The following is a 72,089-nucleotide window of genomic DNA, read 5'->3' on the forward strand; positions in this document are numbered from 1 at the left end:
TCTTTACTTTGCACAGTTGAATTAGCAGATAGAAAAAGAAAAGAAAAAAAAAATAGATTGAGGGAGAGAAAGGGAAGATTGTTCTTTTCTCTTTCAACAGTAATGATCCTGGAGCTATTTATAGGTGTATATATCACAGAAATCCAACAAAATAGGACTGGAAGTAAACATGAGATCATCTAGACTATCACACTGCCCTGAGTCAGGACAACTGTACTTGTGTCATTCCTGAGCAATATGTGTGCACTTTAAAATCCCTCTAGTCATAGGGACTCTATAAAAACCCCTTGACAGTCTACTCCAGAATTGCATTTCCCCTGCTGTTAGGAAAATTATCCTGATGTCAAGATAAATGATGGAGGAAGTTAGGCAACTTTCTAAAGCTTTTTGGTTTTTTTTTTTTTTTAAAGGCTAGAAGAAAAAAAGCTACTACCTAAAGCAGATGCAAAGGCCATGTGAAACAAAGGCAAACAGCCAAATGAATTGTAAGGCAGAGGGGAAAGCTGAATGACTGGAATGATTTTGCTGGGGAACAGCCTTCATGGGCATTCAGAAAAGAACAGGAAAAGTTCTCTTTTTTTTTCCTAGGGGAAAAAAAAAAATTAAGAAATAGATTTTCAAACAGAATGCTACCTAGTAAGAAACAGAATTGAAAAAGCAGAAAACAAACAAACAAGCCCTCTTCTGCTCAAGTCCTATGGTGTTTGGGCAAATGAGGCTTTGCAAATTTTCTGTAAACATTGCATCAAATAAATATTGAATTCTACCATTCGTTCTCTTCTTGGAGAGAAAAATAACCTAAAGGACCGTAGATCTTGGCTATCCATACAGGTCAGAAAAGTACATTACAAAACTTTTTTTTAAAAAGGCAAAAAGTGCTATATGTTCTCAAAGGCAAGAGAAGTATTGACTTCAACTATTGCTCGAAAATATTCGTCTCCATTGCTTCACGAACGCTTTTTTTTCTTTTTCCTCCAGGACAGAACTGGTTGTATTCTACCAGGCTTTTTTTTTTTTTTTTTTTCCTTTTTTTCCTTTTTTTTTTTTCTTTAAACAACAATATTTTCTAAATCAGTGAACAACCCAGTAGGAACGAAAAACAGCGTTTCCCCCGGGAGGGGGAAAAAAAAAATAAATAAAAAAATCAATCCGAACGAAACAGAAACCAACAAACCAACAGCAGCAACAGCAAGAGCAGGCGTTCTGGAGCCCGAGCGCCGCCGCTCCGGAGTCGCGCCCGCGGTGCCCCCGCGGTGCCGCCAGGGGGGGCCGCACCGGCGCGCTGCCCCCGCCGCGGGGGCGGCCCGGGGCTGCTCCGCGGCCCTGCGGCTCCGCCATCGCCGCCGACCACCGCACACATAAAGGAAAAAAAAAACCGAAAACCACACCGAACCAAACCCGAGCCAAAATAAAACCCGCGACCAACAAAAATAGATGTTCCAGGAAGAAAATCCTGGTGCTTGCGAAGCGCTGACGCATATCAGCCCCCGGTGCGTAATCTTCGCACCGGCAGCGAAGGGGCGGGAGCGGGGCAGGAGCTGATCCGCACCCCCCGCACGCCCCCGGCCCTTCCCAGCCTCGCCCCGGGCGATGGACCGAAACGCGGCTATTTCCGCGCGGAGCCCCGCGGCGGGGCTGGCCCCAGGAGCCCCGGCGGGCCGAGGACACGCTGCCGCTGCGAGAACCCGCTGTTGGGGTTCACCTGTCGCTGGGAGCAGAGCTGACTCCTTGTCCAGGGCCCGCGAACTCGCGCGGGGCTTTCCCCGAACACCACCAGGGAGTGTGTCAGCCTGCCCGTGGACACCGGGGGTCTGAACCTACCGCTTGAGATACACATTCTGAGGAACAAATGATCCAAATGAAGAAAATAATCCAAGTCCTAGTAAAAACCAACCAACCAACCAACCAACCAAACCAAAACAAACCAAACCACTAAAAAATAATAATCTAAAATCTGCTCCAGATTTTCCTCAGCTTAATCCCCCCTCCCATATAAGAACGCACAAGGTAATGACATCAACATTATTTCTGTATGTATTTCAAATAATTAATCAAAGTATTATTTGCTTCAAGAATTACTGAATATGCATAAAGCTGCATAACTGTAACCCTGATTTATTTAACCTGGAATTCTCTGGAAAACTGGGGGTGCGATATTCATGGAAGCAAGTAGTCTTTACTTAAGAAAGAAGTATTTTTAGAGTCTGGGATTTCTGAGTATCTTTCCCTCTTGTACAGAGCCACCCATAGTTGTTTACAAAGGACAGCAGTGGGGGGAAAACAAATGGCAGCCCCTTTTTAAGGATAAGGGCATCATTTAGCATTAGTCTTGCTCTAAAAGAATAAAACCTGCTGTTAGAAGTTACTAAATGAGCAGTATCAACAAAGTCGTTTATAAAACTATCTGGAAAGATGGCCTGTCCTTCCTCCCAAATAACACACTTCTCAACTGGATAGTAGCACAGTCATGGTACATTAGCACTCAAAGGAGTTGAGAAAGGTTAGAGAGAAACAAGTTGATGGGAGTTCATGTCCTCTTACACTCAGGTTATGAAATGTATAACCAGAATGACACTGTATCAGGAATATGCAAATAAATGTACCAGGGAATAAACTGACTTCACCTGTTTATGTAGAAGTTCAAGGACATCAAAATATAAATCATTCTGTTTTGTTGGAATAGATAACTGTACTCTTGATAATATAAGAAAATGTTGCTGACGCACATAATCCCTCTCTGCACCTTTTTCTCATGGCTTCACTACCATCAGCTCTGTGAACCTGGCAACAGGTAGAAGGCAACAGCCAAGCCAAACATCAAACACATCCCTTTCAACTGTTACTCCTTATCCTGATATTGCAAGATATTTCAAAATTATGTTTAGAATAAGAAGAAAGGAAAAACATATTTTTAAAGGATGTTACAAATTTTGAAATTCAACCTACTCAGTCTCTCAGAAACTGTCTTTTGAGTAACTGGCAGTAACTTTGGGCAGTATTTAAATATAGCTATATATTCACAGGGCCTCATGCTTCAATCCCCCTAACGGAGGTGGAGGGGAGAGGGACAGGGAACAAACAACAGAAAACCCCAACTGGACCCTGCGTGTGCTGGGCTTGTAGAATCAAGCTTCCAGATGTAACTAAAACCAGTTGCATGCCCCTAGAAGTAATCAATTCAATCATTTAACTATTACTCAGACAAACAGCCTTCCGAAGCAAAATCCACCAAAGGCTTGAGAAGTTCATTGATTGCAAAATAGTGTTGTTGGCCAGTGTTCAGCATCCATCCATATAGCTCAGTAATGAAAACATGAAGTTTAAATACATTTATACATAAATGAAATTAAATATATATTTTTAATACAGCTAAGGAACCCCAAGTACTTGCAGCATAGGAATGTGCAATCAGCAGGGCTCTGTGCCGACAAAACTGTATTTGCTGTATCTAAACTTCATTGCCAAAAGCAAGGTCTATCATTTTCTAGGCATGCCTCTGTCATTTTAGGGTGGACAGAGGTAACATTTTATGACTGACATAACTGATGGCAAATGCTCCTCACATAGATAGTATATTTTGATAAATCTGACCATTACCCAAGACAGTTTATTTTTCCTGAAGGAAAAAGATGGCTGAAGCCTGGTATGCTGGCAAAAGCATAGTTTAGCAGGCGGAAAAGATGCTAATAATTAGAACTAATTATTTTGGTTAGTGTACTTCAATATTAGCAAAGCATTCCCAGTGAAGATCTCACACTGGAAAGTCAATGTGGTGAAATAGAGTTGGGATAGGGTAATATGACAGAAGAAAAGGAATGGGAAGGTAAAACAGCATAATTTTTTTCTTTCAGGATGATGAAATTGTTCTATAGGGATGATTTTAGCAAACATCCTCTGGCAAATCTGTTGCATTACTAAAGATTCGGTCACCCCTATGTTTGTGCCTGAAGTTGTTTGGTGGAAGAAGGGTGCATGGGTTGTGCTTAATACCAATTCACAGCCCTCTGTATCTCTGAAACTCCACTTATTTCAGAACTTAAGGCAAACATTGCTACACAATGCACAGGAATAGCTAAATCATAAGACAAGCCAGCTTGTAGGACCAGTGAAATTTAGCTGAAAGGTGGGGTGGATGAGTGGTGTAGGTGCAATTATTGTAATTAAATGGCCCGTAATTACATTGAAATGGCTGTGAAAATTTTTCAGAAGGGATATAGTATTGAAAAACATTTCAGAGGAGTTCAGAGAGAACTCTGAATAAGACAGATCATCTGTGTAAACAAGGATCATTTATTCCAGAGTTTTGGTCATGAAATAATTTACTTTTTAACCTGAATTTTACATGCCTCAGTCCCACCTCTTGTGTTTAGTACTGCAGTTATGCATTAAAAAACAAACCCCAAACATCACTATGGAAAAAAAAAAATGCTTGTTATGAATCAACCACTGCGAAAAATGAGCTGCTAAATATATATTAATGACAGTGTAGAAATAAATACTATAAACTGCAACCTTTGATTCTAGTCTATCCTAATGTCTTTGTCACAGAAATTGTTTACAAACAAAGCTGTGCTGCTATAGCTAGTATATTGAATGTGTATTACCCACGTGGTCAAGAATAACATATATGACAATATGACAATCAAGTAGATGAAATAATATTTATCTTTTTTACATTTCATACCTAAGAATGCTTGCTCACCAATATATTTCATAAATGTCTGGGGAAAATATTTTCACATTCCCAAGAGACTTGCAGGAAAAAAGTTTGTGTTTATAGGCACAGATCACCCAGTGGCAAGAAACTTTTAGTTAGATAACTAACTCCCTTATGTCTGTGGTAGTGTGGATACAGGAAACAGTTTGGCCCACTACAGTCATAGCCAGAAAATCAACTATTCCTGAGTTTTCATATGAAGCTGTCCTCACTGAGATTTCTTAGGCAATCACTACATATAATTTAAGTTTACAATTACCAATTCTATGCATTTTTTCCAGATACAGAAATCAAAGCACATTGAAAGGACAGTAAAGATTATCAGCATCATTTTCTATACAGAATCACACAGGTACAGAGAGGTCACGGGTAGCTTGCCTAAGGTTACACTCTTTTCTCGCTTCAGGGGTCGGTGCCTCTGATCTCAAATTACTTCTTTAACTCCGTTGACACGACCCCCCTCCCCCAAAAAAAAAAAAAATTAATAAACCCCGATAACTACTACCTAATGGTAATGTTATTTTTCCGTAAGATGATGAGAGAGGTCTTCCTTCATAAGACAGACGCTTCACTGCAACATACCGGTATCTACAGTGAGGTGGTCTTTTCCAATCACACTCCCCTCCCCCCTTACAGCTGTTAATTTCTAAATGAGTTATTATGACCCAAACCGCGGAGAATTTCGTGCAGGAGGGAGCTGAGCTGCGACAGCAGTATATGCGGGCTGCGGGCGGCCCGGCCGCCTTCCCCATGGGGAACGAGAGCTCAGCCACGGCCCCGCACGGCGGCAGCTGGAGGCGCCGCATCACTTTCGTCTTTTTTTTCCCCTTGTTTGTTGTGGTGTTTTTTTTTTTTTTTTTTTTTTTGGGTTTTTTTGTTTTTTTTTTTTTTTTTTTTTTTCCCATCGTCTTTACTCGCAAACCTGGATGCTTCAGCTTCGGCGCAGGCCGACAAATGAAAGCATGTCCGACAGCACTCCAGGGGGAAACGAGAAAACACGGATGGATGTCTGCGTGACCCCAGCCTCACTTTTCTTCCAGGGCATGTGCAAAAGGAGGCTTCCCCAGCCGCTCCCGAGGCGGGCGGAGATGCGGCTGAGGTTAGGGACAGGCTGGACGGTGTCAGTCCAGCCTCTTCCCTTCATCTCTAGACTTTTACTATCGCAGCCCTCCCCGCACCGCTCTGCGCGCTCGGTGACGCGCCGAGACCGCCCTCATCGGGGGGCCAGAGCCCGGCATCCCCGCCCCGCAGCCCCCTCCTGGGCCCCTGCGCTCCCCCTTCCTTCCCCCGCTCCCGCCTCATACAGACCCCTGCCCCTCCCGCCGCCCACCCCGGCCGGGGCCCCTCCGCCCTTCACCTCCCTCCGGCGGAGGGGAGAGAAAGGCGCTCATTGATCCCCGGGCGCGGCCCGCCTGGTGACGAGCGTGCGGATCCCCTGTAAACAAGCGCGACACCTCGCATCCCCCGCCCCCGCCACTCCCCGCCCCGCGGAGCCCCCGCACGCCCGCTGAGGGAGCGGGAGCGGCGGCGGCGAGGGGAGCAGGGAGGCGGGGGGCCCTTGGGGCCGCTCTGTCCCCGCCGCCGCTTGTTCCGTAACCATCGCGCCGCGCTCCCCCAACGGGGCCGGGATGGTTTCCAGAGGAAATGCGGACGCTGCCCTTATTCACCACGAAAGCGAAGCGCCCGGACAAATTCGTGCTGTTTAATGAAGACGCACTACCAGCGGCAGCCCGTGCCCCGCGGCCCTCCCCGGGTGGCATTTCCCCGGCGCACGGGGCGGGAGCGGCGCGGCCCCGCGGGGAGCGGGCACCGCGGGCGGGGGCGCGGGGGCGACGGCGCGCGGCGTGGGCGCTGTGACACACCGGGCGGAGGAGCGCGCGGAGCCGCCGCGCGCGTGCGGCAGGGCTGACGCACACGCGCGTGTGTGCGGGGGCGCGCGGGGGGCGCGCGGAGGGCGCCCGGCGCACACGCACGGCCGGAAGCTCCGCCCGGCGGGGCCGCGGCACCTGATACGGCCTCGGCGAACTCCGCCGGCGCCCCGCCGCGTCCCGAGAGATGGCGAGAGGCACCGCCGGGGCTCGCCGGACGTGCCGGGTCTCTCCGCCGCGCCCGCGCCCCCGGCACGTTCCGCGCCGTGTGCGCGGAGGGCAGCGGCGGCGACGCGTCGCGCTGCGCCCGAGGGGGGCCGGAGGCTGTGGGCGGGAAGGCGGAGGGGCGGGAAGGGGGTGGGGGGCGAGGCTCCCGCCGTCCAACGGCGTCGCGCCGCCTCGCTGCCGAGAGCCCGCCCCGCCGCCCCATTGAGGGCCGCGGCCGTCCTTCGCGCTGCCCGGCGGCCAATGCGGGGCGGTGCCGGCGGCGGCGGCGCCCCGCCCCGTCTCGGTGTGTGAGCGCCTCGGTGAGGCGGCGGTCACGTGTTGTTTTGCTCTTTAGTTGGGGCACTCGGTGCGCGATGTGTTACTTACGGCGAAACTCCCGCCGGCGCCGGCAGCAGCAGCGGCGGTCGTGGAGCCTTAGCCGCGTCGCCGGTACTCGAGCCGGGGAGGACGCCGGGCGGCCGCCGGCAGCACCCGCTGCTTAGGAGTGTTACAGCGGAGGATCCCGCTGCGGCTCCGGGCACCGCGCTCTTCCACGAAGGAATAACTTTATTTTACCTGCTTCCCTCCATCCTTCATTTTTTCCTTTTTTTTTTTTTTTTTTTTTTTTTTTTTTACCACCCCCCCGCGCTCGGGCTCCGGATCCGGGGAGCGTCGGCGACAGCAGCGAGAGGAGCCGGGCGGCGCTCCCGCCGCGGGGCTGGGGATGGCGAGCCCCGCTGTGTTGGGGCTGCTGCCCCCCCTGAGCTCCCCGCCCGGCCCCAACCTGAACAACAACAACAACAACAACCAGGGCGTCAGGAAGTGCGGGTACCTGCGCAAGCAGAAGCACGGCCACAAGCGCTTCTTCGTGCTGCGCGGCCCGGGCGGCGGCGGGGAGGAGGCGGGGGGCGCCCGGCTGGAGTACTACGAGAGCGAGAAGAAATGGAGGAACAAGTCCGGGGCGCCCAAGCGGGTGATCGCTCTGGACTCCTGCCTCAACATCAACAAGCGGGCTGACGCCAAGCACAAGTACCTCATCGCCCTCTACACCAAGGACGAGTACTTCGCTGTGGCGGCCGAGAACGAGCAGGAGCAGGAGGGCTGGTACAGGGCTCTCACCGACCTGCTCAACGAGGGCAAGGCGGCCTGCCAGGGGTCTCCCTACCGCCACCTCGCCTCCCCCTTCTCCGCCTCCTGCGGCGCGGCCGCCGCCTCTCTGGCCGCCGCCGGCGAAGACCTTAACTACGGGCTGATCGCGCCGGCCACCGCTGCCTACCGAGAGGTCTGGCAGGTGACGCTGAAGCCCAAGGGCTTGGGGCAGAGTAAAAACCTCACCGGCGTCCACCGGCTCTGCCTCTCCGCCCGCACCATTGGGTTCGTGCGCCTCAATTGCGAGCTGCCCTCGGTCACGCTGCAGCTGATGAACATCCGCCGCTGCGGCCACTCCGACAGCTTCTTCTTCATCGAGGTGGGGCGCTCGGCCGCCACCGGCCCCGGCGAGCTCTGGATGCAAGCGGACGACTCGGTGGTGGCCCAGAACATCCACGAGACCATCCTGGAGGCCATGAAGGCGCTGAAGGAGCTGTCCGAGTTCCGGCCCCGCAGCAAGAGCCAGTCCTCCTCCTCCTCTTCCTCCGGGGGGGCCGGCGGGCCCGGCGGCAGCGGCGCCTCCGCCACCCACCCCATCACCGTGCCCGGTCGCCGGCACCACCACCTGGTCAACCTGCCTCCCAGCCAGACCGGCCTCCTCCGCCGTTCCCGCACCGACAGCCTCGCCGCCGGCGCCGGCAGCAAGTGCACGCCGTGCCGGGTGAGAACGGCCAGCGAGGGTGATGGCTGCCGGGTGGGCTCTGCGGCCGGCAGCCCCATGAGCCCGGGACCCGTGCGGACCCCCCTGAGCCGCTCGCACACGCTCAGCGGCGGCGGAGCGCGGCAGGCGGGGAAGCTACTCCCGGTGATGGCCGGCGGCGGCGGGCTGCAGAGCAGCCGTTCCATGTCCATGCCCGCCTCCCATTCGCCGCCCTCCGCCACCAGCCCTATCAGCCTCTCCTCCAGTAGCGGCCTCGGCTCCGAGCCTTCCCACCCTCATCACCCGCAGCGCCCGTCCAGTGGTAGCGCCTCCGTGTCCGGCTCCCCCAGCGACGCCGGCTTTATGTCCTTCGACGAGTACGGCTCTAGCCCAGGCGGTGACCTCCGGCCTTTCTCTTCCTCCTCTACTGCCAGCAACCGCAGCAACACCCCCGAGTCGGTGGCCGAGACCCCCCCAGTGCGGGATCCGGGGGGCGGCACCGACCTCTACGGCTACATGGCGATGGAGCGGCCCCCGAGTGGCCGCCTCTGCTACCGGCCCTGCCCCGACGCTGCCGGCGACAGGTGCCATCGGAAGCGGACCTACTCCCTGACCACGCCGTGCCGGCAGCGACCCGCCGCGCCGCAGGTTTCCTCCGCCTCCCTCGACGAGTACACGCTGATGCGCGCCACCTTCGCCGGCAGCGCCGGCCGCCTCTTCCCCTCCTGCCAAGCCGGGGCTTCCCCCAAAGTGACCTACACCCCCTACCCCGAGGACTACGGGGACATCGAGATCGGTTCTCACCGCAGCTCCGGCAGCAGCAGCACCAATCTGGGCCCGCCGGCGGTGGGGGGAGGAGGGGGGGACGATGACGGATACATGCCCATGACCCCCGGCGTGGCCGCAGCCTTAGGACCGGGAAGCCGGGGCAGCGACGATTACATGCCCATGAGCCCCACCAGCGTGTCTGCCCCCAAGCAGATCCTGCAGCCCCGGGCAGGGGTGGGTAGCGGTTCCCCGGGGAACGGGAGCAGCTACAAGACCAGCTCGCCTGGGGAGAGCTCCCCTGATGACAGCGGGTACATGCGGATGTGGTGCGGCTCCAAGTTGTCTGTGGAGAGCTCAGATGGAAGGCTGAATAACGGCGACTATATAAATATGTCCCCTCGAGAACCCCAGAATGGGCCCCAAGCTCCCTCCCTCACCCCCCCCGACTTCTTTTTTGCCCCTGCGGGGCACGGGTCCAGCGAGCCCCCAAAGCCCAGCTGCTATTCATACAGCTCCTTACCCCGCTCCTACAAGAGCCAGGGCTTGGCAAAGGACAGCGATCAGTACGTCTTCATGAACTCCCCGGGGAGGATGATCCCGGAGGAGGCAGTGTGCGGAGCGAGCCAGTTCCCTGCAGGCACCTTCGCTCCCTCCAGCCACACGGTGCCTTCGCCCCTGCGGCACAGCCGGACCGAGAGCTTCCTTAGCCAGCGGTGCCAGCGGGTGGCCCGGCCCAGCCGCCTCTCTTTGGAGACCTTGCGGACGATGCTGCCCAGCATGAATGAGCACCCTCTGCCGCCTGAGCCCAAGAGCCCCGGTGAATACATCAACATTGACTTTGGGGATGCTGCCGTCTATTCTCCCCCCTCGCTGCCTGCTGACAGCCCAGCCTCCTCTCTGGGCTCAGGCACGGGGCAGAGGCGCTCCCCTCTCTCTGACTACATGAACATTGACTTCGGGTCACAGTCACCCTCCCAGTCGGGCACGGTCTCAGTGGGCTCCTTGGAAGCTCTCTCTCCAGGTTCTTCCTCCGGCACCAGCCAGCCGAGTGGGCGCTACCTGAAAGCGGCTGTGGGGGTGGCTTGTTCATCCAGCCCATCTGATGGTGGTGATTACACTGAAATGACATTTGGCATGGCCACTACCCCACCTCAACCCATCGTTCAGAAACCAGAAAGTGCCCGGGTCACCAGCCCCACATCTGGTGTGAAGAGGCTCACCCTCTCTGGGGTGGAGGCTTTCATTCTCTCCAGCCCTCCCCCAGACCCGAATAGGGGGGCCAAAGTAATCCGGGCCGATCCCCAGGGGCGGAGGAGGCACAGCTCAGAAACTTTCTCCTCCACCACCACTGTGACCCCAGTGTCCCCCTCCTTCGCACACAACCCCAAACGACACAACTCAGCCTCGGTGGAGAATGTGTCCCTCAGGAAAAGTGAAGGCCTGGAGGAGGAGCAGGGTAGCAGTCCTATGTGCCGGGAGACCTCGGCTGGCTTCCAGAATGGCCTCAACTACATCGCCATTGATGTGGTGGATGGGTCCCTGGCAAACTGTGACAAGTCCAGGTTGAAAGCTGGGCACCTCCTGAATGGGGGCATCAATGGAGTAGAGATGAGCACCTATGCCAGCATAGACTTTCTGTCTCATAACCTGAAAGAAGCCAGTGCTGTGAAAGGTGAGTAGCTCTGTCTGACAGTGCCTGCTGCGTGTGTTTGTGCTTTGCGTTTACCATCACAGGGTTGTGTGTTGTTGTGTAGAGCACTCTCCCTATCTGCTTCCTTAAAAATCACTTTTATCCCTTTTTACATGTCCTGTAATAAGCAGTCTTGGAGGAACTTGGTGGCTCTTTGTATGAGGAAAAAGGTTTAATTTTGGAATATTTATTCATGTTTTGATACTCCTGTGCCATTATTATGTGTTTATACTTCTGGGTACCCCATGAGAAGCTGTTTATACAAGTTTCTGTGTTTGGGCTGTGGAGTTTTCTTAAGTAAGAGTTTAGAAAGTATTTGGAAAATGTGACCTAAATAGTTTATATTAATGCAACTTCTAAATACTATTAAAAAATGTAAAATGATTGAGTTAAAGAAAAAAACCGTTGTTTCACTGAGGACATCAGATTCCAGAAACAATCCTGGGCTCTTTAGCTGAGAAGGTCTGTAATATCAAATCGAGAAGGATAAATTTAATATAATGGTTTTGAAATACCTTATCTCTTTCAAAAGTTTAACAGTATATCATAGTGAGCATGGAATGTGAATTTAAGAAATGGTAATTCTTTCCAGAAGTCACTATGTGCTTGAGCTGTTGTATGCTGTATCACCTATTTCACTTAAGGGCCCAGCCTTGTGTTGGTGTGCAGCAAAGTTCCAGTTGATGGCTCGTGGATTGCAAATGTTGGATGTCAAACTGAAGAAATCTGAAATTTAGGGTGAGAGAGAATTTGGATTTTCAGTATGTAGCTATTCCTTTAATTAGGTGCTGGTTATGCTGAGAAAAAAAAGGAAAGAAAGAAATGCCCTTCCTTCTTCCCCAGAACAGTACTCCACCTTCTCTCAGTGGGTGAGGATTTGTACATAGTTGGGGGCCAGTTGAGGAGGCCACAGAGCAGCCAGCCTGTGAAGGAGGAAAAGTTCATAATGAGACACTTGCAAGGATTCTCTTGGCTCTTGGATTTGTGCGAGAGATGGTAGTCAAACCCTTAAGCATAGATAGCTGTGATATGTATTCATGGGTATAGCTGGGTGAAATGACAAGCCATGTGGTAGTTGCTTGGAGAATGGGTATCACTTCTCTGTTCACAGTGCTGGTACAGGCATTGATAACAAGTGAACAGCAAAAGCTTGTAAGAGCCACTTGCAGGTTTGTTTTTTTTCTTTTTTTTCCCCTTGTGTTTCCTTAGTAGCTAGTTGATTTTGAAGAAGAAAATATTTTCTCTTTTGATAGGAAGTACAGGAAGATGGAAAAGATGAGAGATCCACCGTTTGCAGAGCAAGCTTTGAACCTAATTAAGACGAGAGGATTGTTGAATGCAGTGTCAGAGTTTGAAAAGATGAAGGCTTATTCTGAATGACTGGAAGGGTTGAGGGCCGAGCCTTATTTGTCTCTTGCTTTTGGTTTTGCTGGGGTCGCTTTCAGGATCCTTGTGGCTTGCCCGAGCCGGGTGCGGACGCTGCAGCCCCCGCTCTCCGTGCCCGGCCTTGGGATGGCGGTCCCGGGCGCCAGCAGATCGTCAAGCCCCTCTGCTTTGCAAACGGATTTTTCGCAGAAACGAGGAGCTTGTCTTGAGCCACCTACAACCCCAATTGCAAGTGAAGCCCGGTGTTGGGAAAGAGCTGTTTCCACAGCATTCCCCAAGCTGCTGACCCTGGGGGAGGATGGGGGGCGGTTACCGGGAAAACCCGGCGCGGGAGCGCGGCCGCAGCAGGCGGCGTGCGGGAATGGGAGCGGCGGCGGTCAGATAAGGAGAGGGAAACGACCGCTGTCCTTCCCATCCTGTAAACAAAAGGATAATGCAGAGAACGCAGCCGTGTTAATGTGGTACGAGGCTTACAGAGGAGAGGGCTCCGTGCTGCTGCTGCGTGTGTTTGTCCAAGGACGGTTATAGGCTTGCCTTATTTTAATATTTAATCTGCATGTGTGTTTGTTTTTCCTCTTTCCCGTAAGCTTCTAAACGCAGATCACATGGAGGAGTGGTGCGGGGAGGCTCGTTGGGATTGACCCTATCTGTAGGAGGTGGGCTGTCTTCTCCAGCACCTCGCTTCCCTGAGAAGGGTGCCAGCCTGTAGGGTGCACTCAGAGGTACGGGATGCAGGGATGGATGGATGGAACCAGAGTCAGGTCAAGGTAGTAAGGAAGAACCTCACACCACCGGCATCCTCAGCCAACAGTGGGTTGGGTACCAAAAGCGGGGCATCAGGTTAATTGCACTTGTGGCAGCCAAACTGGGAAGGTCACGCCGCGGGCAAGGAGCATTACATCATAAAGGACTTCTTTGGTGTAAGCTTAATCAAATAATAAACTTCTCAAATTTCCTAGTTTCCCTTTTGGTTTTCATTGGAATTTCACACTAAAGTTTGTTTATGGAAAGTCTTCTGCCAGTGCCTAAAAAGGTCACCCGGGGTTTTGCTAATGTATTTTGAGTTTTAAACATTGTGATTTGAGAGACAACTAAGAATTTCAGTTTTTACTGAGAAACTTTTAAAGTTTAAGGAAAACTGTATTTTGTGCATAGACAAAATTATTTCAACAGTAGTAATTCGGGTAGATTTGAGAAAATCTAATTCTGTAAAAAATACTGATTTGCACAAGAGAGGGCTTATATAATCAGCATTGTTTGTTTAGTTCACACTTTTTTCAAACTTAGTTTTTTGACTACTTTAGAGAAGGAGAAGTTTTACTTTGAGTGGTTTATGATAATTCTAAAATTATAGAGAATCCACTTTTGTTTCATGTTTAGAACAGGAGACTGACATACAGAGTATACAAACAAGCTCCTTGTAATTACCTTCTCAGAAAATTAATATTTTGATTTGTGCAAAATACATGTAAAAAAGCATGTATTGAGTTCTTTAAGGATTTTGATTTGTGCAAAACAGATGCAAAAAAATCAGTTTAAGTTCTTCCTTAAGGTCTGTAGCAGTAGTTGTATTTTCATATGGATAAATGTTTTAGGGGAAATTATTTGTATCATTTAAAGGTGGCTGGCTTTCACATGTTGTGTGTTTCTCTGCTGTCAGTAACTTGCCTCTGCTGTAGGGAGTGCTTTGCTTTTGGAAATCTCTGTCCATACTATCCTGTCGTGGCAAGAGCAAGGAGTGCATCTGCAGCTGCTGTCAAAACAGAACAGTTAAAAGGTTGCTTGACTTTATTGCTTTATTTAGTTTTACTGTGTTCTAAAAATGTGCAAATATTTAGGAGTTGGAGAAACAATTGCCTTCATCTGATATGTAAATAAAATAATACTGTTATTGGTGGGTTAAAACTTGTTACTTGCTAATAACTAGCCTTTGTTCTTAAATTATAACTGCTTTTTTGATTAGAAACATGGACTGTGTATGGATTTCATTATTTATGGAGATGTTTACACTCATTTTTCTCATAAAGTGTTAATTATTTATTCCAGCATATTTATGACAGATTACACTCAACAATTATGTGACTTTTTAAGGTGGATCTTACTTCTGAAGTCAAAGTTGAAATCAAATAAGAGTTTTGTTTCTGTCACAGTGGAGTTAAGATTTTACCCTTTGTGTGTAATCCTGGACTTCTTAATTAAGATTGCCATTAAATTTAGTGTGTGTATAATAGGGAATTTTCCTTAATCTAAATCACCAGAGTGGGTTATCTTTAATTTTGTTTTCTTTTCCATTCACAGAGTGCTTTGTATAGTTTTAATTTGTAAATGTTTCTGGTACTTGGTCTGGTTTTCTAAAATTCAACAGATACTATGTGTAATAATGCAAAAAACCTTGAGGGTTCTTTCCCTCCTGTATCAGTTTCTTTTGCCTTGATTTTTTTAAAGAAGTCATCATCTGTAATGCATCTACTTAAAATCGTAATAAGGTGATTTTTGATAATAATGATCTTCCCCTTGCACTTGCCGTGTCAGTTTTGTGAGGGTTTTATGGTTGCATCTAAACAATAAAAAAGCCTATCTTAAAAAAATCTCTTCCTCTGTCTTTCTAATGATGTTTTAGGTTGTGGAAGACATAAACTTTCTTTCCTTTCTCTTTTCTTTACACAATGAATTATATTATTAAATTGCTTTCTTGACCTCTTCATATGGCAACTGCCAGAAAGTTTCGGTTCTCAAAGCAACATGAGAATATTTGTCTCTTTAAAAAAATTGATGCTCATTTTCAAATGACTTCTTAAAAGTATTATAAGAACTATTATGTTATGCATCTATACATCTTTTAATGTCTTTTTGAATAAATCTGTTGTAGTGGTTTCTCTTACCGCTAAGTTCTGTGAGAACATCAAACTAACAGCAGAAAGAAATGAGCTGCTTTTAATGACTTACATAGCTTGGGTTTTTAACTCACACTTTGGATTAAAAATTTGAGGTTTTCTTTTAAACATTTCAGATTTCACTTACTGTCTTTCAGATGGCACTTTGCAGGTGACCAAACGAAAATGGTTAGATCTGAACCTAGCAGTGCCACTCACAAAACAGAAAAGGCAAACTGAAATTATCTAGGATTAAATGAAGCTTTTAATATTTTGAATTTTGTTGATTATATGGGTGTCAGCTTCTTACAAGCAGACAGAATATCATGACATTTATTAGACTTTTTTTTTTTCTTTATACTTTAAATTATGTTTGGCTATACTGCTCATAGAAAGAATGTCATGGTTACTTTGAGTCATTTAAGATAAATTGTAATAGACCAAATTGAATGGTGGGCTTGTTCTAAAATGAACCAGTACAGTCATAGCTCAAGGCAGAGGAAATGCTTAGGTTGATGATTGCTTCTGATTACTTGATTTCTTTCAAGATAGCTACAGAGACTAATGTTCGTTTGAAAGTAAGAAGAATAAAGGAGTGTTTGAACAGAAAGAGTATTAGGGCATGTTTTATATGGTGGGGTTGGTTTGTTTTTGGTTTTCTTTGTTTGTTTTTTTTTTTTTAAGGAGAGACTAATATGGGTTTCTTTACACTTGATTTATTCTTAATTTTAAATAGTGTTAATTACACTGGAATGCTGAACTGATTTATAAGTTGAAACACAGCAAGCATCCACTGAAAAATTAAGCCAGTTACTCTATGTAATCGAACTTCCCTCACTATTCAGCAGTTAAATGGCAGCATAATTACATCCAGGTATTTTCTGTCTGTAAGTTTTTTCTCTAAAAGCACCATTAATATGTTTCTTTTTAAGGTAATAAACATCTTTTTAAATGGTTATATCTGTGGCTTTTTTCTTCTGAATTTGTTGAAATACATACTTTTTACACTGGCTGTCCATACTTTTTTTTTTCCTTTGTGTCTGTGTTCATTGTGTTAGTCATGATATAGCAAATTTTGTGGCAGTTTTACCATTAAGTTGATACACTATGTGTAATAGCAATTTAAAGTGTCTATGTTGACTGATTTGTTAAATTAGGATGTGTAATTATGACAGTTTTACAACTCTCTGGTTGTTTTTGTCATTTTTTACAATGTTTGCTCAGAAGTGATCTTTGTATGCATGGAAATCAGTATTATCCCTTGAGTTTTTAGACGATGGTGTAGTGACCTCCAAAGTTCAGATATGTTTTCTTTGTGTCTGTTGTCTGGCATGTAGTTATTTTTAAAGTTTCCTGCTCATGTGTGTAGGGGGTCAAGAGTGGCAGCTTTGAAAAGTCAAATTCAGCTCGGTCCCCTTGCTGCTGATTGTTGAAAGTGCTGTCTCTCCTGCAGCAGAGTTCTTAGAGGAAGCTTTGTTTGTTTGTTTTGTTGTTGTTTTGAAGTTGGTTTTTTTTTTTTACACTTGTGTTTGTGTCAACTGCCTTTAGCTGTTTACCATGTGGGCTTCTTGGATTAGTCAGTCTGCCAGGGCTCTGGAGAACCAGCAGCAGTAAACAGAACAGAACCAACAAAGGTGACCGCTCCCTGACTTGTCTTTTCAATGCAGGTTATAAAGTAGTATGCCTTTTCCCCTGCATCTCTGTCGGCTTTGGAGAAAGTCAGGATTAGTGGTTTAGATCGTATTTGTAATTTAGAGGTATTTGTAATTTCCACACAAGTAGAATGAATCCCTCAGTTGCAAGGTTGTGTTTGTAGTTAACGCAAGCTTTTAAGACTTGGGTATTACAAGCCTGATGGAAACCACAAAAAAAATCAATGCAAAGATTGCTTACATCTTTACAGAGGGTCACCTAAAAGTATTTCTTGGCATGTTAAAGTGCTAAAGCATCTAGTAACATTTGAGGCTGGCTCAAAGACAGCAGTAGTTTGTAATTTCTGTGTAGCCAGTTAAACAGTAATGGGTAACTTTCCTGAAGAATAGCTAAGTTCCTGCTTATTTCCATGGAGTTAACACTATTGCTTGGTAGCTCAGGTGACAAATTGGATACTAAACTGGGACTGTTCAGGAAAGATTTTCCATCTGATGATAAGAAATCCCTTTAGAAATCAGTTTAAAAGACCAAAGACAATACTTGTAATTCTGCTATTGTTTTCGCTTTAAAAAAATATTTCAAAACATTCTCATTTTTTTTAATCAGTGATGATGACCCCAAATTGTGTATAGCTGTATCAAAAATAGTTATTTAAAAAAATCAAGTTCTTGCTTACTGTGCAGGGCAAATACAGTCTGGAAAGAGGCTGGTTACAAGTGAACAGTGGGGAGATACTTTCCAAAATAAACATCTTCGATGCTAGGGTGGGGTTTTTTTGTTTGTTTTCAGATCTAGAATTGCCCATCTCAGTTAAATAAAAGTTATTTCAGAGTGTTTTTTTTATCTCAGTAAATCAATCACTAAAATAGTTAGGAAAAAACAACCTAAGCCCCACCTCTGATGGTAACATCTACACTGCAGAAGAGTAATGTAATAGCTTTATTGCATAGATTAGGAATGATTCAGTGTTTTGTTTACATTATTTGTCAATCTCTTCAGCATCCTAGAAGAGAACACTTCCTTCCTGGCAGATGGCAGCCCCAGGGCCATGCACCTGCCATTACAAGCACTACACACTAGTAATCTACCCCAGCATCGCTGTTGACAAGAGGCTAATGATTGGAGACTGTCTGCCTGACAGCCTAAACAAAATAGGAACATATTTGTCCTTCAGCGAGGGTCTGAGAGCTTTTAGGTAGGACAGTCAGAATGGCATGCTGAAAAACTATAATGGGACTTGGTTTAGACCTCTTTAGTAGTGCTTGTAGTATGAGCCACTTGTTAGATAATGATGCTTCAAAAAGCAAACCGTGTCTCGAAGAAGGGATTTTCTGTTTCTCTGGCGGAGCGTTAGCTGACGTGTATTAATAGCTCAGTGTTGGTGGGAGGAGGGCTTGCGTGATGGCGCTGCCTGCGCCGCTGCCCTCTGCGGCACAGACTGCCCTCGCCGGGAGCAGGGAGCCGCGTGCACTTGCGCTGGTAAATGGGGCCGTGAGCGCTGTTAGAAAGTCAGAATGTCTCTTGAATTGTTTGAGCGGTGTGTTTGTTGTTCGCATAATGCATTCCTATTGCAATAATTGGATTTGTAATTTTATGGGTTTTATTATGACATTAGACCACAGTCTCTTCTTTTAATTTTTTTGTTCATTTCTCTTACGCATATGTGTGCATTTGGTTTTCCTCTTTGAAACTAGTGTGGGCGTTGTTTCTAGGGGACACTACCCAAGGCAAGGGTATCCTTGAACTAGGCCAGGATGTTCTTTGCTAAATTTAAAAACTACCCAAATATTACCCAGAGTTTGTAGGGTATTAAGCAGGATTACATGACGCACGGATTAGACATTGTTGAGCAGCTTGTTTTTGTTTGTAGGGGTCAGAAATGGAGGCACTGGGGCTGTAGTGTGATGCCAAAATAGCAAACTTGCTGATAATCACAAACAGCAGAAGTTTCTTAGAAACGGTAGAGCGCTTTGGAGAATTTTCCAAGCTTTCTCCCAACTATGCTTTAGTAAAATTTGTTTGATATGTGCTGTGATAATGAATGTAAGGTATAAAACCCACTGTTCTATTGAGTTTTAATTTCCACATCTGTTTCACAGGTACTTTAAAGTAGACTAAAAACACCACTGTGCAACTCGAGGTGGAGGACTTTGATTTTCTTCAGTCAAAGACAAATCAATAAATCATTCCAGTAACAGTGGGAAAATCATGTCAATGAAATAAGATCTAAGCTGGTTGATTTGTCTCTTACATTGTGTCCTCTGAGGCAGTATATTATTTTAAAAAGTGTTTATGATGGTCATGATTATCTACCTCATTAAACTGAGTGGTGTCATCAAGGTAAGATAGGGAATTGGAATTATGATGACTTTTTTCCTATTCTGAATTGGTTTGTTGGTCGGTTTTCTAATTTCTTTTTTTTTTTTTTTTTTTTTTTTTTGGTCGTTTGTTTGTTAGTTGGTTTGGTTTTGCTTTGAATCTAGGCTATTTGTCACCAGAAGTCACAGTATTGATTGAACATGACATACAACAGTCTTTTGGGGCCAGGTTAGGCTTAACTCTTACAGAAAAGGCAGTGGAGTTGAATAGTTGCTCAAGAACAAGAAAACAATAATGGTTTTGGTTTAGTCTGCCTTCAGAGAGAGAGATTATTTAAGCTATAAAAATGTACTTCCAATAACTGGTAATGCTAGATTTTAGCATTATTTAAAAGAATAAGAGAAGAATTGACCAATGAATGCATACCTCACCACTTCTCTAGTTAATGCAAAACTTTTACATCACGAAATTGACTGCTTCAAGTACTGTGGTCTCTCCCATGCTTGAATTACTGAGAAGTTATCGAATTTCTTATGTAGTCTTTCTGCTAGTTCCTCTGGTAGTGATTTTTCAAAAACTCCAGTGAGTTGTTTTTAGTTTACTTCAAAAGGCAAACCAAAATCAGTTGATGTGTCTAACCAAAATTTTCACTTATACATAAAAAAGACTTACTGTGATGGAATAATGAGATTTGGAACTGGAAGGTGGAAGTAAAGTTCTTCTGAAAGTCAGTTGTACTCAATTGTGTTACAACATTCATTTTTACGTCATAAACATTTGGTAAAGTTTATAGGAGGGTGGAGTTGCATCTTCTACAACAGCTTTCATTCCTGAGCAATTAGTTCTGCCAAAATTAATGAAATATAACTATAATAATACTGTCTCTTTAACATATCAAAAAGAAAATTTATACTTTTCATTGTAACAATCCTGTGCAGAAATGATGAAGATTTATCTTGGTGATATTGGTGATAGTTGTTTGTGAACTACAAAAAGTCGCTTAGTTTAAAATTATTTACAACTAATTAGTTTTAATCTGGCATAAAACACGAAACATGTATGTTTGGATTTGGAGTCAATCTTGTATAATGGTACAAAGTTACATAATTTTCTTAATGCTGAAGTTACAGAATTAGTGCTCATGACTTTAACAATAGTTACAGAAAATTACCTGTGCGGAGGAGCATTAGGAATAAATCTCTATATATGACCCTGATGCACAGAGTACTTGAAAGAATTGGCCATAAACTTAAAACTGTTAGTGTTTACTGTTTTACGGTCCCGACAGTGTAGCAGTTGCTCTCACAAATACCAGAGAGACTCTTAACATGCTCTGATGAGTGCTAGGATAATATTGCTTTCTTTTGGGTATCTGCAGAAAGGTGACATACGGTTTTGTTTTAATTTTCAAATGTCAAATGAAAATTCAGAAAAAATGAGCTTTTAGCTTTAACCTTGAATGATGTATTTTCATATGAATAGTAGATTGTGTGGGCTCTAAACAAATAAATAAATAAATTGATGGTACTTGGACGTTGAATGTTGGCAAATGGGATATTTTCCAGATACAAATGCACTGATGTATTTCAGCACTATAAGTGATTTCTAGGTTAGGTCCTTTCTCTTCCCCCATACTACTCCTTCCCCACCATTAGTGTGAATATTTAAGGGACAGTAAACTGAATGGTTTGTAAGATGTGGTAACATGGAATAGTATATCTGTTACTAAAAAACAAATACAACAACAACAAAAAATCAAACCAAAAAAACTAACCAAACAACAACAACAAAAAAACACACCAAAAAACCCAACAGAACTTGATAGTAATGAAATACTATTGATTTTTAGTAGAAGTCAGATTCAGCCCTCAGGAAGTAAATTGATGGGCATTTATTTTTGTACATGTACACTTGACTGTGCGAGGAAGTTGAAACAACAGCTTAGATCTTGCAGCTTGAGTGAGCACAGTGGAACTGGTGTGCCTGAATGCAGAGAGAGCAGGACTGTGCTGTGAAGGAGCAGTGTGGGATGCTTGGATGCCAGGCTGCTGTTTGATAGAGTCATTGTGAGGGGTCATTTAGAGAGTCTTCTGAGTCTGAAATTGTTCCTTAAATCTTGAGTCTGCTTCATCAGTCGTGAACATGGCAACCTTTAACTTGCCATACTGGCCATGTGGATGCTATGTTGTCATATTATGAGAAAATGCTGCAATATTCTCTATTCCTCTCACTCCTCAGTAGATGTTTTCAATTTTCTGTGTTCTCGTAGACGGGATATTGTCACTATTACAGGGTAACAGCATTTCAACTATGCTGTTTTAAAAACACATTCTGGGGGTTATTTCCATGATATTTTGTGTCAAGAAGATTTGGGCTGGTATTCCATTTACTTTGCAAAAGTATTCTACTCTGCTGAAAAATAGGATTGATTTAATGCAGTTTATGCTGTATCCTTAATAAGGCATGGGAGAAACAGAATGAAAGGTTTATAATAATAATAAAAAAGAAAAGGTGCTGGGACTTTAGAACATGTTCATAGGAACTAGTGAATTATTTTGATAAGTGATCTATAGGACACAGCTTTAAACTCCCCACCCCTACAGGAATGAAGTGTCTACATCCTGTCTTTAGTTGGGGGTCTTAACCCCTTTATCAGGCACTCATTTTTTTCCTGCCTTCCTAACTTGTTTTCTATGGGTTACCTGAGTAGCTGGCAATTCATTCTGCTCTTTAAGCAAAGTTCTGTTAAGTTCTGCTGATGATGTTAAAACAGTGGGCAAAGAAGTCTTTTATTGAATCTGTAGGTTAAATTTTTTTGCAGTCTTAATTTTTTTACCATATGAACCCATTTTTTTTTGGGCTGTGGTGTGCCTTTATCTTGTTAGTATAGCTGTGTTGTGTGTGTGTACCTGAGTAAGATCTTATTTTTGATTCTGCAGTCAAACATTTTAGTATGTCTCAAAATATGTTTAATCATGATTTGCATCAGATGCACATTATTTTCTTACTTTGGGTAAGAATTAGCTGTGTTTGTTCTTGATACATAAAAGCGTGTTGTCTCATATTTGTAATTGTAAATTAATTCAGGAACAAGAGGAACTTGTGTAAATTCTGTGACTTAGTTTAGGAAAAACATTGAAAATAAGTGGTAGAGGATACAGTATACAGTGACTATGACTAATGGTTGGAATGAACAACCTTAGCATCTGTCTTCTAAGTTTGAAATTCTGTTTCTTCATTGAATCACGTGCTACTGGAGGTTTTTTCGTAGTAGGTGTGGGTTTTTTGGTGTACATGGTGAAACTATACTTTAACTTCCCTGTTTCCGGAATGTGGTAACTTTTAATTTGACAGAGATTTCCAAGATTTTTGTAGCGGTGATGAGATATTAATAGGGAAGCTCAGAACCATTTCTCCTCTTTTTTGTGGGTTGTCTTAGGTAATTTTTTTGGCCATTTGTAACTACATAATATCTTTCTGGAACAGTAATAATTAATTGCTTCAATTCATTTTTCAATGTATTTTACCTAAAAATAGCTAGTGGAAATAAGGACCTGGACCTCTAATACACAGACTATTCTGTACTGTTATTTGAAGTGCTTTGATATAGAGAAACCAGTCATTTACAGCCTGTTCATGCTGGGTTTATTCCATATATCTTTTGTGGACATGGTTAAATGATTTTGTCCAAGACTTACTCCTGCTCTATAGGAAAGTGTATCTATGGTTTCTTGTCTCATAGATTGAATTTTTCTTTTGATGATGATTATTAGAGAGGCTGAAACATTAATGTGAAAGACTCAAAATTGCTGTAGCTTTCATTAGTGCTTCAGTTTGCTTGGTTGCTTGATTTTTTTCATCTTTGTAAACAAGCAGCTTGTGTTTGCTGTAGAAATGTTTTGGTAGGATTGTTTAGCCCAGACGGGATGAGATTATTTGTAAGCTGAGGGAGGATATTCCAGAGGAGGCAATTTATTGGTGTTTTTTCTTAATAGGTTTTGTGAAATTCAGCTGTGCTGGGATCCTGTTTTTGGTCTGATGGACACAACTCTAATTAAAAGGGAGAGGCTATAGGTTAACCACAGGACATGAGAATCTTAAGGGACCTTCATGTATGTGTCAAGAATGAAGCTGCTTAATGTCTTCTGTGTTGCAGATTGCAACTCAAGTGTCTCCAGTATGTCCTAAGGGGCTGTGTTCCTGGTCAAGATTTCTAGATACATGGTGGTTCTTTTTCATCTAGCCAATGCTGTTGCACTTATGCAGAGCTCTAATAATAACTGTGTAATCCCTACATTTATGCCTTAGGGGCCTACCAAAAAACTCCTCTTCAAAGAAGGATCTGTCTTCTGTAAGTAGTCATTTAAAGGAAACAGGTGCTTTTTAAGTAGTGAAGAGGCTGGTCAAAGCCAGACTTGGAGATTGGCACAAAACCACCTCCCTTGACTGTAGAGGGAGCCTATATGCTTGGCATAAATGGAACATCTAACTTGCAGAGATCTGCAGCTTGTGAGCTCAACCTTGCTGTGCAGAGTCTTATTTTAATCAGAATGACTTGAAATCAGACTGATATTTGTGTGTGGATCAGCTGGCATAGTTATGTATTCCTGCTTGGTCTGGACTATACTTTAGTTAGTTGATGATATATTGTACTTGTGTAGTAAATGTGAAATTAAAAGGGATTTGTGTTCTCTCTAGCTGTGCGGCTTCTGTACTGTTGGCTGAACACTTTGCAGTATATTTTTTGGTCAATCACAATATATGACTTACACAATGGCATCAGGGCCTTGGCAAGGTGCAGATGCCTTGGGGGAAGCACTGGTGTTCTGCAAAGCATTTCTTCATGTGATCTTTCTGTTCTTCTAGAACAGCGTCATAATATAAAGTCTCAGTTACTGCACTGGAACCTACAGGAAGCCATAGTTCCTTATTATGATATCCTGGGGTGTTCATCACACCTATTTGAGACATCCTAAGCAGCTTTAAAGAGCTGGAATGTCGGTAGTAGGAGAAAATGCATGCAGGTCTTGATGTGCTGGAAAGCCTTCCTGAAATTTAGGGGAATTCTCTGCTAAGCATCATGGGACTAGAGCCAAACTCTAAAATATCCCATCTTAAGTGACAAAGATGTGTTTTAATCTGTTTTATAGAAACAGTCCTGGCAACATATTCCAATTTCAGAAAGCTGAGAGTGTCAGTTACATAGTTGTTTGGTCAGACATACAAGTATATAGGTAAAACATAAGAAAAATGAATTTTTAAAAAATGCTGTATTGGTACTGGTGAGCCATTTTTAGGAAATTAAGTGTAATTTCTGCTTATCAATATATTTGCTGGCAATAAATATGGGGAGCCATAAAATGAAACACAGACACCTGTGTAAGAGCACTTGGGCGAGGAGGAAAAAAACTGGTGAAACAGTAGAGTACACCTCTGTTTCTGTAAATATTTACTGAGAGCTCTTAATAATTACAGAAGAAAGTGCATCTTGCACTGGAGCAAGCTAGTTGCAAGTAATTGATACTATTTTTTAAAAATCTTTTTAAAGAAATCCCTTAGAAGCTTTGAGAAAAGTGCTATGAAATCACACTGCTGAACATAGTATTTTTCATACTTTAATAGGTTGGGTGGGTTGTTTTTTTTTTTTTTTTTTCTTTCTTTTTTCTTTGCTTGAGGAAGGTAATATTTTCTACTGCAGTCTCATGGCTGAAAAAATGAAATCAGTGAAATAGGTGCTATTTTCTAAACTGAGACTGCATGTTTCATGTACTTTTTCTTGAGGCTGGGTAAACTTGGTGCTTTGCATTCATCTCTCTCTTTCTTAAAAAAAGCAAAGCTTTAGCATCTGCTTGGTCTTGCAGAGCAAATTATTCTGGGCTTGTTTCACTTTCTTTGCAGTAACCTATTAGATGGGGAGGATTCAAGGTGCATCCAGTGGAGCTGGCAACAATTGCATTAATCCAGTATAATCTGTGTTTCTTGCTTGAGAAAGAAAGAAAAAAATGAGTAAGAAAGAAAACATAATTATATGCTTTCTGCTTTCACAAATTATTTTATGACCAGTGTCCAGTTTTGAAACTGGTGTTCTCAGAAGATAAGTTTTAACCACCTAAATTACTTTCCTAAACAGTTCACCAAGCTTTTTGCCTCTGCTTTCCAACCGAGTATCAGCCTCTGGGAGTGATATAGAGATGATATTTATCATGTCCATGTGACAAAAATACATCTTTTCCTTTGTCTTAATATAATATGAACTTCTGTATGCAATAAAATGCATACCAACTACAGAAAGAAATGCTAATTCATCTCTAGATTAAAGTCAGAGTAAGAAGTTAGATACCCCTGTTTGTTTCAAAACTGCAACATAAGTTTTTTTTTAAATTTTTTTCTAGCATTTCTTAGCAAAGTATTTGATGAAAGGGAGCATAGAAGAAAATTTATAAATATCAAATCCACAAGTATCATTCTTTGAGACATCATTTTGGTTTGATTACTGGGACTGTTTGTTGAAGGAGTAGTGGGAAATATCTGCTAGAGCATTGTGTTAGAGTGGCTGTTTTCGAGGAGACTTAGTGGGCTTCTGTGGAGGGATAAGACTGAAAAAGGTGACGGTGTTGAAATCAACAGGTATGGGACACCCTGCTAAATTTGTGATTCTGGCTTTCCGAAAGTACACGCTGTGCCAAGGGCTGCTAGTCTGCAGTACCAAGGAAGTTAAGAAGAGCTTGGCTCATGGTCTTTAACAAGCTGGCTTGTCCTTATAGGTAAATCAGTAGAAAGTAAAGAGAACTTTGGGTAGTATCCCCATTTGCAAAATCCATATCTTGGATTCTGTATGCAGCTGCTTTTGACCCACTGTCAGAGAGAGGAAAGTGGATTAGGAGACAGCATAACCTGCTTCAGTGCAGCACTTCCGTGCTGTATTGCTCACTTCACTAAATGGTTTCAGGGAGCGGTGATGTATTTTCATCCTGGAACATGATGAAACTTCTTGCCTAGCTTCATCTTTTCCCTCCTTCTGTGACTGACAGATTCACATTGACAAAGGTGAGGCCACAAAAGATTTCTAGAAAAGCATTGATAAAATTGGAAAATAATCCTTTAAAATCTTTATCCTGCTTCAGGTTGCCCGAGTTTTAAGTTTTAAGTGAGGATGTGGCAAGAGGAGAAAGCTGTAGGGAAAAGGTTGCCTTCCTGTGCATGCCAGGTTGTTCCTCTTATGCCTTCCCTGCTTTCTTTTCCTCTCACTTCTCTCCCTGTGTATGCAAGAAGATACATTTCTCTGTATATATCTCCTAACCTGAAAGTCCAAAAGCTGCAGTGGCCATCTAACGTTGAGCGTGTGACCGTGCAGTGTGTTTAGGTGGCAGGTGAGATGCCTAAGTGAATGTATGTCATGCCAAGGGTGTTTGTCTCCTTGGTAAGCTGTCTGAAGGTCAGTTTACACAACACGAGGGTGGTTCACTGTAAAAGCTGAGGAGAGCCTTGTGTTTTAAAACATGCTGCTCTCTGGAAGATAAATGTCTTCCTCTAGGATGCTCTTGTAAATCTGAAGCCTCTTTTGATACTAGGTGCCTAAGCCCATTTGGCAGTGATGGAAGCAGGGATTAGTCTTTGAAAGAGTGCCTGGATATAGTCTTTCTGTTCCCCTCTCCATAATATTTATAAGGCAAGAGTGCTTACCTGGGACTGACCAGGGTCCAGTAACTTTCTGGCTGAAAAAATACCTCAATCATCTTTTCCCCCTCACCACCTTATGTCATGTCTTAAGCATATATTGTTTGGCAGAGTGCTCTTGTTCTTTCTTACTGGAGCTGTTTTCATGGAATAGATTTCTACTGTAATGGAAGGGGAGACTGAACATGACTTCCCACAACTTATATGAGTCCTTATTCCTGTTTCTATGAATATTAAAATTTTTAATGTGAATATTTCTTCAGTTTAACTAGTGGAAAAGATTGCTTTTTATCCCAAGTGGGAGAGGGAAAAAGCATACTTTTAAGCTCTTTGAGAACACTGTGATGTTGTGTTTTCAGGCATGTGTTTTCAGCCTAGTGCCTCAGGAACAGCTTTTGGGATTTGTCCATTTATAACCTAGAATGGCAGTCAAGCTCTCACTTGTGGATCTGAACCAGAAGTCTGACTGTACTTTTTTTTTTCCACCTCACTGTTACCTGCTGGAAACAGGACTACTAACTTTGATGGCATTTCGATTGGCAGTTGTTTAAGAATATCAAGCTCTGCTTCACAAGAGCTTTTCTTCCTTGTCAAAACTTGTTGGCCTTTTTAATGACCATTGATATAAACTAGAAGAGGTACATAAATGCCTTTGACATCCCAGCTGAGCAAACTTCCCGGCAATTTCAAAGGTGTGTAAAAGGATATCATCTCTGTTCCTAAAATGTATACCAAGTTGTGTTGTATACCTTACAGAGTTTGAGATGTTTCAGAACTCCTATTCATCAGAGCCCAATATAATACAGGGCAGAAAAACTGTTGCTCAAAAGTCACTGTTTTCTCCCCTCAGCTCTAAAGAGTTGGAATGGCTGGCTCATTGTAGGGTGAGTAGGTCAGAAATGCAGAGGTACACACAGAGTTTGGTAGAATTTAGCTGAGTATTGCCTAGATGTGGTTTTGGGGCAGGCATGCTGATTCCGTTGTTATTGAGTCTCCAGAGATGGGGTTGGTAGGTAGTTCAGTGTGTTAGTCACTGATTCATTCCACCCTTCTCTTCATCACTTGGAAGGTGAGCATGTTGTTTTGCAAAAATTCTGTCTCTTAAGAAACTTCCAGCCTCGTTTTGTGTTCAAAGTGGTATTGCTGGAGTTCCCACATTGCTGGCAGGCTGCACCTGGGAAAAGCTGTGCTCTCTCCTTGGTGTAGTGAACAGAGCTGTAAATTCAAGCCAACAGCTGCACTGAGGCCGTGTTTGTGGTGTTGCGTCTTGAATCTGCGCTGATAAGAGAATAGTGTGATGGTTGTTAGGTGGGAGGCAATTTCGTATGCATGATAGTGGTCATCAACTAAGAGTGTGACTTCTTGTTCCATGATGATTAATGCTGTGTGTGTGCTGTGGAGTGGTTCTTTAGCTGCCACAGACAAATCTTTCCAGTGGCAAATTTTCTGTATCTTTCACATCTGTTTCTGGGTATGTATTTCTGTCCTTCTTACAATCTCCCAGTGGAAGAGCAGAAGGACTAAACATTATTTTCTACCATTTTGTTTATTCAGAGAAAGCTGCTTGATTTTTGTTTAATTTCATGGAATGCTTTTGAATGGTTCTATAGCCAGCTTGCAAGGAAGAGGATAAATGAACATATTTCAGATAGTAGTATGTTGCAGAGTTTATTTTATTTTATCCCTAAGCATGGGATTAAATCCCATGTATACAAACTTGTTTAATAGTACACATTGGCTGTAGCTCTGAAATTAAGAGATATAATCACAGCTGTATTAAATTAATCCTTGGAAAAATGAGCATGTCTAGTTTCTTAATTTTAAATTAGAACTGCCTATATTTATTATAATTGATATGGAAAATGTATTTCTGGGCCAGCACTATAAATTCATTATAAATATATTTGCAAGTTTAATCCTTTTATTTTCCACATAATTACATTTTAATGTTTAGTTATTAGTACTACAAAATCTATAAGAACCTTGACAAAATTGTATGAAACACAAATTATATAAAATTCTGAAGTCAACTAAGCATGGTTCACATTCTTATCTGTACTTCTACTAATAGATTCAACTCCTTAAACTCCAGTGCAAGATCATAGGTAAAATAAAGTTTTTATCATGTAAATATATGGCATCAAATACAAATAATTTTGGTTTTTAGTACCTTTGGTTAAAAGTTGATGGTCTTTAGAAATTCTGGGGGATTTATCCATGACAGCAGATGAGCATTTTAACCTCTTGACAGTATGCTCAGGCATACAGACTCAAAAGGTATTTGCAGGTACTGACATGCAACATCTTTTTCCAAATAATTTAGCAGTTTGTTTCCCACTTTAAAAGTTAATCTTTCCCCATGGTTATATTAAAGCAGTTCAAAATGATACTGTTCTAACCATTTGACACAAGAGTTAAAAGTACTGTGAAACTCATTTTAATATAGATTACTGTGGATGCAAAATCCACAGAAATTTAAAGAAATTTAGTGGTTTTTTTGTTATTATTATTTGTCATGAAGAATCTCTGTTGACGAGATGCTCACTTTTTTAAATTCATAAAACAAGAGCCATATCTGAACAACATCATGTACTGTTTCTTAGTGGAAAAACATATGAAAAGAGCCTTGTTATTTGGTGCAGCGTGTTTCCAGTTATGATCAACCATGACTTGCTTAAAAAATAAAAATAACGTGGCTTTTTCATTTCATGGTTTAACTTGTTTTTCTCATCAAATGTGGAAACATTTTGCTTTGGATGGATATTATTCGTAATCTTTGTAAACTTTTAGAGCATACTACTTAAAGTTTTCCTGCGAAGTGTTGGTAAAGTGAATGTTTAAGCTCTGATTGGAACCTGTTCCTCTGAGAGTGTCTGTGCTCAGCTTTATTTGGTAAGAGTAGTCCTGCTAAGTGGAGCATAGGTTCCCTGGAATTACATGTGGAGAGCCATGGCTCAATGCATGAGTTGCTCTCTTACCTTTAGCAGGGTTACCTATGATGTTGAGTACAGTATTCCTTGTGTTGCTCAGTGAGAGTTGGAGCCAGGTCAGGATTTGGTTCCCACTGTGCACTCCCCTGTAGTGTCCTGGGTGGCAGTCAAGCTGCATCTGCATTTGGATGTTTGGCCAAGTTTGTGACCTTCTGATGTGAGTGCATGCTGTGATGCCTCCAGTAAGGAAGCCCTCGGAGGCTGCGGTTCAGACCACCTCTGGTTGCTGTCAGTGCGTGGTCAGCGGGAGTTTATTACCATCAGGCCGTTCCTTCCCACCCTCAGCCCCCCTCTTTGCCCCTCTTGCTTGCAGACACAGACACCTGTGGGTGTGGGGATGGTGCTGCCAGGGCTCAGGGCTCCAACCTGTGTGGGTGCCTTTGACCCATCTCCTGCCGGGAACCCAGCCAGCGCAGTGCCTGGCGCTAGAGAAAGCTCAGGGGCCGGGAGGGCAGTGTAAGCTGCTGATGGAGGGTACACTGGCCCTCTCCGGGTGGCCAGCAGCTTTGCCCAGGGTCGTAGATCTCAGGTGTCTGGTGTACCAAAGACACCTCTCTGTGAGTGGGATTCAGTTCCTTGCGTTGTGCTGTCTAATGGCCTGGCCTGCTGCCCACAGATGTACGTGTTCTTAACCTCCAGTCTGGTTGTATCAATAGGATTGCTCTTCCAGGAAAAGTTAGTTAGCAGAATCACAGCCTTAATCAATTTGGCAGATGACATGGGGAGGAGAAACAAAGGGATAAAGCCACTGAGCAATTTGCCTGGAGTCAGGGCAGAAGCCTGCAAGCAGAGCTGGGGGTTTTGTGTCCAATGCCTGATGTGCTCTGGCAGTCACACTGCTAGTGGAATAAATTTACTGATTATGAATAACCAGCAATGTGTTTTGCCACAAGCCACATGAATAACTGTTTCTGCCTGTGTGCATGTTAGAAGATGAAAATTATTTTTAGAAATTAAAAAAAAAATGTATTTACTGCTTACTGACTTTGAAAATTAATAAGCAGAGTAGATCTTCTTTAATTGACTAACCATTGTATTCTCTTCACAGTACATTTAGCAAGTCTATGAGTATTTGGTAGTTTCATAGCAGTTTGTGTGTGTGTTTATTCTCTGATTTATTCCCCGAGAAGCACTGGTAGAATCAGATGACTTAAGTGGTTTTGGAAACTCAGCAATGATCATGGATGCTTTTCTTAATAAAGCCCAAGACCAAGACGAAACCTTAGTATAGACACAGTGCTGGACTTTTTATTTTGATGAGTCCACGCCCATGGGGATTGAAGCTACCAAAGAATCTGTTCGTGTTCTGTACGAATTTTGAGTTCCTGGATAAAGACAGTGTATGCTGCTGTGACTTGCTGTGTGAGTGGAATGTTGACCTGAGGCTTGAAATAAATAAAAGATACTAATCACTGAGGTAAAAATAAACATGATACTGATTTGTTTGTTTGTTTGTTTGATTAGTTTTTGTTTTTACTTTGGCATGGAACTTGCAATTTTTTTTTTTTCCAAGTAGGCTTCCTTTGAAGCTGATGTTGCTATTACATGGGTTAAGTGGTAACATTAGTCATTCTTCCTTTATTGGTTCAAAGCTTAATCAAAACATGATTCAAAGCTTATTGAAGTTGGAAGAAATAGTTTTGTTATTGAAGACTGTTTGGGGTGGGTTTTTGAGTTATAGGTCATCATTATAGACTCATTGGATGATGTGTTTATTGCATCATAGGGTCTTCCTGCCCACAGTTCTATCATCTGCCTACAAAACCATGCAGACTAAGTATGGAAGTGCTTTGAAGCATCAGCCACTTTACTCCTCCAGTTTAATTCTGACTGGACAGTACCTACTATGCTGTAGAACAACATCAGATACTCAGTTGCTAATAATCTTCCTTCATGTCTGCCCTAGACTGGCATGCTTCTGGAACCATAGCTCTTTGTGTCCTTTGGATTTTCCACCAATTTCTCTACCTGAAGATGAGGATTTTTAAATTTTTTAATATTTTATTTGGCTTTCACTCTCATTTCCACTTTGGAGACTGTAAATTTAGTTGTCATGTTGGTTTCCATTTGAAGGAGGAAAACAATAACACAGAGTAAGCATGTGCCTTTGAACACTCGCTTGTTTGCTTACGTGATGCATCTATGCTACTTCCCTGAACAAAAATGGGAACAAAGTGGTTTGTTAAGTGTTTCTTCCTCAAATATGGAATTGCAACTCCCATTTGAGAGCTGTCCATTCTGCCCTATGTTCACCCATGCAGCCCTTGGGGGTGATGTTGGCAGATTTGGAGCTCCCCCCCAGACACATCATAAACCAGTTCAAGTTCTTAATTTGAAACACCTGTCCAGATTAAACAGTGAAAATGTGTTTACTGAAGATTGAATGGATAGATTTGACTTAGTGTCTGATCAGAAAAATGGCAGCAGTGGCACTTTGGGAGTAGGTGGATGCAGTGGGGCACTTGGCCTTGTGGTCTTGGCAAGCTACTAATTCATCTCAAGATGTTGCATGAAATAAAATCCCAAGTAATATCCTAATATTTGATCATATAGTGGCTCCAGTTGACTCCAGCAGGACTAGTGCCTTAAGTAAACCTTAGCTGTCAGAGATTCAAAGCAATTTAGCAAGTCTCACGTATATGCCAAGATACATCAGCCTTTGTTTTTTGTGTAAACTTGAGGGAGAAGGTTGTATTGGTTTATCAGAGGCTTATATGGATTGAAACTTGTGCAGATAAGTGCTGGACTTACTTTGTCATCCATGTTTTGTATCTAATTTATTTTGGTTTTATGGTCGTAAAGGAATTAAAAATATATAGTGATACTGACTTCTTGTATCGATGCAGTCAAAACTACAGACTTCTAAGTAACAGTGTTTGTTCCTGAAGTGTTCAAATAACTTCAGGTTTTAGAAAAACTTGTGTAATACATCATGTAACTAAAATTTTTATTTAACTTGTAAACTTGGGGACAACAGACAACAAAGAAAATTGCTATAACTATTAAATTTTGATTTTTAATGGCCAAATTATCAAATCATTTTAATGCCATGAGTTAATAAATAATAATGTCCCTTTGGTGGGGTAGGCACATACTATCCATTAATTCTTTGTGGCAAAGAAACGCTAAAGAGGTCAACTGCATTCTTTAAAATAGCATGGGCCTTATTGTAATCAGTTTCTATTTTACTGCATAATTCACCTTGACTATTTAAAACAGCTTTGTAGTCAGTAATTGGGAGAAGACACTTTCCTTTGACATACCTACTAATTCTTTTACTTCTGGAATAATAGTTGTTTAGTAAATCAAACAACTCAATTAAGAGAAGGTTCTTTCTATACTTTGCTTATGTTTCCGGTAGACTTCTTCCCTAAGGACAACTTAAATTGTTTTTTATCAAGCTGGGTTTTAGTATCTGGAAATGGAAAGCTTTTTGTAATACCCAGCTGACAAAAAAAGAAAGAGTTACCTTATGCCTGTTTTTTCCAACCCCTTTTTCTTTCCACTGATGCAAAAAAATGTGATGGTCACAACTTGAATGGGGGGGGGGATTTTGTGTCAGGTTTTCCGACTCATTCTGTGTCCTGCAGTTTGCTGACCTGAAGAGCCTTAGCTGAAAGGTTTTGAAAAATGGGAGTGGTGCTGGATTGGGGAATACTCCCTGTATTGCCTTTGCATTACCTTATTGTGTATACAAATATGAAAGCAATTATTGAATAGCTGCCTTTTTTTTTTTTTTTTCAACATGAAAACCCATTCTGAATAATATCTCTGTGGTATTTTTTGTATTGTTTGTATCATATATATATATAAAAATTACAGCTTTGATTGACTTTCTTTCATTTTTCTTTTCAGAGTGAAGGAATTAGTTTTCTCATCATGACCTCAAACAACAGAGTACAACATTCAAAGAAGCTGCTCGGCATACACCTTTTTGTTTATTTGTTTTTTTGTTTTTGGTAACTGAAGCTGCTTAACATTTACTTTTGTTGTTACTGTTGGTCCTAACAGTTGCTTAACTGTTATGGGCTAAACTGTACAACAAATCTGGGAGGAAGGGAAGGCAACCTGCCTAACTCGTTACCAGTCCGTGGCATCTATGTTATCATTTTGCTGCTGTTTCGACAGAAGTTGGAGATGCTCTTTAAATCATAGGAACTTTTCTGCCGGCCTCTTTAACTAATGGCCAATGCCTTCATTTTCTTTTTCTTCAAAGACAAACTGTATTTATTCTCTGGCATATTAGGGGATTCAGTAACACGTGCTGAAGCAGCAAGATCTGGTATTTACTGGCATAATTTCAAGCCTACGACAGTACTACCTCAGTTCAAAGTAAAGCCGGATTTGCAGTGTTGGTGTACGACAGGAACTCCTTTATCTCTGTGCTGAGTTTCTCAAGAACGCTCGCCAGCCTTACTGAACCTGCAGCTTGTACAGCTGCTGCTGCTGCTGGGTTTTGAATCACTAGCCGCAGGGTTTACTTCTCAGACAAAGCCTAAGTAGGGCACTGAAAAGTCTAAAATGGGATGAAACTCTGTGAATCAGACTTGGACAGAGGATTCAGAGTAGTTAAAAAGTATAAAATGTGTAACTGAAGCAACATAAGTTAAAAACATCAACCTGTATTAGGGGTATCTCTGTACCTTTGACACACTTGTTTAATCCTCTCTATGTAGGTGTTTATGTAGGTACTTCAGATTGCAAAAGCCTTTTCTTCTATTTACAAGCTCACTTTTGTCAGCTAACTCTTCTTAGCTGCATTTCTTGTAACCAAAAATCCACATAAGCATGCTAGGAATGCAGGGATGATAATGGGTATCGGGCAGATTCAAGAGCTCATGTTAACACAGTATTATCTTGCCATCTATAAAGTCCTGATATTTGCCTTTTACCAAGAAAGCGCCATTGTAGCTGCAGGCACTATTACAGGGAAGAAGAACCATTGCAGTCACTTATCCTGAGTTCTTTTCAAGGCTAACTGTGCATCACATTTCCAGTGGCCTGAAAAACTGAGTGGTGTGGCAGCTACTGTCACAAAAGTCACATAAAACTGTTGCACCAGACTAGCAGAATGTCATGCCACCTTGCTTCTCCTTTGATTGAAGTGTTTGTGTACATTTTAAGGGTACCCCGCCAGTGCCTGCTCCGATAGACATGTAAGTATTACTAAGTTATGAGTTATGTGAGGCTCTTTTTTTTATTATTTTTTTTTCTTTAATCATTGTGCTTGGTGGAACCCGTACTTCACTATTGACAATGCATTATCTTCTTTCGGGTTTTTTTTTTTTTTTTTTTTTTTTTTGAGGAAGACAAGAGTCCACGTCTTACAAATACAATGAACGGCAATGCAGTCTTCCTGCTTACATGCTGAATTTTTAGAACTGAGGATTGTATTACAAGACAAAGATGAATGTAAACTAATTCCTTCCCTACTCCATGGCACACTTTATTTTTCTGCGTAATTTTTGGGGTCTTAAATCACAGCAGTGTGTAGGTTAATACAATATTAGACCTAAAATCGATTTAAATATCTGATCTGAGTTTTCCTCTAATACTAATGCTATAAATGGTTCTAAGGCATTCTAAAATGCTGCTTGTTCAAGTCTGGAACTAAAAAATCTGCATATCTTTGACATTTTCTGTCTGACCCCTCCCCCAGCCCCTGCCAGCACTGAGTGTGGTACCTGCTGAATTCAGTGTTTTGAACACCTCTGTTTTCAGATATCCCTCTGTATCAATTAAGAAATCATGCCACTAAAACAAATGGCTAAACTGCATACAGCAATTTAAAAAAAAAAACAAAGACAACCTGACAAAATAATAAAATATTATCTCTCCTGTATATTTCACAAAGGCATATGCAATACTTACATTCTTAATTTAGTTTACAGAATGGAACCAAAATGTATAAATGTTATGTTTGCTAAAACTTCACAATGTATATTGGGTCTTTGTACATTTTGCCTGACTTACCTTAAATTTAAAATATTTTTTGCTATATAACCTTAACAGTTACTAAGCAGTGTTTTCTTTTTGGGTACGTAATGTTTCTGGATATCAAGATGTTAAATATATTTCTTGCTATTGTGATATGACAAGAGACTTATCTTGCTGTGTCTTCCAATGTACACGCTGTATATAAGGATAAATGTGATGCTGCTGGAGACCAGAATAAATGGAACTAGAGTAGTGTGTTGTATTTAGTCTGTATTGATCATGGATGCTCTCCTTAATAGCCATATGCAATAAAATACGTTATTTATGAAAGGAGTGAAGTATTTGTGTGCCTGTTTTCTCTAGGAGTGAAGTGGATTTTTCTGGTTGTTTACATAAAATCAGTTTATTCTCTCTTTTGAACGGAAACGCACTTCCTGTGAATAAATCTTACTGCACTGCACATGCTTGCTTTAACTCCTGAAACACTATGAAATAATTTTAAATCTTGTATAAGCATAAAACAATTGGTTTTATGAAAGTGAAGTTTGCGCATTTGAGGGAAAACTAGGAGCAGAAATCATCTTAATTTTTAATTCCAGTTTTAAAAGTGAGTGGAAGACTGTGGGAGTCCTTCTGGCAGCCTATTCAGTGAGAACAGACTTGCACTATAGAAGCTGTGTAGTCACTTACACTGGTACAAGGAGAGTGGGAATCTAATGCTATTTGTAGTTATCTCCTGCTGCTGGCTTGCATGCAGGGAACCTGGGGTCACTGTAGCCTGATTTGATCAGTAGGAATGTCTCTTACACTTGACAGTAGACCCATTCCAATGTTCCTTGCACCCAGGAAAGTGATGGGTGTGGGTCAGGGTCCTGACAGGGAACGTGGCAGGGAGGGGTAGGGGACAACATTAGCTTCCTCAAAAGCTGGATCTCTGTTTTGCAGCAGTCTTGCTGAGAACTCCTTTGCTTGAGAGTGTCTGAGTGACATATCTGATCAGATGCAAGGCCTGCTGGTGCAAGGAGGAGACATGATCTCACTATCTTTTGTGTTTAAAATCATTTGAGGTGAAGTCCTGCCTTGGGATATGTATGTTTTATCCTTCTGGCCGCATCTGCCGCTAAGTGGCTGGTACTTTCATGGTTGCCTGATGTTTTGGGGATGGTTCAAGGATCGTATTTGTACACCTTGGCCTTTAAAGGACAAAACCTCACTCACTGAGGTGAGATCCTTCATCTGAAAGTGGCTTGAATGGAAAAGAGCAGTTCTCTTTCTTGCAGCAGTAGGATCATCCTGTAGCTGCTGGAGTGTCCATATAAACCACGATGTGCAGAAATAAACATTCTCTCCCCAAGAGAGAACGTTCAGTTCCTTCTCTCATCTGTCCTGACCTTCTTGTCTGTAGGCTTTTCTAGGGGAGAGAAAATGGGACACTGAGTTTCATAGTGCCTACATCCTTAGCAAGAAAAAGCAATATTTTCAGTCTTTGAAATTGCTTTTGAGAAATACAGCTATCCAAAAGAGCTTCCTCATTTTTCTGCTGTCAACAGGGTATGGGAGTGGTACCTTAGAAGAAGAATGTCTTTGATAAGACATCTGGAAATCCAGCATCAGATTCTCTGGAAGACACAATTTCTGATAACCAGAAAATAAAAGAAACCTTTGGATACTTGCTTCCCTCAGCAGTTTAATGTGATGTAGGATGCTTTGAAGCACAGCAGCTTGAGAATCTGCATTTATTCTTTGTGGTACATGGTTCAGAGAAGGGTTGATACGTGTCCGGGTGTGGTCCCAGCTTGCTTTCCATTCTCAAATACCATGAGAATAGGAAAAGGTTTAAGTTCTTGCTGCGCTCATTCTAAAGTAATTTCTGAGTGTTCTGGGGTTTGCTTTTGGGAGAGCCATTGCCAAATAGTGTAAAGGGAACAAATTTGGCTGGAGGTGCAAGCCTTAATGCTCTGTGGGAGGCAAATCACCAACCAAATCTTTAAGTATATTACTAGAGCTTCAGTCTTTTCCAGAGAGAAAAGACTGAGAAAGTTCAGCTTTAGCCAGCTCTTGCCGAGATAAAAAAAGTAATGGAGACAGAAAATGTCATCATTCATTTTTGAAAAGATAAATCCCAGTTAGGCGCTTTTTTTTTTTTTTTTTTTTAAATCATTGTGATGTGTCATATCTCTATCAGACTAAATATATGTTTTATAAAGTTCAGTCTAGGGATGGGGAAACCATGGCCTGTGGGATGGATATGGCACATATCATTGCTTCACATGAGCTGTGGCCTCATTTTTTTGCATTTTATTAGGCAACATAGTGTCATGTGTTGAATGCATGGCTGCCAAAGGTTTTTGAAAAGACCATTTGATCTTCAGTATTTCTTTACACAGCCTCCTTGTGTTTTCTCTTTTCATGTTCTCTTTTCCCCTTTGCTAAAAGTGAGAAATACAATCATAAAATTGCATCAGTAAGTGCTAAACTGAATGTAGAAGGTGTATCTAGAAGGTGAGGAGAACTACTGCTAAAATACAAGTTCTTATGTAGGAAGAGGATGTAAACATCAGGTTGTGTTTACGTGTCTCAAATGGATGAGGGAGAAGGTGGAATTAGACACACCTTGAAACAGCCATTAATAAATATGAGGAGGGACTAGATAGAGGAACAGGATTCCCTTAGTTGGAAACATGCTTTCTGCAAATGGACCAGTTCAATTTAACTCCCACATTTAACAACAGTTAAGCATTAGTACATTATTCTGCCTCAACCTTGAAAATTTCTGCTACTGCTTGCTAAAGTAGTTTTCCTTCTCAGTAAATAATGATGCAGTCTGAAAATGTGGGTGTACTGAACAATTCATTCATTGGTGTGAGTAAGCTGTATTGCAGAGCTGAACATCCAGGCCTACCATTCTACCTCAGACAAACTTCAACATGGAAATCTTGCTCAAGCAAAAGGGTCCAGACTTAGATCTTGTAATACGACTTAGATTTCTCCCTGCAAAAAGTGAACCGAATGTGTGTGCATAATTCAAAATATAAGATCAATTGATGAAACTTATAAGGGATGAATTAATTACATATCCACTAGAATATTACTGTGTAAAACTCTGACCTTAAAAGTGTACAGTTAATGTATGCTCTTATGTTCCTAATTACTTTAAAAAGATTCCTTTCACTGAGGCATAATGGCTTTTTGAACAAGTACACTAAATGGCTGTGGAAAGGTGTTCTGGTACCCCCTATAAGGTCTCCAAGGCATAGTCTAATTATCTGATTCTAGAATATATTGCAACTGTATTTGACAGAGCAGTACTCCTGGGGGAAAAAATAATTTCTGTATCATTGGCTGTTTGCTGGCAATTTAGCTGATTTAGATGCAAATGTTGAAGAGACATGACCATCCAGCAAAAGGAAAATAAAGTGCAGGGACAGGGGTTGCATTGTGCCTTTACTTGAGCAGTGTGATTAACATAGGTGAAGGTGTCGTGGTTCACGTACATGAATACACACTTAAACAAGCTACCTAGATAAAGGAGGAATAAGAGATACAAGACAACATTGCCATATCTGTTATTTTACTTAATCCAACCCAGAGGTAACTATGAGGTATTTACCCCTTCCCTGTGGAGCAGGGATTGCCTTAAATTATCTCACACTTGGGATCTGGTATTGTGACGACACAGACACTGGGGAGTAAGTTCACACTGGTCAACTACAGCATGACCACCAGTTGCCCTTTTACTGCTGCCAGTTTGTAGTTTAAATATCACAAGCTGTTGCACAAAGATAAACTCTGGAGCCCTGGTCCCGGTGGCCACAGATTAGGAATATGCCACCATTGCATTCATGGTGATTTACTGCAGCTGCAGCTTTGGGAGATTGTTTATGAACTTCTGATACATTTTTTTTTGTTAAAACCTTATGTCCTCTAAAGGCTGTTCTGCATTGTGGTACAAGATTGCCTTTGAGCAGCACTTCAGGAAATGTAATTATAGTCAGTTATTAATCATGTCTATCAAGCTGTTCCATATAAATATCTTGGTTCTTAAGTAGGATACATGAAGAATATTTTTTTTTTCTAGAAGGCCAAGCCTCCCAAAGACTGCCCATTTACTCAAGGCTAAACTGTTTTTAAATTACTTTTTTTTTAAATTTTTTAAAATTCTGTTTCAAAGTGTCAATGGAAGCAGAGTGGAATTTTCACAACTAGTCTATGCCTTTAGCCAATGAATCAATAAAGCAATCCAGTATTTATTTCAGCTGCAGATAAATGAATGTTTCTCTAAAGATTTCATAAGAGTAAAGGTTAAATTTTAATCTTATTTATCTAAGAACAAGTATTAAAGTGTTTCTACTTTGAGTAGAGTCTTTTCTTAGTAACAGGCTTGACAGAAGAGGAATCGTTTTCCTTTCTTGCCTGTGATGCATCATGTTTAATATCCCAGTGCTGGATTCTATACTATTTTAATCAAATAAAGGTTTTGCTATTTCACAGGAAGGACTTTCACCGTATAAACATTTAATTTTTTTGTTGACTACGCCTGTATTTCTCAGATGGCAACAGACCCCAGGATTTTTCTTTTCTAAGGGAATAAAAAACAAAAGAAGTTTCTAATTTGGCAGCTGTAGTCCATTGCCTTCAAAACCAGAGAAGAAGCACCACAAAAAAACTCAAGACAGCATAATTTTCGTTTTGAAAACTTGCTCTTTTGTTTTTGGACAATCACACTTACATGATGTACCTGCAGTACACTATTGCCAGGTTATTTCTATGATCCTTGCTCTTCACTTACAGCCATGCAGATTAGGAGAAAAATCCAGGGGCCATGGACAGAAGAACCTAATTTATGCTTGGAATTATCTCTACCCTTCCCAGCCATTGAACTCCCTGTCCTGTGACAAATTACACATTCCAGAAATTCTGTTCTATACTGTGATTGTCCTCAATTTGATATATAAAGCAGTGATATACCATCTCAGTTTGAGGTGCATCATCACTCTGTGTGTGAAGTTCTCCCACACTGTTCAGAAAAATCCTCTGGTTCTCCTCTTACGCAGCAGCAGCACAAGGATATCAACAGATCCTCTTGACAAAGGCCTAGTTATACTTGTTACTACACAAAAAAACCTCATGCTCTTTGTGCATTCAAACACAGTTTGTTAGACGTCAGCGTAGTTGGAGAATGTTGGTTGGGTGGTTGGTTGTCCTGTTTTGTTAATGAGTGGGTGACTATTTTACTTGTCCTCAAGCACAGAAGATCTGCAAGGTGGTATCTCTAAATGTTCCCTGAATGATAATTCAAATGACCCTGCAACTTTTGTCAGCCACCAAACTTCATCTTCCTGCCTCAGGGCCTGGAACACCACCGGCTGTGCCCCTCTCTTGGTGTGTCTATGTAAATCATCTCATTGATCTGTGGGACTGAGATGCGGTGAAAGCGAGAGCTCTGCAAAGCTCTTTTGAACCCCTGTCTCAATACATTAACCTGCAGGGAGGCTTTGGAAGATGTCTGACTTGACCAAAAGTGGGACTTTTTGTATCTCCTTTAGCATTTCAGATTCTTCAGGATTCTTACAAGGGAAGAAATAACCCCTCGAGCTAAGTACAGAGCCGTGCGCATCATGAAACAGGAAACTTTTACGGTGGTGGCTATGGGAGCCGTGTAATACTGTGTGCAACTTCCCCGGCCGCCGGGAGCGGCTGAGCTAATGGATGGATGCATCATCTGCCAGCTCCGCTCAGGCTGCCCCCGTTCCAACCACTCGGGAATGTCACACAGCATCAAGCAGCCTCGGCCCATGCCGCCGTCGTGCTCTGCCCGGGGAGCGGGCAGGAGTGCGGCCTGCAGGGGTTTTAGCGCCGTGCTCAGAGGCGCTGCTGAGGGCGGTGCTCCCGGGCAGCCTCCCTGGGCGGCTCGGCTCGCAGCTGCCCTCAGCCCTGCCCGTGCGGCGCGGCCACGGCCCGCGAAGCGTCTGCCTCGCTCACACCCCTCAAGAGCCTCTGTCCGCTGCTTTGCTGCGCTTGCAGGGATCCCTGCCTGGCTTCCGTGCACGCCTCCTTGGCCAGAAGCCAGCATTTTGTTTACCTCTTGAAAGAAGATTCATTAATATGCTTTTCCTGTTCAAATTTATTTGTGTGTCGTTTACCCTGCATAGGCAATTTTCTAGTACTGTTTATTTTTTCTGTTGGCTGGGGAATATGGGAGGTTTGTTTTTATCATTAATATGTTGGTGAACTAAGTAATTGTTTACAAAATGAACCACATACCATTTGTGGTTAAAGTGTGTGGGGGTTATTTTATTTTATTTTATTTTATTTTATTTTATTTTATTTTGTTTTGTTTTATTTTATTTTATTTTATTTTCAAGTTTCTGAACCAAATTTGGCTAGCAGATATTTTTATGCAGCCCCGCTGAAGTCAATACAATTCCTTAGTTGTAACTGAGCATCATAGTCAGCCTTCTGTAGTTTTCTCTCAAGCCTTGTATGAAGGGTGTATTTATGTGACATATCCAGGATTACCAGCACCAGTGGCCTTGCAAAAGGACTAGATGCAATATGAATGTTAGCAAATGAAGCCCCATATTTCTAAATTGCCAGGGTAAGATAACCTGACAAATTTAAAGAAGCAATGCTGAAGATACTGATCTGCATTACTATTACACTACTGCCAAAAGTGGTGGCACTATTTTAACAGAGAAATCAGATTCAGGCTTTTTGATGGCGTAGATAGGTGCATCAAACGAAGCGGTGAGAAAGTAGTAATTTCACAGCTTTCACTGTGCTATTCAGATAAGAGTGTGTACTTTTTTTTTTTTTTTAATGATGAGACAACAATGAAGTTAGCAGAGTTCCTTCCCTTCTTGTTATGTGCATCAAAGGATTTTTCAAGGTTTCTGTGGTCAGTTTGTGTATTCTTGATGGGCTGTGAAATGCAAAGATGCCAAAGAGTGACTCTGCTCCCAGTGCACTCTGCTCCCTTCGCTCTGTTTTTACGGAAGGGTGGGACAGGTAGGGAGCAGTAACCTCTGGCTGCCTGGGCTCTGAGAGGCAATCAGGGAATCGGGGAGCCCAAATGTCCAGCATATTGCAGGGGTTTGCAATGGTCCTCATGAGATTATTGAAGTGTAGGAGTTCATACAAAACAAGAAGCATAGCACAAGCTTTTCCATTCCTCAGTCCTGGAGCTTAATTAAGTTTGTCCTACAAACTGTCATTTTGGGATGAAATTATTTTAATCATTCAATCGAATGCATTCAAGGTCAGATTGAGAGAAGGAACTAATGAACACATTCTGAAAGAAAGACACTTTCTGTTCAGTGCCACTCTGTCAGAGAATAGCTGAGATCAATTTCCTCTTCCTATAAAGCCACAGCACTGAGGTTTAAAAGATTTATGAAAAAAAAAAAAAAAAAAATCCTCCTTTCAGGATGGAAAAAATGTGATTGATTGGCTCCCTCAAAGAAAGGAAGTCCTTGTCTAATTAACTCCCCCATTTGCTTTCTTTTAAGGTAAAGCATTAGGCAATGATGTGTAATGATCTTTTGTTCTATACTCTTTTTCCAATTTTGCTAGACCAGAGTCAGGGTCAGCAATGCGACATTTTCCACTGGCCTCATGACCACAGTGAGGAGGATTTTGAAAGCCAGCTTCCACATTCACTCCTCAAATGAGAGACATGTTCCAAAAAAGTGTAAGATCTCTTGTCATCATGAATACCTATGTTTCAAGTTTAAAAACCTGTTTCCTTGGTAACTAGACTTGTTAGGCTGGTCTGCTCATACCATGCATGCAGAGGCCACCACATACCGTACAAAGCTTATTGAGCCATTTAGCAAAAACATGTAATGCACTAGAATTTTGTACTAATTTTAAAGAATTCCTGACACACAAAAGGCAAACTTTCTCTGCTGCTTGCCTTGTGCTGTATAAAATCTTCTGTGATGCTGGAAGCTATCATGATGGAGGATGGCAACAGTGGCTTTTGTGAAAGTCGTTCTTGTCCGGACTCATCTCTCCATCGCAATTCCTTCCTGGTTTCCTCCCAGGCAGGGTCAGCTGTGACACCCATTTACTGCATTTTTTCTGTCTATGAATGCTGCTGTTACGGAAGACATTTTAAACTTGGCTGTTCATGGCATATCTCAGTGCTGTCGTCACATGAGCTGTGTGATGGGCATTAACTTGGATATCCCTGACTGGCAATTTGACTCCCCACACCCAGACAATGTACATTCATAGCATCTTGGTTGCCTGCCATTTAGCCCATCTGTTGGATTGACTCTTTGCCCACTTAAAAGTCAGTCAGACAGGGTTGTAGGTGCCAAGAAATGTGAATTGAGAAGGGGAGTCTGCATAACACTGCTGGCAGAGCATCTCCAGTAAGAGCCTCCTCCTTTGTGGCAGCCATCACTGCCAGATGCCTCCCTACAGTGGGTTACAACTGCTGACATTTGCCTACCAAGAAAAGGATACACGAAGCAGAGAAAAGGAGGGAAGAGTTTCCAGGCTAGCCTTGGCAACTTGCAAGGCAAGCTGTGCTCTTGCAGGTACTCAGTTCACAGCACAAGTAAGAGACGCATGGAGATTGCAGGGTATTAAAAAGTTGCTCAGCAGGAAGGAGAGCACATTGTTGGTGTGCTAAGGTGAACCTGAGGCAGCCCACTACTCTTTAAGGAGAGAGCCGATGACCCAGCTGCAGGAACCCAGTGAAGGTATTTCTCATCCTCTTCCTTGTAGGAGAGCTATACGAGAATGTTAGCCCTGCCTGGGGAGTGTTTCTGAATGTGGAGTAGAGATCCAAACATCCCTTAAGGTCATCTCTCTCTTATCCGCAATTGGGCTGTGCAGTGAATTAACTCATCTATGTGTAAAATTTATAATCCGAATCTGGAGAGTGTCAGACATACGCATGTTTGTAATAATGTCCATAAATGCATGTTTCACTTCAAGTTTGGCTCACCGGAATTACTTTGAGGCTAACTTGTGTATCTGTCTTCTTAGCCTGGACAGCCCTTCATTTCTGCTGAATAGCTGTTAATGCTGCCGCCCTTTATACCAGAATCACAGGTAGCCTCTTTCCATCATCAATATTATTATACTTGAATATAGATGATCAGTATCTCCACTCTGTCAGTGGCTATGGTTCAGCAGTGTATTCCAACCTAACTAGTATTTAATGGATAATTTTCTTTTCTGATCAAACTTAAAACATAAATAGATATGTGAGGCCAGTCTGAACTTCAGATTGTTTTAGATAATTCTTTATGAATTGATGAAAATAATCATCCCAAGCCAGGTGAACAGCTCTGTTTGATTTCAATTACTTTATTATGTTTCCAGACTTTTTTCAGTTTGTTTGGGTTTTTTTCTTTCTTTTTGTGTCAAACAAAGATGTGGCTTTCCCAGTTACCTTCGTGAAATACAGTATGGCACAAGGAACCCATAATTAGTGCAGAGATGGTGTCTGTCTTCTCATGAACCTGAGGAAGAAGTTTGTGGAAGACACTGAAAGCAAAGAATTGTCCAGTGTTTTTATTTGAGGGCTTGTGTTTTTATTTGAGGGAACTTTCAGGTACCGAACAAGATTATTTTTGTGATCATCCAATCCTTTTCCATCTTCTGTTATTTTCTCTTCCTGATGTCTTTTGCCCCCTGTCTAATCCCAAGCAGAGAACCCCAACTACCACAAGTCTGGGCTAATGTGCTGAAGAAGTAGCACACTAAAAGTGATGACTGATGCTGTGCTCCACTTTCCCTGATGTCAGCAAGTAACACTGAGGAATCTGGTGTTCAACATGTCATCTCTGAGCCAAGAATTAGGGACCACTGCCTGAGGGGACAAGAAGCAGATTTAGTGTGCCTACTTGTCAGTTAATAGTCAGCCTTATGCTGTACAGTAACAACTCTACTTGCTCACTACAAGGGAAGATTACAACTAGTTAGAATACAGGAAAAATTCCAAAGGAGCAACAATTCTCCACCCATCCCCTATTTACATCACTATTAGGCACCTTGCTCTAATTCTAAACACACATGGTATCAAGCAAGTAGTACCAAAATTATTAGGTGCTGATGCATGTGTAGCTTTTGCAACACCAGTGTGCTGCTCTGTGGTGTGCTAGGTGCATGATACACCTTCTATGCCTCTTTCTCCACCCTTATCCTCTCTGATCTTATACCCTTGATCTGTAAGATGTAGCCTGCACAGTCCTCTGCCTGCATGGTGTAGATGCATGATGAGGAACAGTACCCTTGCTTGTCCCCAACCATGTCACTGATTCATATTCCAGGAGGGTGTTGTGGGGGTCTAGGATGAGTCTGGAAAAGGACCAAGTTTTAGGGATACAGGGATTGGTGGGGATAAGGTAAGCCATGTTTCCAGGAAAAGGAGGAAAGCAGAAAGCCAGGTTGGAAGGGAGGCGTTCAGTAAGCCATGGGCTGAGAGAAAAATAGAGAGTTCTAGAGATAAAAGAGGAGACAGGAAGAAAAACAAGAGAAGGTACTGGAGGTGCAGCTATGATGCTACCTTCCTTGTCTCTACTCCACAATGGTCTTCTAGGGAAGGTCCCTTTGTCGGGAAAACAGAGGTGTTAAATATTTAGCGCAAGGTACTGCACCTGGGTTGGGGCAATCACAGACATGAGCACAGACTGGGAGAAGTCATTGAAAACAGCCCTGTGAAAGAAGAGCTTGGGGGTTCACATAGAAGAAAAGCTGACAATGAAGCAAAAATGTGCTCTCAGAGCCCAGAAAGCCAATTGCATCCTGGGCTGCACTCAAAGCAGCATGGCCAGTGGGTTTGAGGGAGGAGATTCAAATGGCAATGTGTAAATCCAAGCAGTCCAATCCAGGTAGTTGTTTCTCAGTAGATCAATCCATCATGGGAAAAGAAAGAAGCACAGAAGAACAATCAGCATCATAGGAAATACTTAATATTCAGTCTGACTGGTACTGGGAAATATGAAAGTCGTAAGAATTGAAAAAAAAGTACAATACCTTCCCTAGTGTTAAAGCGCTGCAGCCAAATATTAGTTCCAGTCAATGAAAGCAGCCTTTTAAAATAGCACAGCCTAATTTCTCACTCTTCTTCCATGTACTCTACAGGCAGTCTTGCCAGCAGACTGCTGCTTTTTGGTCCCAGGAGAATACTGGGTTTTTTTCCCCTTATTAAAAAACTATCCAGAACTCAGTTGAGAAAAACACATTATTTATTTAAATAGTTTGTTAAAATCAGATTAATTCTTTTGGCATTTATTTTTCACTGGCCTTTTCCAGCCAGAGGTTGTGAGGGTTCTAACCTAGGTCCCTTTCCCATTTTGGGTAATGTGTTGGTGTCCAGTGTTTGTAAAATGCATCCTTTTGCATTCTAGAGGATATCTAATGGATACTCAGCATTAACACAGTTAAAACCATTTGTAAACGTGTGTAATATATGTATGCTGCACGTTCTGAATATTTTCTCTGTGTAAGCTTTATGCCATCACTTTTATAAATATCTTGTATAAGTAACAGCCTCTTAACACGTTTACAGCATGTCTCTGTGGAGGAGGTACTTCCAAAACAGGTCAGTGAATTTGGAGGCTACAGCAAGAAGGAATGACTCTGATGCCGCAGTCATTCCCAGCCAAGTTAAACTAGCAGACGGCACTGCCGCTGGAATAGGCAGGCCTGCATTCTCTTTGCCCCTGTGCATATTTAGAATCATTGAGTGGTTTCGATTGGAAGTAACATTAAAGATCGTCTTGTTCCAACAGCCTGCCATGAGTTTCCCCCTTGAACTCGTGCAGTCCCTGGTGCCACCTGAGGTATCATGCATGCACAGCGCGCTAGGCAGGAAAACCCATCCAGGAGAAAGCTGTGTCAGGAGAGGGGGCTTGGAGAGCTCAGATGTGTGTCTTGTCCCCACTCTGGTTACCTGCAGCAACATGCACCTTTTGAATGCCAGAAAAAGGGAGAGGGCAATGTTGAATCAGAAAAAATAATGGGATTGCTTCTTTTGGCCTCAGTGTTGGACCAAAGTGCTTGTGAAATTCAAGTCTCTGAGTGGTTAAACCACGAATAAAATCCTATTCTGTCTGAGAATTTTTTCTGGTCAATGGTAATCAGTATCCATTTCATCAGGCTCCTGGAATACAGGCAATAAATCTATCTATTTTTTACTGGGTTTTTGTGTAACTTTATATATTAACGCTTGACTGCGGCAAGTCTTTCCCAGTCTGAGTTATGTTGTTTTCCCTTTGCTTGCGCTCCAAGCTGAGATATGAGGGTGTCCTAGAGTAACTTTATGATGCTTGTATCTCTAGGACAGAGGGACTGACACATTTTTGCACTTTTGGAGGGGCCTTCATTGTCTCTATGACTGCAGTGCCCTTCGGCAGCCGCTGATGGGGTCTCGAGTACTTCCAGGCACGAAGCCTGCACTGTGGGGTTCTTGCATGTGTGTCGTTAGCAGGAGGAAGCAGAGAGCAGTAGGAATGATGACTGCCCTTTGGAAAGGTGGTCTGGCTGCTGCTTCCTCCTGCGGTCTTCCAATCCAAAAGGCAGATGAGGTTAACGTAACAGTCTGCAATAAAAGACACTTTTTCAGGTATTTGTGTGGGGACGTCTCAGGCACTTGCTGGCTTTACCAATAGCATTTATGTGTGCAAGCACAGCTTTTGCCCCACACTTAAACTACTGCTGTTTGCACAATGTGTCTGAGTGAGGCAACCATGTATGAAGCAAGGTCCAGCATGAGCAGCAGTCCTCAGTGAAAATATGTGCAGTTCAGCACAAAAATTGAAGTCTTCCAAACATTGCACAATCTCTCACTCAGAAATCCCAATTTAAAAAAAAAAAAAAAATCAATCCAAATGCCCTAGATTTAGGGAGGGACTATGGATTTTATGGGCTGTGTAAGGGCTTCAGGAAGTAGCAAAGGGAGTTTCCATTCACGGGAGTGCCAAGGGCAGGTGACAAACAGCCCCCAACACAACTAAGCTGAGTGATGGGTAAGACGGTGGCCTGGTGCAGCTCAGCTGAAGCACAGGCATCTCAGGTGTTTGGAGGAGATATGTTAAAAGGCAAATGATCTTGGGATTCTGTAGACAGCTCTAGGATGTTGTTTCTGTGCTCTATCCTTGTTAAATAAGACCAGCATTTGGATATTTGAGGTTGGAGGAAAACACTTCTATTGATATGCAAAAACAGTGGCATAGGAGGATAAAAATACAAGTTATTTTATCAAACCCACTGGTCAATATTGTGTTTGTGAAATGCTGACAATATGGAAGCACCACTGAAATATCAGGAAATAAAAGTGCTTTCCCATCTTTACATCCTTTTACACCCCTTTAAAAACCTCTTTCTATTTGTTTTCTTTTATAGGGTAATGTGTTTCTTCCTTCCTTCCCGCTTTCCCTCTGCTCCTCTGACCTTTTGTTTTATTATATTTGTGTTGGGTAACATCTCCTTTATTGTCACTATCACTTTCATTTGTAGTTCTACTTGGTTTGTAAAATAATTCAGGAATTCTTGATCCAAAGGCATTTGTTTGAAAGCATTTCAGTAAAATCTCTAAGGAGAAAGAAATTCTTCCGCTGAGCATTTTCTCTAAATTTTTCTGCTCTCCTTGCCTTTGTCAGACTACTAATTTGTCCACTTGGAATACAAGGAAAAACCCACTTTTACATTTTCTGAAAAAGCCAGTGTTATTTTCTCTCCTTTGCAAGATGCCACATGTGCAATTTCCTTCCTGCCAGGAGGTCTGAAATCACCACAACAATGCCTTCTGCATCAAGGGCTATGGGGCTTCTCTGCAGCAAAACACTTGAACAAACCCTTAAAGTTAAGCCTCTTCATAGCCTCATTGAAGGAGGTGAGGAAGTATGAAAGTACCTTGAAATGCACTGAGATCTTGTATAAACATATGGACAATTTGCATGCAAAAGTGAACTGATGAAATTTTTTCACATATCCATTGATAACAAAATCATTTGACTTTTCACAAGAAGAAAAACAACAAACTCTTCAAAGCTAAGCCTCCAACAGGAATAATTATTGTTGGTGGTTTTTTTTTGTTTTTTTTTTTTTAAATTCTCATGAAACACGAAAAATTACACAAATTTTAGCTGGACACTTTTTTTACTCAGGAAGGAAAAAAGCTAAGACCATTGGCACTAGGTCTGAATTGAAAAAATGACATGAAAATGAAGAGAAAAAACTATGTGGAGTTTTGTCTGTTTGTTTCTCCTGCTTTGCGGTACATAAACCGGCCTGAAAGTTTTGAAGATTAGATATGGTGACTACTGAGTCAGAGTCCACTTCCCTATGTTCAGCATGATTGGATTTGACACTCAGGTTTGTTCAGACTGTTCTCCTCTTTGGAAGGGGAGTTTGCAATCCCTGCTCTCTGGGGCTGTAAACGACTGTGTCAGCTGTAAAGTACAGGAAAGGCCACCTGAACTATCCATTCCTTTTTACCTGGCACAGTCAGATACGTGTCAGGGATTGCTGTACATCCCTAGAGGTGCTTCCAACATCACCATGCAGATTAGGGTATCTTGAAATCTGATAAAATGTCCAAGGAATGGCCCTGCCTAACAAAGAACTGTAAATACTTACATCAGACAAATGCGCTTGAAAATAGATGAATAACCTGTTTCTGATGCAGGGAATTAATCAGGAAGTCTTCGCACAACAAAGTTTGAAAGATGAGGCCCCATGTCATTTGGATTAAGATGTCATTATGTTGTTATCTGGGATGAAGTGTAGGATTTATATAAACATCATCTTTCCCTTGCTGTGGATCAGCCAATTCAAACAACCTGTATAAGTGGTTTCCACGTTAAAGAGGACTATGTTTACATCTTGACCAGCTATTGCTGCGGTTTGGTCCTGTACAAACCCAACCCAAACCTCTATTTAATTTTACATTTGTTACTGTGTTTCCAGTCTGCTTAGACATATTGGTGGTTTTGTCCGTCTGTCAGCATAAGGCCCAGGCAATTTGGCCACGGAAGGAATATTCCTGCCTAGTGGGACCATCAGGTTTTGGGAAGTATTGTTGTGTTTCTTCTGCCACCTTCCAGAGTTGAGAAAAGAAGGGAGAGAGAAGGGGAGGTGATTTGTTTTCCTTCTGTCTTTCTGTGAGCTCTGTAGAGACATCCTCTATTGACATCCACCTTAGCCATTGCAGCTCCTTTTCTGTCTCTTTTGGTGATGCAGGGGAAGGGGTGGTATGAGGCAGCCTCAAATAGCAGGGCTCTGGATTGACAATCACTCTTTTGATATTAAATGCTTAGTGGATATCACAGCTTCATTAGGCACCTCCAATGGGATGACTTGGAGAGTGCCTTCGATATCAGGGACCCAGGATTAGGGACTCATAATCAGTAATTTCAAACCAGTTTCTGACGACCCTAATCAACTACACCAAGTTTCCTGAGAGAATATTGGGGTCCTTATTTCTCCCTGAAGAATGAAATGCTAAATTTTGTTCTTCAGTGTTTTTTTCCCTTCGGTATACAAATCCCTCCTTGGGTAACTCTGATAGCTTTAGAACTTTAAACAAACACAAACATAAGGAAAAACACAAACATAAGGACAAACACAGCTCTTTATATCTTGCTCATTTTGCAATTCATATGGCCCTGACAAAAATTTTTTTGCTTTAAAATTTGGAACCTGCGTGCTAATGCGCTTTATTTTGCCTAGCTAGTTCAAGCCAGGTTTGGTGAAAGCCACCTTTGAGTTGATTTTTTTGTTTGCATTAAATGCCTGTTTGAACTTTGGTGTGGGTGGCTGACCTTTAGAATCAAAAGCTATAATGGTGCAATGCAGCTAGAAGCACTAAAACAAGCGTCCTGACAGTTAAAAAAAAAGTGACTGGCTGGGCTGAGGTACACCTGTCATGCTAATGCTGCCAGGACAACTCAGTGCTCACATGATGTTTTGCTGTTAGTTTTCTTTTCCCCTATAAATCTCAATTATATAAACTTGCTCGGGGGATTTACATCTACACCTCTGGCTTCAGAGGCACATTGCCTGTTTTTTAAAGCAACTTTAGTTCCTTTTCTCTGGAATGCAGAATCAAGAGAGGGCTTACACATTAAAAATGAAAAACTAAATCAAACAGCAGTATATTTTTCTTTAAAGTAAACAGAGCAAAGGCTATCGGTGTCAGATGCAGCAGCAGTCAAGCGTGCGCTGACAAAAGAGAGTTAAAAATTTTTTCCTAACAGAGGAAATTACTGGGGTTTATTTACATTTTCCAGGGAGAAAAAGATCATTTTTATAGGATGCAGTATATTACTAATAATAAATCAGAAGGCAAATTTGTTTTCAGCAAAGCCATTGAAGTTATCCAGCTTTTGGCCCTTTCTGGAAAACTACTGATCACTCTTAAGTACAAAGAGGTCAGTAGAAAATCAGGTAATGCTCTCAGAATCCACCCCAATGGCAGTGTTTTGGGGAATGTCTCCCTGATTTATCACTAATAAACTGTAGGTGAGGAACTCTGGACTCATGCACAATTTTACCAATAGGTAAAGTTTTTTTGCATAGTCATGTTAACACAATCTTCTGGCACTGCTGCTGCTTACCTTGCTTCTGCATGAAAATAGAACTCTGGTTTGTTTTTTAGGCTGCTTGGATTCTGTCATCTATTTTGGATTTCCTATTGTCAGGCTAAATTACTGTGTGCTTGATTACTGTTTTCTCCATTAAGTGTTAACTCCAATGCAGTGGGGTACAAAAATTAAGCATGCCATTGAAAACTAAAGTCTCCTCTATGAAAATGGCAAAAAAAAATCAGAAATAACTGTATTTTCAAGTATGTAACAGACAGAGATTTTAGCAACTTATCAATGATAACATTTTCTCACTGGAGTCACTGATTTCAGGATTCTTACTTCTTTTTCCTTTGTAAGTCTGTTGCTCTTTGAAAGAAACTGGTCTATCCTTATTTTGAATCATGTAGGTATTGCAAAGAAGACAAAACCTGCCTCAGCAGCAGCACTGCAGTGACTTTTGGCAATGGCATCCTGCTATTTTTTCCTGCTTTGGAGCCACATGCAACAAGGACTGCTGGGTTAAATAAAGTTTAGGAGGAGCTGAAGGAAATGCACATTGTGTGCTGGAGGTTCTGGAAGGAAGAGCCTAAAAGATGGTTCCATTTCAGAGAGTCGCCTCTCAGTTTTAAAAATTATATCAGACAATGGACATGTTTACAGCTTCATTGCATTTCCTGCTCCAAAGTCCAGCCTGGAAAGGTTGGGGTGCAGCCCTTTGTCCCCACCTCTTGAAGTGCCAGTAGAACAGACACACATCTGTGAAAATAACGTCACACAGAGGAGTTTTGCATATCAATGATGATCCATTTCTGTCTTATTTATGAGAAACCTGACTGCAAGAGAATGACTATTATTGGTTGCAATGGTTATCTTATTAGTGCTGCCTTTTTTAAAAAGAATAATAGCAAATTTTCCTGACACAGCTGAGCAAATTAATAACTGCTGCCCTTCAAGGAACACATTCTGTCCTTCTTCACTTTTCTTTTTGTGCTCTGATTCTTCCACACATCTCATTTCTTTTCCCACTCACAAGCATAATTCCCTTCCCTTCATCTTTAAGGTAACTCTGTCATTTGGGGAAGAAAACCCCAAACCCACAACCCCACATTTCTGTTTCCACTGAATATTTGTATCATTCTGATGAATGGAATTCACTAAACTTCTTGGTTGTCCCTCTGTGCTGCACAGCTGGCACAAGGTAAGTGACAGACATACATGTCCAGTGTACCCTGACAAAGGTGTGTAGGTTTTCTCTTTTCCTGTAGCAAAACAGATATTTGTCTCATCCTGCAGATCAAAGCCATACTCCAAAAACTTCATCCCAGTGACATTCTCCAGTATATTTTTCCTAATATTAAAATCTGTTTAAGAGGTTCTGATTTTCCTGTTCCTCTATCTGTTCCCACTCTCTGCAATGTTTCTCCTACTTGTTTCTTAGCTGTGCTGATATAACTATTTGTATAGCTGTGTTGCAAGCTGGATCACTGAAATTATCAAAATTCTTTTTCAAAAGTATTTTCTTTTTAGAAGAACCACACCTCTGATTCTTCTGGTGGCTGTGATCAGAGTGCAGCCCAAAGAGCCCAGGGCAGTCCTGCAGCCCTTTCAGTCAGCAGAGCTGGCAGGGCACTGAGCTGCAGCTGGGAACCAGGTGGATTTGCAAAGAAGGGAACCAAATGTCCAGGAACACAGAAGAAATAAACTATCTTAGACTGCTTTGCCATTAGAGAAAACAAATGCCTTAGTTACGTGGATTTAGGTTTTGTTTCCAGTAAATGCTGCAGGGAACATGACCAGGTAATAATGTTCAGCAGCAGATGAAGCAGAACTTCTAGCCACGAATGTAAGTATAAATTTTTACAGTGGAAACAAAAGGCTAAGGACATCAAGGTGACAGCTGTGTTTTCAACTTTGATCATATAAATTGAGAACTGGTGCCAGCTGGGAATAGTTCAGCCTTTCCTGGGATCCAGCTTTAACAAAGAAGCAATTTTGCTGTGGGAACTTGTAGGTCTTATTTGCTACACCTGACTGACCCATACTTAAAATATATATATAATAAAGAACATTTTCTAGGTTTGGAATGAAAAAAATGCTCACCATTGTCATCATGGCTGTGGTTGCTTGGCATAGAATATGAACTACAGTACAATATTCTGCAAAATCCAGGTTAAGGAAACCTACTATTTCCTAATAGATCTTTGTCTAGTGTTACGTCCAACCTCAATCAACAATACATAATGAGCACCTCATGCTGTAATTTATAGGCTTGTGTAAAATACTATTGTCATCTTAGACATATACAAGGGATACAGATTTTTTATTTTAAAGAATATATACACTGAGAGCTGAGTTCTTTGAATACCAAGCATGAGGGAACATTGTCTCCCCAGGGTGCTAATGACTTGTTTATATTAAGCACATAGTCCCTAGCAAGTTTCTGTTTATAGGGAGGGGACTTCACCTGGAAGGGACCTTATTAACTCCCCAAGTTAAATGGGAAAAGTAAATAAACCGTCTGTATCACAATTATCAGTCTGATTAAATTACAGGGTAAAGGTGATAGGGTAAAGGTTCGAGCTTGAATGAGAACAGTAACCTACTTTCAACAATATTTTCTTCAATAGCAAAAGACAATAGTTTCATCCTAAGAAAAGTGTGCATGGGACCATTGTAGCAGTATTTGCAACAAAGAAGTAAAATGACATTGAGTGGATCTAAAGACACATATAATCATTATTCCCTATTTTGTTTCTTAAAATTTGAATTTAAACCAAGTAATCAGTGTGCCTCTATTTGAACCACAGTAAACAGTTGTTTCCCATAACTTTCTGCATCTATTTCTGTACCTTTTTTAAAATGTCGATCTTGGGATGAAGTTGATTAAATGGTAATTAAAACACCAAAGCATTTTTTCATATGGATGTCAGGATCCTTAAGTCCTGGATTGTTTGTTTCTTTTCTGTGTCACTGCCACAGTGAACATATCTTGAAGAACTGAAAAGTTAGTGCTCCTTCCCTAATTTATAAAAATGATTTGAAATATAGAACACCACCATAAATAAAATCAGCATTTCAAAGTCTTTCATTGGTACAAGAGAGTATTCATGCTGAACTTTAGATGTAACTGGAAAAAAGATATTTCAGAGAACTGGATCATAGATGAACCATATTCTCATTGCAGTAGAATAAATAGGTTTTTTTTGTTTGTTTGTTTTTTGATCTCAAATACATTAAATAAACAAATAAAGAGCAATTCAGCACAGACCAGCTGTTACTAGCATATATTACAGTGATATAGAATTTATCAAATCTGCAATTGTGTGAACAGGAAACAAAAAGGAAAGGTAGTTGTAGAAATTGCTGCAGGTGCATGATATTTAGGATGCATTTTACCTAACTTAACCTCAGTTCAGCCTCAGAGTTTCAAGAAGGTTTTAGGGCCTGTGCAGATGGGATTCTAATCAGGAATGCAGGTTCAGTGCCAGAGGGGATAGAAGTCTCCTTTGTTTACAATCAGAGCTGCTTTCTGACCTTCAGCCATTGAAAGCTCTCATTCAGCTTTGAAAATATGAATGTTCTCACTAGTGATGCTTTCCAGGCTTCTTATTTCTTGTTTCCATGACTAAAGCTAAGCTAGGCACATGCTGTTTACAACTGCTGCTCGTGCTTTGCTAAGCTGGTACCAGTGTTGTTATCTCAGACTCTTTCTAATGCTGTGATACTGTGATTCTATCTTACACTATTCAATATACTAAGGTCTATTACAAGCATCAAGATTAAATTTTTGATCTGAACCTCGGCAAAATCCTTTGGGAAAGCTTCTGTGGAGTTTAAAATTTATTTCTTTCTGTTTGAACAGGTCTGTCTAGCTCTTTCTTGTAAAAACAAGAGCTTTCAAGGAGTCATAACAAAGTTTGTGATTTTTATGAATGATAGAAGCACAGAATTGACATTATATAGGCTAAAATAGATGAAAGATGCATACTCTAATGCTGTAGGGTCAGTGTTATGTAGGTAGAATTCAGAAAAAAAAACAGTGTCTGTGAGGCTATTTCATCTGTCTTCCATGATTTTGGAAGAATTTCTTTGTCTGTTTCCAAAGATGTGTATGGTCTGCCACTTTGAACTGTTGTAGGAATTCTGGGGCTATGAAGGCTTATTTTTCAACCCTCAAAAATCTTGCAAGTCACCACCAAAAGCTAACAAACGTACAAAGTATGTGCTATCAGAACTTCAAAGGAAGGAGGAAAAAAAAGCAGGTGCAACTGTGGAGTTCACAGGAGGTTTATTTTCCTAGTGCTTCTGTTTTGACAAGGAGAGGGCATAAAACACTGAGGCTGTAGCCACTGATGGGGAGGTCTGTTTCTGCTACAGAATTACCAGGTCACATTAGCCAGCCCTGTGCAGAAATGCAATAGAAATGTAGTAGAACCAACATTTTCGTGTAAGGCAAGTGCAGTACTAACCATGTGGATGCACAGCTCGTTACTTTGGGTGATACCTAATTTACTACAGGATTTTAGCAAGCTGTGTGACTGGAGGTGATCTGGCAGAAGAGGTGGTGCTAGAATTCTGTTGGAGGCTGGGGGATGTGTTTTGCTGTTGACTGGTCAAAGCAGCTTCTACTCCAGCTTTATGGCTTGTTCTAGCTGACATCTTCCTGGGTTTATAAATATTCCATGTTTGACACCTTGTTAAGGTGAAAGCTTTTGAATTTGTGAATATAAATCCCCAGATGAGAAAGGGATAAGAAGATTTAGCAAATAGAGACAAGACTGAACATTCAGGAAATAAGATCCGATGTAGATATAAGAATAGGAATGCAGAAAAATTATAGTCCATTTTAGATATCTTCTTGAATAAGTTGTTCAGGAAATTACAATATTACTAGTTAACTTTTTAACTAGTAAAGAAAAAAATTATGGATTTTGAAACTGGGTTATGTGTGATTTTTAACCAATTTCCATAGAATCCTTCTGTCTTAATCCAGGGATGTAAACAAAGAATTAAATTTATCCATCATGTTTTCCCTTTAAACAAAAAGCATGATTTCTCAGTTTGCATACTGTCAGTTTGGTTTTTTTCCTCCCATGGTCTAAAGACCATGTTTGAAACAGTTTTCTATCTGTTACTAGTACTTTGTCCTTTTTCCCTTTCCCATAACTCACAATTGACCCTGAATCAGGTTCCAAGAACAATTCGTACTGTTGTATGAAATCAATAGGAAAGTTTTATTGCTTGTTTTCCTTTCTGCTTTATTTCCTTATTCCTTACTTGCTGCTGTCCTGTGATTTTTATTTTTATTTTTATTTAATTTTTAATTGGGAGACTATTAATCAACTTGTAAATTATCTTATTGGTTCCTTTTCTACTTAGTTAAAGGAATATTCAAAATATATGTTGTAAGGAAAATTCAAAATGTAGCTTCTTATGAATTTTTTATGGAGATAACAAAAAGGGCTTCTTTCATTACTCCTGGGTAGGAGGAGGATGGTTGGAAGAAATGAGTGCAGGGGACTTTTCTTCCTTTGAAGCTTTGTTCCACTCTCTGCATGCCCAAACAATACTCTGACATGGAAGACAGGCTTTACTGCAGCTTTATGAAGGACCTGTTCCCACTTGTACAGAACATCTCTCCTATCGGGTAAGAAGATGCATTTCAGATATGCCAGAACTGAAACAAAGTCATAATTCTGGCAGTCACTGTGAATAGTCATCACTTCTGGGTGTTCATCATCTTACAAAGTTGGGCTCAAAGACACTTATAATGAGATAAGGGTAAATCTTGGCCTTTAAAAGTCTTTGGGAGTTTTGCTGCTGACTTGACTGAAATCAAAATTTCACCCTGAAAATATTTAGCCTGTTGAAAGTCCTACATTCCACTGTCAAGTAGAAGATTTCCTGTCTTTCTCTAGTGGCTAATGTCCCAAGGACTTGTAGATCCCTTCAGAAAAAGAAACTGAAATTTAAATTATTATGTTTGCCTTAGAGTGTTTTCATTCAGATTCATGACTCTGCACTTATGCATTGAAGATGCAAGAGATTAATCAGATTTTAAATGACAGGTGAACGTATTCAGATCAGGCATATGGTACATTTCTATCTATGCAGCAATTCTGCAAATGGATCCTTCCTACGTAATTAACAGATCTCAGTTCAGTGACACAGTGATAATAATTCATTCTAGAGTTCAGATACATACTTGATTGACTTTGATTTAAATATATTAAGATAATAATAATAATAAATTCTATTATTCAGGCATTGTAAGAGCTTAAAGGCAAGTGTCAGTTTTTCCACACCTCCTAGTAAATTAGTTTTTTAATATATCTGCTTTATAATGAAATTGCAGTGGTGAGGCTGCAATTTGGGTTATCTGCCACATATTCTTATGCCTATTTACATTTTAAGCTTCAACTGGAAGTGACACATATTAGATATTTCCAAAATACACACCAGATTTATTCAGCACACAGAGAGAATGAAATATTTTTACTTTAAGATGGAGACTCTTGCTGATCTGAAGTTTTTCCTCTGTCATTTCATCACAAGCTTCTTCTGGTAAGTATGAAAAACAGTATTGATTAGGTAGAATCTGAAAACACCAAATCTGCTGCCACAAGGCTGAATGATCTAACTCCCTGACTAATAAAAAAACCCCACATAAATACTATTTTTTTCTTCTCAAGAGTCAAAGAGGGGTGTGTGGACAGGGGTTAGATTGTGTCCCAGAAGACTTTGGTGCTTAGTTGAATCATCTCCAGTCTTTGAGGTGTCAGTCATCACCACATTGGTGGCCCCTCTAGACATATGGAACAACAACATTTCAAGCATCCGAATAAGCTGTTGCCAGCAAATATGCATGTTCCTAGCTCTTGTCTTCAGGGCACAATGTGTCACACAATGACCGTCGAAATGTAATGTTCTTGGTTTTTGGCTAAATCTGCAATTTTATGCTCCACGTTTCCTGCAGTATAACTGGCAAGAGGCAACTCTTCTGCATATGTATAACTCACTAGTTTTGTCATCTTGTATCTTGCCTTTTACGTCACTGAAAATAAAGGGGTGCTTCTGGCATGCCTACTTCTCGTGGCAGCAATGTTGAGGTTGGCTCCGTGCCATCAACTGCTGCTGGGCATGGTGCTGGTACTGACCACAGCCAGGATTCCCAGAGCCACCTCTCCCTTTGAATGCCAGGATACACCTCCATAAAATGTAACAGCAAGCTGCTCTGTTGCCGCGGCTCTGCCTGTCCCTTACCCTCCCTTTACTGTGTACTCACTCCTCCTTACTACTTCCAGAGCATCTTTTGCAAGTGTCTGTTGTCCTCTTTTTATGTGGTGGGCGCCCTTTGATAAATCGGAGAGCTCATGAGCAAGTGCCCTTTGGAAAGTCTTTATGTTATTGAAAAGAGTAAAGGGAGAAAGCATGACCGAGGGGGAGAAAACCTTGAGTATAAAAACACGTCGTGACAAGAATTTTTGATAAAGGCGTCAAAATTTGGTGCATGTTTTTTTCAGACTTCATGCATTTAGTCAATTTTGAGTCTGAATAGTCAAAACCTTAATGAGAAAAGTCCTATTAATTATTCACATTCATAACAGGAAATTATGGGTTTTTCATATGTGATCATACGTGTATATGACTGTAGGTTTGGAATCTTAGTGATGACTATTGTCCTCCCTTAGTGGGTCTTAGGTTTTCACTTTTCACTTCCCAGTTTGACCCTTAATATTTTATGACAGAATTTTGGTCATAAAAGCCTTGGTTACATAAAAATCTGCCATTTTGAAAAGCTAGATATTTTCTTCAGAATGATGAATAAATTGTCTGCTCCTGATTTTACTGATGCTGGAATAAACATGAAGAAATTTTAGTGAGGCCGTGGAATTGCATTTATATTTATTCAAATTGAGGGAGAGATCAGAATCAATAGTATTATACTTTTCTATTTTAAAAAAGATTGACAGTATTGTCAATATTTATTGCAGTCATATTTCTTAAGGAATTATGCCTTGATCTCCTATCTTTAGTGATTAGTCCAACGAGCTCAATTAAATCAAATAAAGCTTTTTAGCATTATGTTTGCTAAAAATAGGTCTGATTCTTACAGCCTCAGACAGATTAAACTATACTTCAGGTGGTGAAAGGACAGATTTCTCTGGCACAATGTCATTAATGAGACAGTTCTCTCTGAAACTAAACTTACTTGCAGGGGAAAAAAAATAGATACTTATTCTATGCTGCTCAGAACTTTAAAACAGATCTCTATTGTCACCTCCCTCGATTTCACGTTCGGTTTTTTCCTACCTTCCCACCGACCTACAACGCAAAAAGGATTAGCACCAAATAGTCATTATTTCCCAAAATTGTTAATAGATGATAGTTTTGTTCTGCCCGCCTTTCTTCTGATTGCATGTCAGCAAATGATTGCTATTGTTTCATTATTCACATATTTTTGCACAGTCGATCTTATAGTCAATTAAGGATTTTCCTGTATAATTTTATTCTTGTTTTAGATTTTGAAAAATCCTTTTCTTAAGCTTTTCTGAAAAACTCCTGTGTCTATAATGTTAGAGCTAAAACCATTATCTTTCTCACTGCAGCAATTAAGCTGCTCTGTGATTAGCAGCAGGTTATGCAATAGAATAAAAGACATCTAGTGTTTTGCCTTTTCTCTAAGGGCTGGTAAAGTAACCTTTTATGCCATCAAGGACAGGAGCACTTTAGCACCTAATAACAAATATAGATTTATGGACTTAGAGAAAGTACAATTGCAGTAAATACAACTTTTTGCACTAACTAATGTGTGTGAAGCTTATTACTGAGCCCAAAGTTTCCTTTTGGAAATGAAAGTCTTTTTAATGGAAAGCATTTTTTGATAGCTCCCGTATATAAATACCTATTATTAATGTGCTAGCTCTGCCATGAAACAAAATAAACAATCAGAAACTAGATGAAGCATAATTAGGAGAAAACAGGTAGCGCACTGCTTCGTTTGTAATACTAGTGAACTAGAACTTAGGCTCTCAGACATTTAAGTGCTTAATTCCTCTAGTTTCAGTAGGAATCAGATATTCAAAGACATTTTTAAAATGTGGGATTGTGCAGGTACTGTAAGGAGTGCAAAGGACATGCAAGAAAAGAATATTTAAGGCAAAATTTTTGCTTTGACACATTTATTCCTTTGACACATTTATTTCTTATTTTTTAGCAGTGGTGGGCTAAGCCTTGGGAGAAGTAAAATCAATCCAGGAGCTGCATTTAATTTTTGAAATTTTTGAATTTTTAAGTAAGCTCTCAAGAAGAACCTGTAAGATAATCAGCTCCAAGCATTAAGCCATCATTGCCAAGTCCACCACTGAACTATGTCCCCAAGTGCCACATCTATATGGCTTTCGAATACCTGGATCTCCTCTTTCTTTTAGATCAAGGGGTGAATATATGGCATCAGTGGCATCACTCTGCTAAGACCAGAGTTGAACCTGTCCAGCTGTTTTACTGCCACTTCTTTCTCTGGCATGCCATCCTCCTCCTCCTCTTTTGTCTCCCTCTAACCCCTGATCTGTCCCTCTAGCTAAATGTTTGCAGGTTAGGCAGGCAATGAATGAGGAGCATTTGCTCTCTAACACTCTGATCTGATTCCACAAATAGTTTACCAGGCACAGAGTCTAGCTAAGATCAATGAGATCATTCACATAAGCGAATAAAGATTTGTAGGATCAGGCCCTTGATCATCTCATCCCTTCTCTTGGGACTAATGTCCTTTCCCAGCACCACCATAACAACACTCCTCGGTATCTCTTTCTTATATTGTTTTCCTGCCTTTTGTTTGCCCATGCAATCTTCCGTTTCATTCCTTGAAATCCCCATCTGTCCTTTTACCAAAGCCTCCAAAGGTGGGGGTTTTTAAACACTGAAAACTAAGGTAAAATTGTTTTAAATGGTTGATTTCTCTTATGCTTAATTGCTGGAACATGATCACTTCTCTGAAGCCTGATGTGTTAGTACATGCTTTCTCCAGAGGCTTTCTATTTTGCAGTGTTCAGCTCCCATGATTGGTGTGCTACAGAAATATAATTATCACTGAAAAATCACTTCTCTCTTTCTGAACATCTGTACACACTGAGAGCATAATTTTTACAGTGGGTTGCATCATGTGATGTCAGGGCTTTAACGAGGAAAAAAAATTCTTATTGGGAAATATGGAGGAAACACTGAAGAGCCTGGGGCTGCTTTATTTGAAGTCAACAGAGATTTGGCCACTGACTTCAGTGGGAACAGAACTGAGTCCCAAGATTGCAACTGCAAGGCCCCAGAAGGACTGATTTGCACAAGCACTTCTTATTAAAAGAAATAATAAATTCCCCAAAGCATTAGGGAGAAGAGCATATGAATGCTTAAATGCTTCCCCCTGTGCCACCAGTGCCTTTATGCTTTGTTGCCCCCACTCAGTCCTTTCGATGGTGAGCTGGGCAAAGGAGAGACTTCCTACCTAGACAGGACATAGAGGTGTCCAATTCATCTGAGATCTTTTTATGGGAAAATAGGAAGAGCTGCTTCCCTGAACAGGCCATCACACTTTCAGACTAGTACCCCATCCTCGCTCCTGGTGTTTTCTCTGTCATCTCCTGTCTGGTGTCCTTTGCCCTTGTGAATGGAGATGTGATTGGATTCTATGAATGCCAATCCAATGAGGCTAAATACCACGACAGATAAATAGAAACTCATCAGTTATAAGCCACAGGCTTTGGAAAGCTACCTAAATCCAGTTCTGTCATTTACCCTAATGGATTATATTGTATTCTGTTGCGTTATCTCTGAATGGCTAAGTAAGCCTATATGATGGCATTATTTGTTTCTGGCAAAATGCTACGCAGCTTGTCTTTCAGTATGGTGAAGTAAAAAAGTACAGCAACTGTGAACTAACTGTTCCTGGGCTTACAACCATTATATTCCCAATGGGCGTGTTGACAGAGATCTTAATAGTTGTGAACCAGCTATTTCTGTGCTCATGGCTATTAGAAAGGCTCCACTGAGAAGCCAAAGGAGTTTATAATGGTCATGAACCAGCTATTTCTGAGTTCATGGCTATTACAGGTTCCAGAGAAATGCTGGTGAAGTTTATCATGTTCATGAGCTGCGTGTTTCTTTCTCACGGTGCCTATAAACTCTGCTGAGAAAGTGAAAGGGTTTGTGATGGTCACACATGAGCTATTTGTAGGCTCAGTACTATTACTAACTCAGATAGGAAGCCAAAAGTTCACAAAGTGGTATTTCTTTCGCCTCTGGCAAACTCCATGTAGAAACTGATAAAACTACTAATGTTTCTCAGAAAACCACACTCTAATTCACAATAACACCTCTCAGAGTACTACAGTGGTGCAAAGTCTCTGCTCTGCTCAGAGCCACTGTGGCAACTTGCCAGGACCCTGAGGGCTGCAACTCATTTATATATGCATTTACATAAATTTACATGAATTTTGCGTCAATTTGTATTCCATCAATGTTGCGATGAAACCTATTCTGAAGAGAATAAATAAAATATAGCTAACACCAATACTGTTTTTCTTTTTTTATTTTATTTATTTCACTCTCATTTTCTTTACATCTACCTGTCCTGTAGCTGAACTGACTTTCAGTCTTGACAAGAATCTGTTTTGCAGAGTAAAGAAAAATCCTGTTTCATCTATGTTCAATGGCAGGGAAGCAGAGAGTTGTGGCTTTGGCAAATTGCTTATGCTGCACACTTAGCAATCTCCCCAACCACCAGTGGCTAATATACATATTAAAGAGGGCAATGCTAGCATAGTCCCTTGCTGACCTCCACATCTGAAGCCCTCAGAATATTAATGAGATTTTAAACGTACACATTAAAAAAATCCTGAAAAGCAGAAGTAATAGGTAGGGGGTTTTTTGTATGAAAATTACTGCTAAGGCAGAATTTTAGAGATAAAAATACTCAGTGGGCTGAATTGGTTATTTAATAGTAACAGTCCCCTTTTTGACAGGATCTATTAGTATTTAATGAAATTTAATGCTTTTAGGCACCTTTGCTTTCTCTTAAGGATGCACAGTTTTTATAATGCTTTTTTATTCTTCAGTGCTGCTTTCAAGAAAGGTCACTATGACTTCATAGAATGAATGATCTGTATGAACCACAACCTAATATTCTGCTTTTTGCCATCCTTATGAAAACACTAGCTTTGAAATGAGCAGTCCCCCACTTGTTGCTTGAGAGCATGGCAATATTTTGAAGTAGAGACAGATTTAAATCTTGTGTAATTTTGCCAAGGTTAGGAATCAAAAAATTGCCTTAAAGACTCAAGATCTCCCTGCAATTACTAGCATGAAATGGCTCATAAGCTTACTTGAGAAGCCCTGCTGGAGTAGGAGAAATTATCAGCAGAGGCTGCAGCTAAGTCCAGACAACTTCAGTGCTTGTCAGTGCTGAAAGTGCAGTGTATGTCGGCTGTTTAAAACCTATTTTAGAGTGCTTTCAGCTCTCTGCTGCTATATTCCTGTTAACATGATGCTTGTGCTGATGGACAGCTACAGCAATGAAAACACTTTTTTCACAGAATTGCTCATTTGAATGACCATTGGAACCTCTATTACCAGAGTGCTTGTAATATACTGTTCTCACTAGAAGTGGAAGCTTTAAAACTCACATTTTAAATTGCAGAGAAAAAAACATTAAATATACTGGGCAAGAATTTACTGTGTGGAGCCAGAGTTTCGTTAGTCCAGGACCTTGCCTGGTGGTGTGGAAGTCTGTCAGATCTCTTCTTTTACAGTGTAAGCCAACAAGAATAGTGACCAGACACAAGGAAAAGGAAAGTGATGTGGTTACCATATTGTGAGGTTTCCTGTGTTTGGTATCTGACTGCCTGGCAATCTTTGGGATAAAAACTGCCTGGTATCAGGTAGTGCTATCAGCATCCTCATTTTATTTAATGACTTTATTTAATTGCTTTTTGAACCCATTCACAGCTCTGTTCTCCCAATTTTATGTTACAGGGAAAAATGAAGAAACATTTGTTTCCTTTCTTTGCAGAGTCTGCAGGAGTCAAACACAAAGCAAACTATAGCCAGAGAGCCTTTAAGCCAATTGGACATACGTGAATCCATGGGAGCAGACAGGAAGCACCCAAGGGCGCTGTGGAGCTCTTTGGTGTCATCACGAGGTCGTCTCTGTCATCTTTGAGAAATCATGGCAGTTGGTGGAGGATCCTGGTGACTGGAAAATCTGTCCTTGTAGATATTCAAAGCTCAGAGGTTTGGACTGGATGATCTGCAAAAATCCCTTCCTGCGTCTGGGATTCTCTAATGCTCTAATGGTGTGCCTGTACAGAAGTGTGACTTTGGGAGTCTGCCAGCTTTTCAGAACTCTTCATAGTGCTCCTCTGATTCATTGCCTGGGTAGAAGAAATTCTACAGGCAGACAAGGTGAATCATTTAATTGTAAATTAATTAAGACTAGCATTGAATGGAGCTTCTAAATAAGTTGATATGCAGTGTTAGATGGAGCTTTGTGTAGATACGTTATTATGCTTAAAATATACCTTGTTCCTCATGAACTCAAAATGATTTGCAGACATTAAATGAGTGCCACAGACATTCTGTGGGGACAGGAAGTGTCCTGTTTGCAGTGACAGCAGCTAAAGAGAAACACCACATGGCTGCGTGGCTGAGACAGGGCTGCAGAACAGGCAGGTTAGGGCAGGTCAGCGGGGAAGTCACAGCATAGAGAGAACAGGAGGAAAAGGCAGAAGCTTGTCTCGTGTGATTCTGTGGAAGCTGCAAGCCATGCCAGAGTCTTTTTGCTGCAGTGTGTGCTCGCATCTTTGAAGGAGGAATGAGAAGGAGGGGTACCAGGCCTCTTGCACTTCCTTTCCTCCCAGCCACCAGCAGAGGCTTGTAGGCTGCCAAGGAGCAGAGACAGCACATCTTCTGTGCTGCTGCTGGAGGTGCCTGCTTGTGGCACGGGGCCATTGTGCCTTCTTCATGTGTAATGCCCTCCAGAGCTCCAGCTGAGTCACTTACATGGCCACTGGTCTTGCTGCTAAGGGACTGGCCTTTCCTCCTGAACGCAGCCCTTCGGGCGGCGAGCCGTCCCCGTGCCAAAAGAACCCACTCATTTCAGTGTTGCACAGGGGAAAGAGAAGATTGGATTAATTGGTCAAGTGATCAGACCTCCACAGCGCCGTGTTCAGCAGTGTAAGTGTTGATTAAATGTTGCTTTAAGTGCAAAATTCAGCCCAGATAAATCCTTTGACAAAAAGTAACTGGGAGAAATAAGGCTTTTCTTTTTGTGTTGTCTGAAGATTATACTGAATTGAATGCTTTGAAAGAAATAATCATGGATTTGGCTTCCTGTTTGAGATTGCTACTTAAAATACAATATTTGTTCACAGTTCTGCTTTGCAATCCATACAAAAAATTTCATGCAAACGAGGAAACCTATGGAAAAAGTTGCTATAAAAAGAGCAAATGTCTGACACCCTCAGGCAGGTGAGGCAGGTGAGTACTGGGTAGAAGGTACAGTTTTGACAAGTGGGGTCCAGACAGATTCTTCTGTGAGAGCTGAGATATTTTAGGAATGGATCTTTGCTGGAGCTCTCTGGAATTCTTCAGCTGGCTCAGTAGCTTATGGCTAGAACAGAACTGCAGCTCCCTGCTGAGTCTGGAGCTCTGGGGAGAGAAACAGGCTCCCCTGCAGCTCCAGGCACTGTCATAGGGAGGAGGTTGACAGAGGACAGGTACAAAATGTGGTCAGGGTCTCCCACTTTCCAGGCTGGCGAAGGCTGAAGGGTCTGGCTACTGCAGGGTGAGGAACAGAGAGTAAGTCAGGGAGACACCAGGACTGTTCACTCAGAGCGACATTTTGAGTGATTCAATCTAAGTTACCTTTGCTGAATGACATTTCAGTTATCAAAGCCACATTATGGCTTCAAATCAAGGTCTGTATCTTGATAACAACCAGAAGCAGTTTTGATCTTACATAACTCCTCCAAACCCAAAACCTGTTATATTTCTTCACAGACTGTATACAGAAATGATCAAATCACTGCTGAAGTATGAAAAGCTAAACTAGAAATTTAATGCCCAGGAGAATTGTGACTAGATTCCCTCTAATCTCATCTTTTGGTATGTGGAGTTTGCCACTTTTTCTATGTCTAACGCAGGCTAAAACTCTCTGTAATGGGAACAACACTCCCTGCACATGCTGTGTGTGTATTATCTGAGTCAAACTGAACCTGTGCAATGCAAGACAGATAAAAGTGTCAGAGATCTGAGGCTGGACTGAGGCACGAGGTCTGTATTTTCAGCTGGCTGATTTATCACCGTCACTTATGCACTATGACTGACCGCAAACTCAGTGGCCATATTCTGATGAGAAGTGGGGGTATACTCACTAAAAGGCAGAAGATGGGACTTTTTGGAAGGTGGAGAGAAATGATTTTGCATGGATCAGATAGTAGTGATTACCATAAAACACATCACAACATATGCAGAGGTGTCTGTCAGTTACAGCAGTCTGTCAGTTCAAGACCTGCATAGAAATGGAGCAGATCATAAAAATAAGACCAATGTGATTCCAAGGGAAAAAAAAAAAAAAAAAAAAAAAAAAAAAAAAAAGAGGAAAACATTTATAGTAAGAAATATGAAAATAGAGTAAATAACATTCTTATTCCTACAAAGATAACAAAAATATTTTCATCCACTCTCATGCTAATAGAGCACTCAATTGTGATGTGAAATAAGAACCAAGAACTAGCTTTCTAGTTTTGTGTATAGCTACAATTATGCATCATTTTTTGACAAGACTTTATGGTCTGCAAACACTATATTAGTGTTCTCTTGATTAAAAAATTAACTAAAATATTCTTGAAAGTTTGTAAGTTTGGTTTTTATGTTGAGGATTTTTTTTAGTTTATTTGTTTGGGGTTTCTTTTTTGGTTTGTTTATTTAGTTGGTTGATTTTTTTTTTTTCCTGTGGCCAACGATGCCTCAAAGCCATGTAACTATAGGACTGTTACTGGTAGTTCTTGTCCATATGCTGCTGATGCAACTGCAACACCATTTTCTGTCATCACAGAAAAAGTTGTGCAGACACAACCAGGGGAATAATGAGATTTAACCCAAAGTTTTATTGTAACTTTAAAGTGTAGAAATATGCTTTATATGTGCCCAAGTCTATGAGATGAAGTATAAGTTGAAATAAAGACCTGTTGATAGGCTTTTTGGTAAGAAATGTTGTACTTACATGACGAAACATTTTGACTAAGCAGAACAAACAGAAAGGGATTTGTTTCCCTTTATGTATAGTAGCACATAATTTCCTTATTTTCCATTTAATTACAGTAAAAATTATATTGTTTTCTCTTTCCCATGTCCTTCAGGCAATCACAAGTATTATATAATTAGAAAATAAGATGACTTGGTATGGATTTCCAGATTTTTAGGATAAATGTTTTACATTCACAATTTATGCGAACTGTGGGTGAGTACTTGGGGAACCAGTCCAATATTCTACCTTCAAATTCTATTCACATAGTTTTTTTAAATGGCTGGAATGTTTATTCCAACTTCTACATCAGAAAAAAGTTTTATTGAGGTATTTAGAGTTAGACCTAAAAAATGGTGAATGCTGAGCCAAATGTAGACCAAATTTTTTCACACAGAATCCTTATGGATCAGTTAAAGTGAGCTATTGAAATAACTTCATACTCTCCATAATTCACATTTGAAGTAACAAGCTGAAACCAAGGGTATCTGCATTGCATATATGGAGGCAACTGAAATGTACACTAAAGAAAAGTAGGAAAGTGTCTTTTAGAATCAGACAGTGTTTAGGTGGTGGATTTTCCATTCATGTATTTGCTCTTTAGTTATCTTTGCAGAGTGGGAACCCATAAATAATTTAAATTTTTGTTTCTTTTTGTTTTTTTGCCCATTTTTTTTGTTTTGTTTTGTTATATATATTTTTTTTTTAATTTTAATTGCAGAGTTATTTCTCCTTTTCCCCTAGAGAAAACTGTATGTTCTCTTGGACAAGAATTTATGGTGTTTAGTGTTTTACAGGATAGAGCCCTCTTGGCAAAATACATCAGGATAGTTCTCTACAGTTCATTACTGATGGAGCAGTGAAGTGCTCTGTTTATTTTAGACCTCACATCACACTTGTCTCTAAAGTATCTCAGTAGCTCAATCTTTGAACTCCTCTCTCTGTAAGCAGGATTGCTTCTTCTATGCATGTACTAGTGCTTTATTCAGGGTAGCTGGTGATGTGTCCAGATATGGAATTTCCATTCCTTCCCTTAGGAGACTTTTACCGCAGCCCGTCTCCCTGGCCAGTGGTTATTGCCTGAGATCCTGGCTGAGACATTGGGCTGACTGATCTCAAGCTGATACTCTGAATTGTTTCTTCAGTAGTCAAATGCTTTCTGGAAATCTCCTGTATGCAGCCTGAATGCAAAAATTCATTTACTGGGTTGAAAAAGCATCTTAAGCAGCATCTTGTGTTGAATGCTCCAAGAACATTACTAGGTCAGGAGAGTACAGAAATTCGGTGAGTGGTGACTCACATGCCCTGAGCTCCTATTCTGTCAGCAGTTTCCTTTCTTCTGCTTAGCTGATGTAAACAATGAATCTGTACTGGGTTACCAGAGGAGAATTTGGTGCTGCAGTGTTTTTGTCTTCCTAGATTTAATAATAATTTTTGTTTGTTTTCTTCCCCTTTTCTTAGATCTTCTGTTGTGGCTAAAATCCAGAAAGCATCTACCCGTCAGTAACTTCCAAGGAGGGCAGCTGCTTCTGTCTGAGGCACAGAAGCACAAGAAATGTAAACACTGAGGATTAGGGAATCAGAGATTGCCTTTCACATCCAAGATCCAAGAGCAGGATTCCAGTTCTATCCCAAGGGAACACATGAATGGGTAGCATCTCCCATTTGTTACTAGGAAAAGAGCTATGGGCAGCTGAGGATCAGAGACTTGGGGAGCATTGAGTCCCTTCTTCTCTTGCCTCAGGTAGCTCTGGAGCAGCCTTACTGCCTGCCTTGCCCTGTGGAAGGTCAGAAGCAGCAAGTAATATCCTCTAGACTTGCCTGTGGTTCTGGACATAAAGAAATTAAAATAAAAAAAACCTGGTGAGCATGCTGTGTTGTTCTGCATATTTGAGCATATTCAAATGAGAGTATTGCAGTCCTGGAAGCACTGCTAAGAAGAGATCAGAGAGGATTACTAAGTATTTTGACATAATAATTGCTAATCAGCTGGGCAGACTCAGATTGACCTCATCAGTAGAAAAGGTAACGGGATTGCTCTTAAAATAAATAAATAAGTAATGAAAGAAGGAAAAAGAAAGAATGAAAGAACAAAAGAAAGAAAGATAAAGTTACTCATGTGGCCCATAAAAGAAGACATCAGGCTTTGGGAATATATGATAATAGCACTCACCACAGAGATAATTGTTTTAGACAATTCACCAACTATTTCCCTGTAAAATCTGAGGAATGTGGGGATCAAGCTTGGGAAGTTCTTGTTGTTAAAGTATGCTCATCACCAAATAAATCCAGTGATGAGAGAGTCCTGTGCAGCAAACTGGTTTCAGTCTGCCCTTTTAGTGCTTGAGCAAAACAGGAGGTGTGTGTTAAATATTTGTATTGATCACCAGAACTGAAAATAATCTGGGCGGTCAGTCCCAGTGCTGGTGAGATTCATTGTCACTCTGCAATGCTGCTGACAGATGTTATTGATTGTAGCTCATATTGTTTATGTGTTTCTCTAAAACAGTTAATTTTAGCACAGTGGGACAGAATTACTTGCTACACATGGGACAGTCAGAATGAATGGCTTCATGGAATTTTAAATTACTTTCTGTTTTACTCTCATCAATTAATAAAGGCAGGAGCAGTTTTGCTACTGTCAGAAGACACTTTGAGGGTTTGTTTGAAGATGACTACAAAAACGCCAATTAAAACGTATACTTTTGTGAAGAAAGTTCTCTTCATGGGAGTGCAGCCTTTTTTTCCTCCTTGCCTTTCCACAGGGAATGAAATCTCTTTAGTGGTGCGCTGCATGGGGCATTCCCTTTGTGATCTGAATGCACTGTAGCTTCTTAGAGATGCATTCCTGCATCCTCGTGCGAGTGAAAACATGCTGATGTTTTCATTGTACTACCAAGAAGCTCTAAGCTGACAGTATTGATATTCTCAGTTACTTTCACTATGCTTAGCGCGTCTATTGTCAGTATGGAAAAACATCTTTTTGGTACCTCTGTGCCACTGCTGCCTCTTCCCATTAGTTTTCTATCTGTGCATCTCATGATTTTCAGTATTTGGGGGCTCAAAACACTACAGCAAAGTGCCACTGTCCCTGACAGAGGACTGAGGCACAAGCTCCAACAGCCAGAGTGCATGTCTGTAAGTATGGAATTGTCCTACTGAATTGCTGGGGTGCTTCCTGCCCCGGTTCTGGCCTAAATCAGCTGGCACTCCTCCAGTCACTGCGAACAGCTCGGCAGCTTTATGGACACAATCAGTTATAGCCACTTGATGTGGATGCCAGAGTACAGCTCGTGGCACGTTTAATTCCTTACTACAGACACGGTGTCCTGTCACATCCCTCAGACCTCTGCTCACACAAGGATTCAGGT

General features: G+C 41.4%; 1 protein-coding gene across 2 annotated transcripts; it reads left to right on the forward strand.

Moving 5' to 3' along the window:
* The first annotated feature begins 7,192 nt into the window (after positions 1 to 7,192).
* IRS2 (insulin receptor substrate 2) lies at positions 7,193 to 36,204 on the forward strand. 2 transcript variants are annotated; one of them, XM_040055068.2, is made up of 2 exons: positions 7,193 to 11,021; positions 33,793 to 36,204. In XM_040055068.2, the coding sequence occupies exons 1-2, from the start codon at positions 7,517 to 7,519 to the stop codon at positions 33,795 to 33,797; spliced, it is 3,510 nt and encodes a 1,169-aa protein (XP_039911002.1). In that variant the 5' UTR covers positions 7,193 to 7,516; the 3' UTR covers positions 33,798 to 36,204. The 2 variants fall into 2 exon arrangements, with proteins under 2 accessions (XP_039911002.1, XP_039911001.1); XM_040055067.2 differs by lacking the exon at positions 33,793 to 36,204 and adding an exon at positions 12,293 to 13,697.
* Positions 36,205 to 72,089: the final 35,885 nt, after the last annotated feature.

The sequence above is a fragment of the Hirundo rustica genome, chromosome 2 (assembly GCF_015227805.2).
Source record: "Hirundo rustica isolate bHirRus1 chromosome 2, bHirRus1.pri.v3, whole genome shotgun sequence".
Classification (NCBI taxonomy): Eukaryota; Metazoa; Chordata; class Aves; order Passeriformes; family Hirundinidae; genus Hirundo; species Hirundo rustica.

Bases quoted from the DNA above. Each gene is read 5' to 3' on its own strand.
- IRS2 (XM_040055067.2), top strand. From the start codon at position 7,517: ATGGCGAGCCCCGCTGTGTTGGGGCTGCTGCCCCCCCTGAGCTCCCCG. The intron at 11,022-12,292 runs GTGAGTAGCTCT...CTCTTTTGATAG, and splicing joins AGAAGCCAGTGCTGTGAAAG to GAAGTACAGGAAGATGGAAA.